At 38.0% G+C, this 52,474-nt stretch overlaps 2 protein-coding genes across 2 annotated transcripts; one reads left to right on the top strand and one right to left on the bottom strand.

Annotated features, from left to right (window-relative positions):
• The first annotated feature begins 5,843 nt into the window (after nt 1–5,843).
• On the top strand, nt 5,844–14,931 carry LOC131987705 (peptidase M20 domain-containing protein 2-like). The gene is made up of 7 exons (XM_059352554.1): nt 5,844–6,467; nt 9,975–10,123; nt 10,631–10,773; nt 11,303–11,457; nt 12,882–13,008; nt 13,204–13,311; nt 13,480–14,931. Exons 1-7 carry the CDS (start codon nt 6,048–6,050, stop codon nt 13,653–13,655), a joined length of 1,278 nt encoding a protein of 425 aa, XP_059208537.1. The 5' UTR covers nt 5,844–6,047; the 3' UTR covers nt 13,656–14,931.
• An 8,221-nt stretch (nt 14,932–23,152) lies between these two features.
• Nucleotides 23,153–52,104, bottom strand: LOC131988664 (gamma-aminobutyric acid receptor subunit rho-1). The gene is made up of 10 exons (XM_059353843.1): nt 51,700–52,104; nt 41,963–42,013; nt 41,187–41,293; nt 40,257–40,324; nt 36,832–37,055; nt 34,248–34,330; nt 31,890–32,030; nt 31,264–31,416; nt 27,184–27,380; nt 23,153–24,080 (listed from the first exon to the last, which is right to left on the bottom strand). The coding sequence occupies exons 1-10, from the start codon at nt 51,804–51,806 to the stop codon at nt 23,778–23,780; spliced, it is 1,434 nt and encodes a 477-aa protein (XP_059209826.1). The 5' UTR covers nt 51,807–52,104; the 3' UTR covers nt 23,153–23,777.
• Between the last annotated feature and the right edge of the window lie 370 nt (nt 52,105–52,474).

Below are 52,474 nucleotides of genomic sequence, written 5' to 3'. Positions count from 1 at the left end.
AAAAATTTTTATTAAATATCTGGCTAATAAGTGATGAGGAGTGACGAGGAGTTGTTATGACATTGCTTTGTTATAAAAGTTGGACAAAATGACTGCAAAGTTAAACTCACTCAGGTATATCTTCAATCCGTCTGATGGCCGACTACAATTTTGGGCAGTAACAGTTTACATTTATTCTAGAATTAAACATTTATTCCTAGAAATAAATTATTTTTATTTATTTATTCATTTATTTATTTTTTGGCCCACCACCACCCCCCCCCACTTTTGGAGGACAACTTTATTTTTATTTACAGGACAAGAAAAGGTCAAACAATTTAAACAGAAAATAAGGTTAATAATAATAAAAAAAATAAAAAGTAGATATTTACAACACCAGTTGTTGTTAACTTAGATTTCTGATAGTTAATAGGTAGGAGGAGGGTTATTGTGCGGCCATACATATATGCTAGACGGACAGACAGACAGACAGACAGACAGACAGACAGACAGACAGACAGACAGACAGACCAATGGTGGAAATGTTATATATGCGTATGTGTGTGTGTACAATTTTGGGCAACAGTTATATCCAGGCAGAAGGGCTTCAGAAGGGCTCATTCTATTGTTTTGACATCTTAAAAACATCTATAGAGTTCCTAGAAATACATTCTTAAAGTACCATAAAGTAAAGAACGATGTATTAGTAGCACAAAAGTCACTTCATCCCAAAACTATTCTGTTTTTTAAAAAAGATTACCTTGGTGTTGGTGCAACAATATTGAATTGGGGATTGTTACGCCATATTTCCAAATATCAGACAATCAATGCTAGGTTGCAACACAAATGGATCATGTGCATATGTGTTATCCCCCACACTGATTTCAGCCAGTCAACATTTTTTTGATTTCTTTAACCCATAAGAACCCACGGTGACACCCGTGTAACAAATACTCTAAATCTTCTAGAATCTCCCATATTCAGCTTTATACTTCACCTTAACTCATTAAATCCTTAAGCGACATATACTCAACACCCTGGTGTGGTGGTCATGTGACTTTGACAAGAAGTGACTTCTCCAAAATGGGGCTGTGACTGGGAACAGAAATGTGAAAAAGTAGCTAATTTGAAAATGCTTATTTTTTTGTTACTAGGCTAAGTTTAAACCCATTTAACAATTCTGTATTGCATTTAACTTGTTCTGACCATATTTATTGAACAAATTAAAGTCACAAATTTGATATATGTTGTGGAGATGCAAAGAAAATGCAAATTTGTGTCTCTGTAAGCAGAAAATGTGTCTATTTTTTTTTCTATTTTAAAATAAGAAATATCATAAACATGAATACCATAAACGCTCAATGTAACATATATGTCACATCACAGATCTTTGACATTTAGGGGTAGTATTTTTTTTAAAAACAAAAAAAACATCAGAAATGTGTTCTATGTGGTCCACTAATAGAACACATCCTTTAAGGATAACTGGGTCTGGGTTCTTATGGGTTAATTTTTATTACTTTTTTCCTGTTGGATACAGGCTTCTATAGAGTGAAGCTGGAGAAGAGGCACAAACACATTAATGTGTAGACCACACTGCTCTGTGGCTGCAGACACACAAACTCACACCCAAGCAAAGTCTGTTGTTTGTTTCATCTCCTATTTCAGAGACACGCTGTCATCAGGAGCATGTCCATCATTGTGGCTGTCCACCCGGCCGTCCTCAGGGGCGTCCTGCTGTTGCGTTGCCTGCATGCATATATCACAAGTCATGCATCACTCCTGCTGGGTGTGATGACTAGTGGCTCAACCTAAAGCATCTATGCTGCTTGAAATATTGAACACGTAGCCACGTATGCATCATGTGCTCGGACCGTGGGGGGTTTTATTTGTTGCAGATGCAATTGTTCTTCCTTCTGTGTCAAGTGCGATTGGATTTCTGGTGTAGGTTTTATCAGCAGAACCTCTATTTCATCATTGTCTGAGTCATGTTTGAATAGATTATCTTCTGATAAATTTAAACTGTCAACATTCACACAGAATAAATCTCAAGTTGTGTGGAAGCACTGGCAAATATGTGAGGCCAAAAACATGTGTAATCATGGGAAATTAAACACATGCTCACAGGGCAAATCCTAGAATAAGACAATGGAGTGACACATGGATGCCTCCCTTCGATGTCACTTAATTGAAACACAATGGAGAGTGTTGGCGTCACCGGCGGGGCGTAAAGTAAGCTGACAGACAGGCCATGTCAGATGTCAGCTTGCTGAGCGCTGTTCAACATGTCTCCTCCTGTGACTGACAACCCCCTCAATTAACCCTCCAACTCAAATACAGACAGAAAACACATACAAGTACACCTGCTCTCTCTCTCTCTCTCTCTCTCTCTCTCTCTCTCGGTGGGTGTGACAGCTGTGATTCTTCGTCTTTATTCATTCAGCGCTAATTGACCTTGTTTTACAGCAGTTCATCCTCAGCAAGGCAAAGCATTGTTTGCCTCCTGCGTGTGTGTACAGTCATCTGAATAGCTCCAGGCGATACATAAATTAATAAATTAATTAAATACCCTGTAGATATTGTCAAGGTTTTTCTATTCATCCCAAAATCATTCAAATGTTCAAGGTAAAATGCAGCAGAATACTGATTTACTTTCACTCCTATTCAGATGCAGAGCCATGTGCAGGAGCTGTCGACCAAAGTGTGTCACTCTGGGTCCCTCTAGTGTGGTAACAGACAGATGGGAGAGGGATTTCAGTCCCAGCTTACATTAACTGGCATTCAATACAGAGCAGCTCACAGGCCTGATAGAAGGTGTGTGATTTATCTTGATAAAGTTATTCACAGCGGAGAAGCTTCATGACTTACATGCAAATTCGGCACTGGTTTTTCTGGGGTTGTGTTTCTGGAGCTTTTGAGGTATTAAAAATGTAATGCAGCCCCGCAATAACCTTTATCAGAAATTATTTATTATGTATCTACCCATAGTCATATAAATGGAGTGGACAAAATTATCAGAACACTAGTCAGTAATGCAGCATGCAGCACAGTTTCACAGCCTTTACAATAAAGTTACCACACAGTTAAATAAAACTGTAACATTAGATGTTTACTTTGATACAGAATGCAGGTGTTTTGTTGTAATGGTGTATCTTTGTCACATTGTTGTTTTGCTATTTTTACTTGAGTAGCCTATCTCAACTCAAGAGAACTATACTGCCCTACAAAAACTGCAGTAAATACATTTTGGTCAAAATTAAGTTATAACTAAAAATGAACTCCTCGATGTCTGTTTTATCTTGTGACTTCAGATTTCAATTTTGCTTTATTTTAGAGAAATAATTATATAAAAACCACAAAACCCAACTCAAAACCAAACAGTAATTGTACTTACCACAGTCTGCTTTGGATACATATACTAATTTAAACATTAAAAAAATTTAAATTATAAGTTTATTTGAAAGGGGAATTATTATCTAGATAGTGATGAAGTAAAAAAAAGTGAGATAAAATTATATTAAAATGTATTATATTACATTAAAATGTTTATTCACTGAAGCTGAAAGAAGACAACAACATTGTAGTTACTGCACTCTGTTTTGCATTAATATTAGAACCTTTTACAGTAATGCAGTAACTATGTTTTGGGGGTCAAAGGTCAAATAAATCATCAGGATTTTTGAGCATAAAAATTACATCATCAATACATGTAGAAATAAGTTTCATAGCACTTACCTACCTATAACCTATTTGGCTGGCCAGTTAAAAAATTTAAAGCAGTTTTTCTCAGTTTTACCTTTTGCGTAGCTGCAGTTAGACTTTGTAGGGCAGAATAGGTGTCTAATAAATGTAGTGGTGTAATAAGTGGATGGAAGCAAAAATAGGAACTGGCACTATAGGCAAAATCTTTTATCTAACTACAGTTAATTTAATATCTTGATAAGGATATATATATAATGATGTAGCTGGTTTCCTGAAAATATAAATAAATACATATCCTGTATGAAATAAAATTAAGATTTCCTTTATTCGTCACACAACAGGGGAATGTCAAGAGTTATAGCTGCAAAGTGGATAGCAAAAAAACAATAAATAGTAAACAGCAGTATACACTAGAACAGTAGTTCTCAACCTTTTTGAGTCGCGACCCCCAATTTAACATGCATGTTGTCCGCAACCCCCACTCACTGAACAGAATCTCACATCCACAGTTCAGATCACCCAAAAAAGACACAAAATGACCAAAAAAGACACAAAATGACCAAAAAAGGAAACAAAATGACCAAAAAAGAGACTAATTGTCCACAAAATGATCAAAAAAAGACACAAAATGACCAAAAAAAGACATTAAGTGACCAAAAACACATTAACACATGAACATTTTAACACAGTGGAGATGATTTGGCGACCCCCAGAAATCATCTCGCGAGGTTGAGAATAGCTGCACTAAAAATATAAGAGAGGTATTAGCAAATAAACAAGTAAAACATATAATAAAGTATTACCAATTTACAATATAAACAAGTAAAACATATAATAACGTATTACCAATTTACAATATAAACAAGTAGAAATATAAAAAGTATCAACAGTTAAACCAAAAATAAAATAAAAACTTTAGGAAGAACATTTGGCCTATGTAAGTCAGCAGTTGGATATGGACCATAATGACAATATTTCACATATACTATTATATCATCATATATTACCATATCTTGATATATATATTTGTTTTTCGGGAAGTTTCACATACATAAGAAGAAATGGGCTGACTCCAAACCCAGCTTTGTTCACTTTCTACAGGAACTGGAGCAATACTGCACTTCTATTAAAGGACTTAAGAGCAAGAAGGCTCTGAAAACTGACTTTGTTTTGGACAAATACTTTATTGATTGATGAATCATACATCATGTGTTTTGTTTTTGTTTGGGTCTCTATTCTTACCCTGTGTTTATTTTGGATCTCTGTTTTGGAATTGATGTTTGTACGATTTTGTGTGTGTTTTCTTTCTGTAACAAATATTATATATATTGTAAATTGTTATTGTGAATTTTAAAAAAAGAATTAAAAAAAAGTCTGTCCATTCTTGCTGGAAAGAGAGCCACATTTGAAAATTCATGACGGCATTATCTACAAAAGGTTGTTTTTGAGGTTAAAATAATTTTTTATTATTATTAAATGTATTATTAGAATCACTGTTTTTTTAAGCTTAAAATAGAAATGGCCAACAAGTGTCAAACTAGCAATCAAGCTCGCTAACATGAGATGAAACATGGCTGGTGATGCTGGGATGGTTGTAACAGTGGAAAGACTGTATTAAAAGCTATTTTGCAACCTGTTCATATTTCATAAAAACACTTCAATACATTATTTCAGGAGCTGACAGATTGAAGTTTATACTATAACAAATTGGTTATTCCAGTGTAAATGGTTTTTGATGTTTTGCTAAAAATACAAAAAGTGTTACAACTGTCCCTGGTCTCCCCTAGAAGTTTAAAGTAGCATGAAATAGAAATAATCAGGTAAAGTAGGCCACATGTAGACCAATGAAAACAGTTCCTTAACTACATTACACTATTGAATAAAACCTTATTTGTTTCACGGCACCAACATTTTAATACTGCATATTCATATTTATTCTGCACATGAATTCTACTCCTTAATACATACTCCTTCTTTAGACACTTTATTTTTACATTACATTTTATTGTATTTTATATTTATTGCTTGAAGTAGGCCTAGGTTCTTTTTATTTAATTGTGTTTTTATTGTCTCTGTGTGTAATGCTGCTGCTATACTGTAATTTCCCAGCTTGGGATAAATAAAGTCTATCTATCTATCTATCTATCTATCTATCTATCTATCTAAAACTACTTCCGGTTCCGCCCACTCTGTGTTTGACTGACTTTTCCGCAGGACCAATCAGCAGAAACTTTTTTTCTCTCTGAACAACAACAAAGTAGCAGGCAGGTGAACAAAGTCGAGTGTTTTATGCAGATTTGACCAGAATTACGTGTGTGTATTTATCCTCCTGTCTCCCTGCTGCTCGCTGTCTGTCCTCCGGCCACATGGACACCCTAGAGCGGATGAAAGAGTCCCTGCAGCGGCACATTGACAGCCAGAAAGACGAGCTGTCCAGCCTGAGTCGGGACATTTGGAGCCGACCTGAACTCGCCGGAAACGAAACGCAAGCACACGACCGTCTGGTCCGCTTCTTCTCCCGGGACCCGACATGGACCGTAGAGAGCCACTACAAGCTACCCACCGCCTTCAGGGCCAGCTGGGCTCCTGCCGGCGGCGGGGAGAAGGAGAAGGAGAAGGAGGAGGAGAGAGCAGGGCTCAACGTGGGCTTCCTGTGCGAGTACGACGCGCTCCCGGGGATCGGGCACGCGTGCGGGCACAACCTGATAGCGGAGGTGGGAGCAGCGGCCGCGGCGGGGCTGAAGGCTGCTGTAGAGGAGCACACCGACCTCCCTCAGCCGGTCAAGGTAACCAGCAGGAGGAGCACTGTTTAATCACTGCACACCTCCATCACTCAACTCCTGATTAATCACCTGCTCACAAGACTTCAACCAATAAAAACATTTCTCAACCAATAAAAACATTCATAAAAAGAATTCTGTAAGTGCACATGATAATACTTCACTGAAACATGGCTGGTGATGCTGGGATGGTTGTAACAGTGTTCATATTTCATAAAAACACTTCAATACATTATTTCAGGAGCTGACAGATTGAAGTTTATACTATAACAAATTGGTTATTCCAGTGTAAATGTTTTTTGATGTTTTGCTAAAAATGCAAAAAGTGTTACAACTGTCCCTGGTCTCCCCTAGAAGTTTAAAGTAGCATGAAATAGAAATAATCAGGTAAAGTAGGCCACATGTAGACCAATGAAAACAGTTCCTAAACTACATTACACTATTGAATAAAACTACTTCCGGTTCCGCCCACTGTGTGTTTGACTGATCTTTCCGCAGGACCAATCAGCAGGAACTTTTTTCTCTTGGAACAAAAACAAAGTAGCAGGCAGGTAAACAAAGTCGAGTGTTTTATGCAGATGGTAGGAGGTAACCAGGAGGAGGAGCACTGTTAATCACTGCACACCTCCATCACTCAACTCCTGATTAATCACCTGCTCACAAGACTTCAACCAATAAAAACATTTCTTAAAATAATTCTATAAGTGCACATGATAATACTCCACTGAAATTGAGCTTATATTTAAATTAGTATGAGTATATTTTTTAAGTTAACTAAAAACAGCTTAAAAAATGAACACATATATAATATATGTGTTCATTATTATAGATACAGATACATATACTTAAAAGCTGTTAAGATACAGTTTAAGAAAGCATACAAATAGTGTATTACAAATAGTTAGAAATAAGTATATTTCTCATAAATACAGTAAATCAACCTATGATCTCAACTATAAGGATAGATAGATAGATAGATAGATAGATAGATGGACTTTTGATTTGATTCAAGTTTATTTCGAGTATGAAAACAAAAGAATTAAAACTTATGAACTCCCACACCTCCATTGTATTACAAAAACATAAATATAATTTACCTATACACAGTAATTATACATACATACATACACATGCCCACAGATAGATAGATAGATAGATAGATAGATAGATAGATAGATAGATAGATAGATAGATAGATACTTTATCCTGAGGGAAGTTAAAGCATCCAGTACCAGTGAACATACTTTAAAATTAAACTTAACCTATAAATAATTTACCTATGATAAATCTAAATTTAAATTAAAATCTTGGCTAAAATACTGAACATTTGAAGAGAAATTGGACTTTAACTGGGAAATTAAACATGGCAGGAATTAAATAATGTGCAGATAATAATGCAGATAAATTAAACATTTGCAAAGATTCCCAGGAAAGAATAGTGCATTTGAAACTTTGTACAGGCTTACTTTTTCAAAACACACTGGAATACAGCTTTTAAAAAATAAACCCAGTCATTTATCCACTTCAGTACATTTCCAATGAAGTGAAATTAAAGTACACTTTAATGAGACATACTAATAGTGTTACAAAGGACTTGCATATAATCAAACTTTCCAATTGGATAACTACAGTACCACTATATGTATTTGCAATTCAGTATACTTTTTAAAAGTTGCAGGCAACTTGTAATACACTGAGATGCAGTTCAGGGGTGTCAAACTCTGGCCAGCAGGCCAAATTTGGCCCGCAGTGTAATTTTGTTTGGCCCGCGAGGCAATACCAAATTATTATCTTATTATTGTACTATAAAAGCTGACCCGCCGGTATTATACGGCGCATTTACAGCTAATACTACAAATCCCACAATGCCCTGCTGTTGTTTTGGCGCGTCAATCAGGACAGGACCCAGAAACGCTCCTCTGTGACAGTCGTCATAGCAACCTCAAGCTAGAGCTGTCTCCGAGCTACCCCTTCCCAAAAATGGCGAAAAGGCAGAATTTATTAACCTGTTGAAAAAGTTTATTTTGATATTTAAATCAGAAGGATGCAAATAGAAAAGAGCCATACGATTTTTATTAATTTTTTATTTAATAAATGAATGACATTGATGTGTTTTTTATTTGAAAATTTGATTTTGCATGTCTGCACTATTTAGTTATATATTGTATGTTTATAAGCGTTGCTGGTTCCATATTTAATGTTAAAGCAAAACATGTTTGGTATATATTAAAAGGTTTATTTGTTCAATGTTGGCCCGCGATTTTATTCAAGTTTTAAATTTTGGCCCATTGTGTATTTGAGTTTGACACCCCTGGAGAGAATATTGTGCTGATACTCTGGCATGTTAAAACATATAATGTGTAATATGTGACAGCCCCAACGCTCCACTAGGTGTCCCTGTGCCTGTTCTGCTGTGTCTGTGTGTGTGTTGCAGGATGTGGGTCAGGGCGGAGGGTCCTCATCAGCTGCATGAGCCACACCTGGGCTGCTTCACCTCCTCTCCCACGTGTTGCTCTCTCCTCCCTCACAGGCGCAGCTGTTTTCCTTTTTTTTTATGACAGATTCTCCCACACATCCGTGCACACTTTCATGACTGATTACTGACCTTCATGTTTTGTCTGTTTATTATCACAGCCCGCATCATAGGCTGTGAGAAGAATGGGATGCCAGATGAATGTATCAGTGATAAAAAGGCATTTTATTCACAATGTAGCATTAAAGGAAGGATGAAATGTGGAGGTTAGTAAGCCTGCATGGATGTGTGGAAGTATCTGTAGAAATAAAGGAGGAGAGGAGAGGAGATTAGGAAAGGAAAGGAGAGGAAAGGAGAGGAGAGGAGTGGAGAGGAGGAAAGGACAGGAGGAGAGGAGGAAAGGGATGGAAAGGAGTGGAGAGGAGGAGAGGAAAGGAAAGGAGAGGAAAGGAAAAGAGAGGAGTGGAGAGGAGGAAAGGAAAGGAGAGGAGGAAAGGAATGGAAAGGAAAGGAGAGAAGGGAGAAGGAAAGGACAGGAGGAGAGGAGAGGAGGAAAGGAATGGAAAGGAAAGGAGAGAAGGGGGGAGGAAAGGAAAGGAGAGGAGGGGAGAGGAAAGGAAAGGAAAGGAAAGGAAAGGAAAGGAGAGAAGGGGGAGGAAAGGAGGAGAGGAGAGGAGGAAAGGAGGGGAGGAGAGAAAAGGATAGGAGATGAGGAAAGGGAAGGAAATAAGAGGGAGTGGAGGAGAGGAGAGAAGAAGAGGAAAGGAGGTGGAAAGGGGAACACATGGGGCCCAGGTGTGGCTGAGAATGTCTCTCTCTGGTTAAACTTGTCAGTTTGTGGTTGTGATTGACATCCATCCACCCTGAGAGAATCTTAGTCTGGTATTCTGAAAAAAATAGTTTGTGAACCTCAAGTTCAAAACACTCCAAGATGATGAATAAACTTCCACCTCTGAGCTGAAAACTGATTATTTATTTAACCGGTCAGGCTGAAACATGATATGAACTCTGAATGACAAATTTAAACACTTTTATACCAGGTAACGGTTCTTGGGACTCCTGCAGAGGAGGCTCTGGGAGGAAAGATCGACCTGATCCAGGCTGGAGCCTTTGCTGACGTTGACCTGGTGTTCATGGCTCACCCGGCCCAGCAGGACGCCTCCTTCCTGCCCTGCTGTGCCCTAGAGGAGTAAGCTCCTGCTCTCAGCATTCATGGGTTTACAACTTGTTCTGCGTCCTTTAACCCAGCTATTCTCAACCTTGGGGTCGGAACCCCAATTGGGGTCGCGAGATGATTTCTGGGGGTCGCCAAATCATTTTGGAAGTCAGCTCTGTCTCCACTGTGTTAAAGTGTTCATGTGTTAATGTGTTTTAGTCTTTTTGGTCATTTAATTTCTTTTTTTTTTGTCATTTTGTGTGTTTTTTTGTCATTTTGTGTGTTTTTTTGATCATTTTGTGGTCAATTTGTGTCCTTTTTGGTCATTTTGTTTCCTTTTTGGTAATTTTGTGTCTTTTTTTAGTCATTTTGTGTCTTTTTGGTAATTTTGTTTCTTTTTTGGGTCATTTTGTGTCTTTTCTGGTCATTTTGTGTCTCTTTTGGTCATTTTGTGGCTTTTTTGATCATTTTGTGGTCAATTTGTGTCTTTTTTGGTCATTTTGAACCACTGCTTTAACTTGCTGTGTTAATGTTCCACAGGGTGTTAGTGAAGTACCACGGGAAGGCATCTCATGCGTCTGCGTACCCCTGGGAGGGAGTGAATGCTCTGGATGCTGCTGTGCTGGCCTACAACAACCTCTCTGCTCTCAGACAGCAGCTCAGACCAGAGTGGAGGCTTCACGGTGAGGAACAGGCAGCAGCTGTCAAAGCTGAGTGTCAAAGATCCTTCAAAACAGTCTCAACTCAAAGTCCAACTACTGTTTAAAGATTCACTGGGTAACTTTATTCACTTTTTGTGTTGGCATAAGACAAAAAGTTACTCTTGTCAAAGATGAGCCATAACAACTCACGGTGACACAAGATGACGAAAAGATAACTAAATAAACAAAAAGTATAATAACAAAAAATAAATAAATAAAGTTACAAAAAACAGTAGACAGGAAATAGAAATAACAGCAGCAGGCCTGGGTAAGGTTATATCATTCTCACACATAATGTTACATTACACTTAATCTTTTAGGCTATTTACCCAAACATTGAGTGAATTCCAGAATCAAACTGTTATGTTTTTTCATTTACCTTTTAAAGAGATGTTTTATCTATAATGGAAACTAGAACTACCACGCAATCAAACCCACATGAATTGAGCAGTTCACTGTTTTTGGATGCATCTCTTCTTACCTTCCATTGTGTCCATTTTCTCCTTTCCAGGCATCATCAAACACGGAGGGGTGAAGCCCAACATTATCCCTGCCTACACTGAGCTGGAGTTTTATCTCCGCACGCCGCTGCTTAAGGATCTTTGTGACCTGAAGGCCAAAGCCGAGGCTTGCTTCAGGGCAGCTGCTGTTGCCACTGGCTGCCAAGTAAGCTCACCTAACAATATGCTCCCCTCCGGCACAGATGTAAGAACAACAGTGTATGTCAATAAAGCAGAGAAATGCAAAGTTTGAAGTCGACTCTGCAGTTATATAACATTGCCCTTTTTTAACATATTCCTGAAATTACGCTCTGAGTGTTCTACTGTTATATAATTCACCGCTTACTCCTGGCTGCTTTTCTCCTACATCTGCACTTGCTCCAGGCAGCTTTAACTCACAGTACACAGCATGCATAAGGCTCCATATTCTGTTTTATAGATAGATAGATTACTTTATTCATCCCCGAAGGGAAATTCGGTTGTCACAGCAGTCCGGTATTCAAGTACAATAAAATACAATAAGATACTGAGGTAGAATAAAAAAAAACAACAATAGAAAAAAAACACAGAATAGAACAAGGACACTTAAGAGTTAAAAAAAAAAAAAAAGAAGATCAGTTGGTAGGTTGGCAAGATGATGGTAATTATACTGATGATATGATGGCAACAATGCTATAGTGACTAGACGGTATATAATTGTAATAATAATACAGTATATATTATATAATATGTAATAATAAATAAATAGTAACAATATAAAATAAAATAATTATAAATAAAATAATATGATATATAATATATAAATATATAATAATAGTAATGGTAATAATAATAATAATAAATAAGGCCGGTATAATAATAATAGTAGTATATTACAGTATATAGTAATAATAATAGTAATGTCAGCAACTATATATATATGACAACAACTGTATATATAATAATAATAATATATATATATATATATATAAAAATAATAATAATAGGGTAACCCTTCCTTTTACAGTCCGGTAATTACCAGGTAAATACCTGGTAATAAGATGTATTTACAAGTAATAACAGGTAATTACCCAGTATTTAATTACATATTTATCTGGTAAATACCAATAAGTTACCTGTTATTTACTAGATATTTTCCTGACATCTACCAGGTATTTAATAATATCAATATCAATAATTACCTGGTAGATATCCTGCAATTGCATATTGTAGACAATAAACCCACTGAATGTGTCTATATGTGACTTTGTTAGGGTGATAATAACTATATATTTACCTGGTACTTACCAGGTATTTACTCAAAAATGATCACATATTTACCTGGTAATTACCGGACTGTAAAAGGAAGGGTTACCAATAATGGTAGTAGTAATAATATTAATAACATAGCAAAGTGTCGTGCATAGGTTTAGTGCATTTCTGTAATGTTGGTTCTGGCAGAGGTAGATGAGTTATAAAGTCTTATTGCAGAAGGAAGGAACGACTTTCTGTATGGTTCCTTGGAGCAGCAGGTTGAATGAGTCTTGAATGAATATATTATGGTAATCTCTATTGTTTTTGCGAATGACGGTATGTTTTTGTTTTCTTCAGGTGGAGATAATCTACCCAAGTCATGCCTACTATAACATTCTGCCTAATGCCACACTGGCAAACCTATATGAAAATAATGGAAAAGCTTTGGGGATTCAGTTTCCAGAGAAGCCAGCCAACTTCGCTGGTATGTGAAATAAAAATAAAAAATCATAAAAACAGAAAACATTATTATCTCCTTCTTTACCTGGTCTGTGCAGGGAAAAAATGTTGTAACAGCAGAACGGGTTTTTTTTTTCTCTTTTTCACGGATCATCTTTTCCTGTTGTTTACTGAGTAAACAAAGAATTGCTATCACAGTGAATTTGTGATTATCTGGCAGGTTCTACAGACTTTGGCAACGTTTCATTCACCACCCCCGGTATTCATCCTTTCTTCTACATCTGCACCGACGCCTTTAACCACACCGAGGAGTACGCCGCAGCAGCAGGTACGGCAGCACGTGTCTATTGGGAACAGATGTTGTTTCTTTTGATGAAATTGGACTGAACTGCGATTACAGCCATCAACATCTTTCCAGGTCACTCGCTATGTCTGTTTGGTTTGCTATTTGCTTAGATGCTTCATGTTCCTCCTCCGCTCTTTTCCCCTGTGCCAGGAGCTGAAAAAGCCCAGTTGTTCACCCTGAGGACAGCCAAGGCTCTGGCTATGACAGCTGTGGATGTAGTGTGCTGCCCTGATCTGCTGAGGAGAGTGAGACAAGACTTCAGCCTGGCCAAAACCAAACACGAGAAATCACGAGAAGGCAGCGATACAGCTTTGACAGCTCCATAAATACAATGACTTCAGTAATAATTATAGAGCGTTTTATAGCTGACAGGTTAATCAGGGTTGTGTTGGGCTTTAACTCCAGAGCACATGTTTGCAAACAGCAGTTCACACAGTTTAAAGGGCTGCTGTTGAAGGATGGAGCCATAAAACTACAACTCAGTGTGCTACATGATGTTTAAGATATCTGAAATACCACGGTCACAAGCTGATTCTCACAAGGTGAGGGCTGAGCAATCTTTTTCTGCTTCGGATGGTTATTTTCTGAGTGAAATGACCCAGAGGTATTAAAATAGCAGCCCTGATGCAAATAATTACAGTTTTTTGTCATGGCTCTAATAATGGTAAAGTCTGTTCACTGCAAAAAAAGGTGTGTCTAAAAAAGATAAAAACACTTAATCTGATGGAAATGATCTTGCTGCATGGACAGATAATTTCACTCGACAAGATTTTTTCTTGTTTTTAGACACACCTTTTTTTGCAGTGTTGGTTGGTTGTTCCACCACTTTGTCTAAATTATTTCAGGCTGACAGCCAATAGCTGAGGCGGCATCATCCTCAGCTATAGTTCACATTTAGTGCTAATTAACTATTCATTATTTTTTAGATATCTGATTTGAAATAATTTTATTGATGATGGTATGTGTTAGAGGTGGGATACAATTTTATCCCCATACTTGAGCCACGATACGATATTATTGCGATTTTAAGCATTTTGTGACATGGTGGGTATTGCGAAACAATATATTGCGATTTAACTGTTTAACTGAATTTTTTTTAATTAAACATAAAAAAGCCTAACTTTGCAGCGACAGGATATCCACATGAAGCCTATAGATTCCTTAGATCTTCTAGTTTCATATAATACCAGGATCTCTTGTATATTCCTAAAAGTGAGCCCTCTACGGCCTCCAGGGAAAAACTGTGAAAATACTGAGGGCCCGCCGGCCATCGGAATAAATAATAATAATAATAATACATTTTATTTGGAGGCGCCTTTCTTGGCACTCAAGGACACCGTACAAAGGATAAAAAGAAACAGCAATAAAATACAATAAAATACACAGAATTAATAACAATACAATACAATATTGGACAGGGTAAAAGTCATCAGACGGAATAAGCAGTTTTAAACAGATGTGTTTTGAGTTGTGATTTGAAATGGGGGAGTGAGTCAATGTTCCTGAGTTGGGGTGGTAGTGAGTTCCAGAGGCGGGGAGCAGAGCGGCTGAATGCTCTGCTCCCCATGGTGGTGAGACGGGCGGAGGGGACAGACAGGTGTATTGAGGAAGAGGATCTGAGGGAGCGGGAGGGAGTGGGAACATGGAGGAGGTCAGACAGATATGGGGGGGCGAGGTTGTGGATAGCCTTGAAAGTTACCAGGAGGACTTTGTATTGAATGCGGAACTGAACCGGGAGCCAGTGGAGCTGTTGGAGGACAGGGGTGATGTGGTGGATAGAGGCGGTTCTGGTGATGATGCGGGCAGCTGAATTATGGACCAGTTGAAGTTTATGGAGTGATTTTTGAGGGAGGCCAAAGAGGAGAGAGTTGCAATAATCCAGACGGGAAGTGACGAGGCTGTGGACGAGGATGGCAGCAGTGTGGGGGGTAAGGGAGGGGCGGAGGCGATTGATGTTTCGTAGATGGAAGTAGGCAGACCGGGTAATGTTGTTGATGTGGGATTGAAAGGATAGTGTACTGTCCAGGATGACACCCAGACTCTTAACCTGGGGGGATGGTGAAACAGAGGAGTTGTCGATGTTGAGGGAAAAGCTGTCAGTTTTGGATAGAGTGGATTTTGTACCAATGAGGAGAACCTCTGTTTTATTACTGTTTAGTTTAAGGAAGTTTGAGGTGAACCAGGTTCTTATTTCAGAGATGCAATCGGTGAGGGAGGTAGGTGGAAGAGAGGACGAGGGTTTAGTGGTGAAGTAGAGCTGGGTGTCATCGGCATAGCAGTGGAAGTGAATGTTGAATTTGCGGAAGATATTGCCGAGGGGAAGGAGGTAGATGATGAAGAGGAGGGGCCCCAGGACAGAGCCCTGGGGCACACCTGAGGTGACGGAGGAAGGGATGGATTTGTGCGACTTGAGTTGAATGAACTGAGTGCGGCCAGAGAAGTATGATGTGAACCAGTCCAGGGAGGTGTGGGTGATGCCAATGGAAGAAAGCCTGCTGAGGAGGGTGGTGTGACAGATGGTATCGAAAGCTGCACTCAGGTCGAGGAGGATGAGGATGGTAAGGAGTCCAGAATCAGATGCCATCAGAAGGTCATTGGTGATTTTGATGAGTGCTGTTTCAGTGCTATGGAGTGGGCGGAAACCAGACTGGAACTGTTCATAGAGATTATTGTGGGATAGGTGAGAGTGGAGCTGGGAGGCAACAGTTTTTTCCAGGATTTTGGAGATGAAGGGTAGATTGGAGATAGGGCGGAGGTTGTTGAAGTTGGATGGGTCAGCGCCAGGTTTTTTCAGGATTGGGGTAATGGCAGCAGTTTTGAAGGGTGTAGGGACGGTTCCAGTGGTGAGAGAGGAGTGGATGATGGCAGAAATGAGGGGGACCAGAGAAGGGAGGGAGGCTTTAACAAGTTGTGTGGGCAGGGGGTCCAGTTGACAGGTGGATGGCTTGGAAGTCCGGATGAGTTCTGAGATTTCTGAGAGAGTGGGGAGCTGGAAGGAGCAGAGTGGGTGGGTGGGTGGGGGAAGGTCAGCTGAGGTGCTGAGGTGAGGCAGTGATGCGAGGTTCTGGTGGATGTTCTTGATTTTATCTGTGAAAAAGGACATGATAGCATTGCAGGAGGAGGTTGTGTATTAGTGAGGGGGGAGAGAGTCCTGGGGTTTGGTGGTATTGTTGAGTAGAGAGAACAGTGACTTGGAGTTTCCTTCATTTGCAGTGATTAAACTTGAGTAGTAATGGGTTTTTGTGCTGGCAATGGAGTCCTTATAGTGTAATATGTGGTTATTGTAGATTTCTTTGTGTATGGTGAGACCAGTTTTCCTGTGGAGTCTTTCAAGTTGCCGACCTTTGGTTTTCATGAGACGGAGATCGGGGGTGAACCAGGGGGCGGAGACGGTGAAGGAGACGGATCTGTTTTTTAACGGAGCAAGAGAGTCGAGAATGTTGTGGAGTCCATTGTTGTAATGACAAACCAGATCAGCGGGAGTGGACAGATTATGGATGTCAAGGAGGCCGGAGGAGTGAATAATTGAAGTGAGAGTGGCGGGGTTGATATTCTTTATATTCCGGTAAAAAATGAGGCGTGGTGTTTTGGAGATGGAGAGAGTGAGTTTCACTGTAAATGAGAGGAGAAAGTGGTCGGTTATGGGGAGATCATCAGCGGTTATGTCCAGAGGGGTGACACCAGAGCAGCAGATTAGGTCCAGAATATGTCCTTTGGAGTGTGTGGGAATGGTGGTGTGTTGTTGTAATCCAAAACTCTCTAGGCAGGATGTGAAGTCTTTGGTAAGTGGCAGATTGGTATTGTCCATGTGGATATTGAAATCCCCCAGCAGCATAATGTTTGGTGAGTGAGAGGATAGATGGGTGAGGAAAGCAGCAAAGTCAATTAAAAAGTCACTATTGGGTTTTGGGGGGCGGTAGACAGTGGCAATGATGGTTGGAGTGGGACCAGACAGCTTACAGACAGAGGACTCGAACGTACTGGAGACGGGCACAGATACCGGCGAGACTTTCCAGTTCTCGCGATAAAATATCGCGAGACCTCCTCCCCGACCAGAGCCGCGGGGTTGACAGATGTAAACAAACCCACGAGCAGTGGATTCGTTGAGCTGGGAGTAGTCCTGGGGCTGTTGCCACGTCTCAGTTAAACATAGAAAGTCTAGCTTACGGTCTGTGATGATGTCTTGGATGAGATGTCCCTTGCCTGTCAGTGAGCGGATGTTGAGCAGAGCCAAGTTGAGTGGCGTGCTGTCGCAGCTGGTGGTGGTGCTAGCCGGCCGGGCTAGGCGGGCTAACACGCTGTGGTCGACAGCCCGGCTGGTGGAGTGTGGAGGGCGACGAGTCCGGCGTCGGGAACTGGACCAGATGGATTTTATTGCTGTTGAGGTGTTGTGTTGAAAGTTCCGACGGGACCCTCGGTGGATGTATCTCTGGCGGGGGTGGAAGATGATGTCCGGGTGGAGGTGAAGAGCCTCTGGCGTTGGTCCAGGCAGGTGATGGCGCAGCCGGAGCAGGTCAGTGGCCGAGTACTGGATTAGACCCGCCACTGGCAGGTGGACGGGCAGTACAAAGAGCCAGACACAGACGAACAGGATGTATGTCCTACCGGCCCACATTGTGGACGAGGACTCAGGCAGCGCTGACAGCCAGAAAACGCCAGGTGAGGATCACACCGGGACAGGACAGGTGAGCGAATAGTGACAGCTCACGTAAACGACAGCGCCAGCAATTCTTAAAAGTATTCCAGAATGAGGGCAATTACACTGTCCGATTAGATCATAGGACCTTAAATCAGCCTGGAACGTTAAAAGTTAAAAAGTTACCGGCGAGCAGCGGCAGCTAGTTGCGCCAGCGTTCACTCGTCGGCCATCAATTATGCACACACGACATAGGTAATAGAAGTTGAGGAATGCTAAATATCCATACTTGGCGGCCATGTATATAGGGATGGGTACCTTTCACATTTGAATCGATACGGTACCGATACCCGGTACCTGGGAATCGGTACCGGTACTCAACGGTACCAATTTTCGGTACTTTTGCGTAACATATTTATTTCTCAAAATATAAACTTTAAAAAATATATCAAAACAATATAAAATCCAGGATGAGCAGTGCTTTATTGTTGAGTGAACGTACATTTTGTAACATGAAGGTTGCAGTGTTATCAAAGAATGCAGAGGAGCGCTCTCAGGTGGCACGGAGGAGAAAAAAAAAAAGTTGCAAGTGCACGTGTGATTTGTTGTGATGACGTCGTAGCTGTGCGGCGCAGCACCGGTCAGACAGTATTGTGGGCATAGCATGATGGAATAAACAAAGTTGAGTCGGGCTGCTCTGTGCACATATCGAGGATGACGCAGGAGTCCGAGGGATTTAATTTCAGCGAGGCAGTTTGGAGTAAAGTGGCAGGTAATATTCCTGAGTTGAAGAGCGGAGTATTAGCGGAGGACCAGAGATGCAGCAGCTAGCTGCTAGCTGCTAATGAAAAGTCTACGGATGAATGGAGAGAGCAAACGGAGTAAGGAAGGTCTAATCTGGAGGCAGACGAAGGCCAAGCCCGGGTAGAGACATTGGAGAGATAGCAGCTGGCGGCTAGTAGACCTAGAGCCGGCTGTTGGTATCTGTTCCGCGGTGGAAGAGGGCAGCAGTTAGCGGCCGCGGTGAGCAGACAGGACCAGACGAGGAGGTAAATACATTTTAAAAAATAGTGCGATCGTCAGCACGCTTGTTAATCAAAGACGTCAAATGAAAACGGGTTGAAATCAATGATCAGTTTAAAGTTAACGCCGTTTAGGTACCGAAACATGGTACCGTTTGATTTTACATGAATCGGTACTCGGTAGTACCGACGGAATTCGGTCGGTACCTATAAAAGTACCGAATTCGGTATCCATCCCTACATGTATATATATAATATTGCCAAATATCGCAATACTATGCTGAATTTTTTTTTTTTTATGATGTCACACAATCAACTGGACTCTAACATCTCTGCCATGTTGACATCAAGAATCATAGAAATACACTCACCGGCCACTTTATTAGCAAAAGAGGTGTACCTAATAAAGTGGCGGTGTGGTCTTCTGCTGCTGGAGCCCATCTGCTTTAAGGTTGGACGTGTTGTGCGTTCAGAGATGCTCTTCTCAAGGTTATTATAGAAAACTAACGAAATAACAAAAACTAGAATTGAAAAAACATTTTCGTTAACTGAAATAAAAATAAAAACAAGTTTTTAAAAAAAAAAAGATAATTAACTGGAACTGTATTGTGTGGTTACAAAACTAACTAAAACTATAGAGAAAATGTCCTTTGTTTTCATCTTTGTCAACTTTTTTCATATGGTTGATATGAAATCTATTTCATCTATCTGGTTTTATGACTTAATAAAGTTATTGGGGCTGAGATCGATCAGACAAAGGAAATAAAGGAAACATTTATTGTGACTTTTTTGAATCTGACACCCAACAAATACCCCATTATACAAAAACTAAAACTAGTAAAAACTAAACTAAAACTAAGCAATTTCCCAAAAACTCATTAATTAAAACTAGCAAACTCACTCTAAAAAACAATTTAAACTAAGTGAATTTGAAAACAAAAAAATCACAAAGGAATTAAAACTAAAACTAATGAAAAATCCAAAACTATTATAACCTTGGCTCTTCTGCATACCTTTGTTGTAACGAGGTTATTTGAGTTACTGTTGAACCAGTCTGGCCATTCTCAAGGCTCTCTGGATATTCTCTTTTTCAGACTATTCTCTGTAAACCCTAGAGATGCTTGTTAGATCAGCAGTTTGTGAAACACTCAGACCAACAACCATGCCACCTTCAGAGTCACTTAAATCTCCTTTCTTCTCCATTCTGATGCTGCTTTGAACTCCAGCAGCTCGTCTTCACCATGTCTACATGTCTAAATGCATTCAGTTGCTGCCATGTGATTGGCTGATTAGATATTTGTATTAACGAGCAGTTAAACATTAGTACCTAATAAAGTGGCCGGTGAGTGTCAGCCAGAAACTGTATTATTTTTGTTTTTTGTGATTTGATGTCCTGTTACTAACAGTAATCATACAGAATGTAGCTTCCACTCTTTACCACATTTCCACCAGCTCAGAAAGTGATATTGCTTTGAGTTCAGCATCTTAAATTCCTATCAGCCTAGATTAGCCTTTAGATTTCTGAGCATGCCTTCACCAGCACACAGGGTGATTCAAACCGTCGCTTCCCCTGAGTGGTCACAGATGTGGTGTCTATTTGATGCCTTTGATCCTTTTCATGTCTTTCTGCTGCAGTCATGCCTTTGTTCAAGTTTTCTGAAGGATCACGGTGCGCAAAGTTTGGATTGTCAGCCTGCCCTCTGGGACGTGACTTGAATAAAAAGTTCGAAATAATAGAAAGATTCTTCAACATAATCCACTTTTTCCTTTTGCCTGTGGGAAATCAGAAAATTGGCTTAATGAAATATATATATCTATCGCTTTACGTCACATGTGAGCAGTTAATGGTATTACAGAATATGCAGTTTATATGAATTGGTATGAAAGCTCATCAGCAATCAGGCCTGTGTTATAGAGAGAAGAGAGACCCTGCAGCTGGTGGCGGTCCAATGTCTAATAACTGTGAAAGCTTATCCTCCAGCACTGTTTAAATATACTGTAAAAGAGAGCAGGGAAATAGGATAAAAATTTGGGACCGAGACTTAAGAGGGTGTACCAGAAAAAATATTTTAGCAGATTTTAATTGCAGAAGCAATATTCAGAAAAAAAGCAATATTCAGCCATGCATCTCAATCCTTTTACATGTGTACACACTAAATGTATTACATGGAGATTTAAAATGTACAGTATTGTGACTGTGTTGTTCAGCACCTAAGCTCTGCTCAAATAATTTTCACATTTTCAGAAAACAAAACATTTATTAAAAACTTTCCCATATATAACATTTTTTCCAGAGCTTTGATTTAACATCTGCATGTTTGGTTATTAAAATGTCATAAATCATCAATAGATGTCTTTATCTTTTGCCTAACAAAGTATAAAGTTATTTTTTAGCTGAAAAAGACGATAAAACTAGCAACTAACAGGTCACAGTGAACCTCAAAGCCTCACGACACTAAACAGGAGATGAGCTTCAGTCGTATTAAAAAAAGAAGAAGAAATAAGGACATTTCAAAAAGTCAAAACCATAATCAGTGTTTGGGATTTACAAAACATATATTTTTACATTTGTGATTTCAATAGACTCCGTTATTTTTGCCTTTTTACTAAACTTTATCAAATCGCACACGAATGCAACGCAGTAAGCAGCTTGACGGTGAAATAAATGCATTGATAAAAAGATCACAAGAAAATGTCACACACTGAATCATACTAACATGCTGCAAATGAAAAAGTTTAAGAATAATCAGATTTAAAGAAACAGTTTTGGAAAAATGGAGCTTATTTGAGATCGATACCACTGTCATGTCTGTACAGCCATGAGCCATGAGGTTAGCTTAGCTTAGCATCAATTGTCTTATACACAATAATGATGTTTTTGAAATAAATGTAATGCAGTGTTGACACAGCAACCACAGAGCATGGAAACGAGACGGGGTCCGTGTTTCCTGTGTGGGCTGAGAGCAGTCCGTCCTGGTTGACAGTCACGCTGTCCCTCCCTGCAGGGACAGAGGCCGCTGGGAGGACTTAATCCACAGCTCCGGGAAGCAAAGAGGTCCAGGTGAAGGGCGCCGGAGCCTTTCCAAGCCATGATCCGCCGAGTTGAATACCCCACAGTGGACACAACAAGAAGAGGACATTATGATCCGTAGGGCTGTGCATCTTCACTCGTCTCACCATTCGATTCAATTACGATTTTAAAGTCCACTTTTGGATTCCATTCCCCGATGCATCATGATGCATTACATCTTAGATTTTTTTAATATAACTTTTACTTTACTTTAATACTTTATTTTTGGATAGGGACAGTGCACATTAATGAACTTCGAAAAACATCTTTGTAAATATGCCAGATTATAGCAAGGGCTGCTAGTTTGCACCCGTAGTCCCATATTACAACACATGGTTACTTTTTCATCAATAAATACTACTGCACTGCAAACAAGGTGTGTCTAAAAACAAGATAAAAACACTAAATCTGAAATGATCTTGCTGCATGGACAGATAATTTCACTTGACAAGATTTCTTATATTAAGATGATTAAATCTAGAAATAAGCATGTTGTACGCTTAAAATAAGAAATGAACTCTTAAAACAAGATAAATTAAACCTACAAGCAGCGATGAACTGGCCCGAGCAGAGTGACCTGATGATTATTTGGTTCTTACCAAGATAAAAAAAACCTTTAGATTTAGAAGTGTTAGATAATTTATCTTGTTTTAAGAGTTAATTTCTTATTTTAAGCGTTCAACATGCTTATTTATAGATTTAATAATATTAATTTAAGAAATCTTGTCAAGTGAAATTATCTGTCCATGCAGCAAGATAATTTCCCTCAGATTTAGTGTTTTTATTTTACTTTTAGACACCTTTTTTGAAGTTCGGCCTAAATGTGGGTTCACTTTTTATCATTTAAAGTGCTTTACAAAATGTAGAGCCGACTTTTGGAGTCAAGTTCGAACTTCTAACAACTTCCTCATAACCAAAATGTCTGTAAACCAAAATAAAAAAGTAAAGGTCTAGTCTACTACCCACATTATCTGTCTGATTATCGCTTATGAACTGTCACTGCATCGATGCAGAATCATCCACATCTGGATCGCGATGCATCAATATAAAATTATTTTCATCACCCCTAATGATTGGAGAGATTTAAATATGTTGGACTTATACAGATCTTCCCAGTCAAAAACTGGCAATTATAGAAGAGAGAGTAAAGACTCCAGGTCCAGACATGAGAGTGGTGTCAATCTAACTCTCCAACAAAAAGCAAATAAGCCCAAATATTTCTTACAGTATTTTTAGTTTGCCACTGATTGTCAAGTCATGTTCATATGCAAAGGAAAAGGAATCTGTTCATACACTACAATGTGAGGAGTCCTTTTTTTTTACTGAAAATGTGGTCAAAGAGTCACTGCATCAAGAACTGAAATGTCACTGAGTTAAACTGCACGGCGGTTTACACATGTCCACGTTTGTGCGTCTCTCTGTACAGTAAGTCCTCAGGCGACAACAATATCCAAATGTCTCTCCATCAACAGCACTAAAGTTACAACATGAAACCACATAGTTTGATAGCGTGACAAAACCAGCAACGACGACAACGACGACTGTCCTGTTGGTCATATCTTCAGTTTTAAGTGGCTGGGTCGAGAAGGCAGTGGTCACCAATCTGTCCATGGTCCCCATGCATCTGACGTGCAGTTTCTCTGGCTGAAAAGCATCAAACGCAACTCCTGGAGTCTCATCGTGGACGACTCCCACAGAGGAGCTACTGCTGTATCCCGGGTTACGAGTAGATGGACCAGTAGATGATGTTAAAGAGGATGTACGCTCCAGGAAACACAACCCTGGAGTACTTGTCTATGGCGTGGGTGTCTATCCAAATGTTCACATAGCCTCTGGAGGGCTTCACCTGGCTTGCCAGCTGCGGGTCGTTCAGCGACACCTGAGCCAACATGCGATCCTGGCGGCCACCGTTCTCGGGCATCCCATAATTACCCGTGGTGTTGATATCCATGGACCCGTAGCCAGTGATCTGGGGGTCGATCATCATCTCGTCAGGGTTGCCAATGCCGCATGTACACGGCAGCTGGAGAGGTAAAAAGAGAACAAAGTAAATGGTAAATGGACCTGCACTTATATAGCGCTTTTCTGGGGCGGCTGTGGCTCAGTTGGTAGAGTTGGTTGGCCCCTAACCGAAGTTGGTGGTTCGATCCCTGACCGTTGCAGCCTATTCAAAGTACAAGTAGTTCCTTGAGCAAGATACTGAACCCCCAAATTGCTCCCGATGCTGTGTTCATCGATGTGAGAATGAATTCCCAATGGTGGCAGATGGACACATTAAAATCAGCAGTAGATAAAAAAAGACACAGGTAGTAAAGTACATTACTAACCATTTATTAGGCAGAGAACTATATTTGGTAACTTCAGGTAATAGTTTGAGAAAAAAGTTGCGAATTTACTAGATTAAAGTGGCAAATCTACAAGAAAAAGAGTAGCAGATTTAAGAGATTTAAAGTGGCAAATCTGCGCGAAAAAAGGCGCAGATTTACGAGGAAAAAGGTTGGAAAAAAGCAACTTTTTTCTCACAGATTCACCACTTTAAATATCATAAATCTGTGCATTTTTTCTCGTAGATTTGCCACTTTAATCTTGTAAACTTTTTTCTCAAAATATTATTTCTAGGGTTGAAATTTGGAATTTGCAAGTATTTCAATGAGTGTCCTATTAAGGGTTAAGAGATTAAGGTGCAGAGACAATAATAAAAATGCCTCCCTGAATAAAAAAGTTTTAAGAATGAATTCCCAATGGTGGCAGGTGGCACTGTTTAGGGTAGCCTCTGCCACCAGTATGAATGTGTGTGTGAAAGGGTGAATGAGTGCAGTCTGTAGTGTAAAGCGCTTTGAGTGGTCGCAAAGCGACTAAATGGTAAATGGTAAATGGACCTGCACTTATATAGTGCTTTTCTAGTGTCTTTGCGACCACTCAAAGCGCTTTACACTACAGACTGCATTTTTATTATTGTCTCTGCACCTTAATCTCTTAACCCTTAATAGGACACTCATTGAAATACTTGCAAATTCCAAATTTCAACCCTAGAGAATATTGGAGGATATTACATACTGCCAGAATGTATAAAAAAACATACGAAAATAATATTTTGAGAAAAAAGTTGACAAGATTAAAGTGGCAAATCTACGAGAAAAAATTCACAGATTTATGATATTTAAAGTGGTGAATCTGCGAGAAAAAAGTTGCTTTTTTCCCACCTTTTTCTCGTAAATCTGCGCCTTTTTTTGCGCAGATTTACCACTTTAAATCTCTTAAATCTGCTACTTTTTTTCTTGTAGATTTGCCACTTTAATCTAGTAAATTTGCAACTTTTTTCTCAAAATATTACCTGAAGTTACCAAATATAGTTCTTTGCCTAATAAAGGGTTAATAATGTACTTTACTACCTGTGTCTTTTTTATTATCTACTGCTATTTTAATGTGTCCAAGTTTTCTCTTAGTCTTTTGTTTTCTGTTTCTGGTTTCTGTAGCACTTTGAAATTTCTTTATGAAAAGTGCTTTACAAATAAAATGTATTATTACTATTATTGTCACACCGCTGAACGCAGCATCGGGAGCAATTTGGGGTTCAGTATCTTGCTGAAGGATACTTCGACATGTAGGCTGCCATGGTCAGGGATCGAACCACCAACCCTCCGATCAGTGGGCAACCCGCTCTACCAACTGAGCCTCAGCCGCCCCCACTCATTTGTGTTCATTGTAAACATTACTTTCTGTGAAGTCATACTACTACGAGAATATAAATACATGAGTTAGTTAAATGTTTATCCCTTTTCTGCGCACTCAGGACCTTTAAATAACTTTGGTATGAAACATTTATAGAAGGATGTTTGTGCTGGAAATGCTCCTCGGGGTACGTGGGCAATTTGGCTCCATATGCTGCAGCAGTTGGCAGATGAAGAATAGCAACATAGTACACAAGCTGTAGTCCCAGAAATAATTCGCCGTAGCCCCGAGAGCAGCTTAAAGTGAGCCAATTTAGAAAAATATTTATCTGTTTATTGGAAATACACATAAAGTATTAATTCATTTTTCTATCAGTTTAGAACTATTTTAATGTTTAAAAGATTTTAAAGTTAAAATCAGGTCAGGCTTGTCCTGTGTCGACCTAGAGAAACTATTAATGTGTCTGTTTGATTTTACCTCAGCTGTCTCATTTCTTGTTTTTAATGAGAAAATATTTCTCATCTGCAGACTGCAGCTATTACGGGATGCAACTAGAATTTTATTAGAAGACCATTTTACATTAAAAAACATTTAAATCAGCTGGTAGAGGTCATTCAAATCCTGTTGATTTGGGTTAGATTAGATTTTTTTTGTATTATTGTTATTTAGTTTAACATTAAAAGTAAAAAAAAAAGGGTCTGGGATCACTTTTATTTCAATTTAATATATGAAACATATAACATCAATATTTAATATTTTTAAAAATCACAGTTACCATCAATACTGGTATCCTGCAGGAAAAATAATTTTAGAACAATATACAAAATATACCACTTAAACCCTAACTTTATGGAGTGGAGTGAGTGTTATGGAGTTAAACTACAACTATTAGAGCTGTAATATATGAAGACCCTCTGCACAGATCCAAATTTATGTGATGAGGGTGAAATTTCAGGGAAAAAACAGCATCAAACAAGAAAATGTTTGTTGTGCAGTTCAAGTGTCTGATTAATCATTTATCAAAACATCACAGCATCTTTCTTCATTTTTACTTGCACAACAAAACAGAAAATAAGATACTCAGTTGGTCATGCATGTATTATTTACACCCTGTAATGTGATTTCATCACTCGGTGAGAATAAAGCTGTTTATTTACCTCGTCTCTGGAACATTTTGGCTAAAAATCAAGCTTGGGGACGTTGCACTCGCTCACTCAGGAGAAATCAGGACATCGATACTTACAGGCTTCCGAGAGCTGTGATAATTTATTATTTAAGTGTTTAATTTTTAAGCACTCTGTCTCTTTAAGTGCAGCAAGGCAGAGAGATTATTACACTGGTTTGGTAATGTTAAATTGTCTGTGTGAGTCATTAACAGAGCAACATTTCTTAGGTAGTTTTTAACCGCAGGCTATGAGCAACCACAGAGAAAAGTCACATGAAATAACACTTACTCTCTCCCTCAGCTTCCTCTCTTTCCTCTCCTGTACGGTGGAGAGGTAGTTGACTGCCGCGTACTCTATCACCGACAGGAAGACAAACACAAAACTGACCCAGAGGTAAATGTCTACTGCTTTGATGTAGGAGACCCGCGGCATGGAGGCGTTGACCCCGGTGATGATGGTGGACATGGTCAGCACGGTGGTGATGCCTGCAGGAAAACACACACACACACACACACACACACGCTTTAGTCACATTAGAGAGATTATTTACTGTATCACTGAGCTGAAGATAAAACCTGATGCTCATTATCACAGAAAGGGCACTTTTTTCATGTTTTGCTGTCATATATTTTTATTTGTTTGCTTTTTAATCTGATTATGAATGAGTCAGAGGTCACTCTCAGCTGCTATGGTATATATAAAAAGGACATACACACATACATGCATGCACACACACACACACACACACACACACACACACACACACACACACACACACAGAGGAAACTATATATAGTAGATCTTATTGTCAATAAGTTCAGCATTGTCCTGTTGCAACATTAAACGTTGCCCCTAAAATGTAACATCTTCGCCTGTCTGTACTTTGAGTCATTTCAGTTACTTTGCACTGCAAAAAATGTGTTTAGTCTAAAAACAAGATAAAAACACTAAATCTGAGGGAAATGATCTTGCTGCATGGATAGATCATTTCACTTGACAAGATTTCTTAAATTGAGATTGTTAAATCTATAAATAAGCATGTTGTACGCTGAAAATAAGAAATTAACTCTTAAAACAAGATAAACTATCGAACACTTCTAAATCTAAAGTTTTTTTTATCTTGGTAAGAAATATATAATTGTCAGGTTACTCTGCTCGGGCCAGGTCATCGCTGCAGGCAGCTTTAATTCATCTTGTTTTAAGAGTTAAGATTAGATTTAATCATCTTAATTTAAGAAATCTTGTCAAGTGAAATTATCTGTTGATGCAGCAAGATAATTTCCCTCAGATTTAGTGTTTTTATCTTGATATTAGACACACCTTTTTTGCAGTGTGCATCCATGTCTGCCACAACACTGCAGAGCAAAAAAACCCAACAACAAATACTTCCTTATATGACCTCCAAAGTTATGTTTTAGTGCAGACTCCCTACTCACTATTCCTGCCACCTGTTCCCAACCTGCGGGTCGGGAACTGCTGTAAGGGTCACAGGAAAAATATGAGGTATCATGAGATGTTAACCATGAAAGAAAAAGTACCATATTTCTGCTATGGAACTCTAGATTTTGATTGAAAAATGCATGAAAAGATACATTAATGATCTTTTTTTCATTTTGCAAGTGACCATGGTATAAGTGGGACAAAGCCCTGCAAAGTTTGAAAAGTGTAATTGAGTGGAGTTGATATGCATAATGCATGAAAAAAAATGTAATATCTTTATGTTCATTGAAGAGCTGATGCTACACTGAAATTGTGGCTTGAATGTATCAAAGAAATAGAAACAAGAAAATCCCCATCACTATGGGGATTGGGTGGAATTAATATGTATGTTATTGAAAAGTAAAAAAAAACGTCAATAATGTATAGAAAATATGGAATGTGGAAGTTCATTGAAGAGCTCATGCTACACTGTGATGGTTGCTTAAAAGCATTAAATAAAGTTGAAATAGTAGAAAAAATGCTGAACCCAACACAATAGTAGTATGTGGAGACAGAGGTCCCCAAAACAGCCAGAATGTGCGAGAGCCCATCTTAATGCTAAGCTAACCACCTCCTGGAACACCCTGCACTTCTAAAGCTCACATATTTAGCACATTATATCTCATTTGGCGAGTAAAAGTGTGTCAAGTGTAAAAACAACAGTTTGCATTTTCACAGATCTTGTGCCACAATATTTCTTTGTACCGGACCAATAACGTCATGGAATCTCAGCTGGTTGCCTGGCAATGAAAAAAGACACAATTAATAAGCTCGATAGGTGTTTTTTGTTACCTTTGTGACCTGTTTTCAGTCTTTATGCTAAGCTAAGATAACTGCCTTCTTTCTAGCTACCATACACAGTGGCGAAAAAATAAAAAGGGCTCATTCTGCACAACATGGAGCCCCACCAGCAGTAAAAAGCTATGATGCATCATGTATGATGAAATAGTCCTCATCCGTGATTACGATTAGCATTAAGTTAAAAGGAGATCCAGATCAAAGTCATTAATGATATGGTTCCGATGATATGATATATCCCCCCGGGACAAAATGTGTACATTTCTAAGTAAAATGCATCAGTCTTGTGCACTTTGAGAGCTAAATGACAGCCAACACCTCTCATAACATTTTTCACAGTTGGGTGGTACTGTATTATAGAATCTTTATTGATATCCTCCTGTGACATTTTTGTAATGACTGCAAATAATCTTCTTCACTGGGATTCTTTTTCTTTCTATTGCAGGGCACTTTATCCTGTTTTCTAACTTGGCATCTAATTGTGCTTTTCTACTACGGGTACAGGCAGACTATTAATCTGCTTTTTGCTTCATTATCCATTGCAGATTTTAATACCACTTGATGTAGCTGTTCGTCATAGCGACGCCACATGAAAGCAACGCCTCTTTTGTATTCCCCGTTTGTCGGCTACCAAAGAGGCACCATGGCACCAGAAGAGCACTAGAAGGGAACTCATTAAGGCACATTATCAAAGCTCATCATAATTTATTATATAAAGGGACGCCCTAGAGGGGCACCCAATCATTTTTTCCACGTGTAAAGGGCAGCCAATAAGGCACTTCCTCTCGTTTTCACCACTCTAAAGCAGTGGTTCTCAACCTTTTTGAGTCGCGACCCCCAATTTAACATGCATGTTGTCTGCGACCCCCGCTTACTGAACAGAATCTCACACGCACAGTTCAGATCACCCAAGAAAGAAACAAATTGACCACAAAACGATCAAAAAAGCCACAAAATGACCAAAAGAGACACAAAATGACCAGAAAAGACACAAAATGACCTAAAAAAGACACAAAATTACCAAAAAAGGAAACAAAATTACCAAAAAAAGACACAAATTGACCACAAAATGATCAAAAAAACACACAAAATGACAAAAAAAAAAAGAAATTAAGTGACCAAAAAGACACAGTGGAGAAAATGATTTGGCGACCCCCAGAAATCATCTCGCGACCCCAATTGGGGTCCCAACCCCAAGGTTGAGAATAGCTGCTCTAAAGGGCACTGTAGCGGTTGCCCATCCTGCCCCCCCTGAGTCCGCCACTGACCGTACATATTGACGGTGCAGAGAGAGTGGTATTGATCCTCTTATCTAACTCTCAGCAAGAAACATGTTTTGGGTCATAAAGAGGTTGGGAACCACTAAACTATGCTACCTCTAAGCCAGGGGTGTCAAACTCAAATACACAGTGGGCCAAAATTTAAAACTTTGACAAAGTCGCGGGCCAAGATTGATATTTATTGAAAAAATTGACCAAAACAAGTTCAAACGAAATGGAACAAGCAAAGCTTGATATAACTTAATATTGCAAACATGCAAAATCGAATATCAAATAAAACAAACAAACACATCAATGGCATTCATTTCTTAAATAAAATGTAAATAAAAATCGTATGTCCCTTTATTTTATATGCGGCCTTCTTTAAATTTAAATTTAACAGTAATCTTTTTCCACAGGCTAAAAATAAATGTAAGAATAAAATAACAATAATAAACCAAATGACTAATAATAATATCCTTCAATGAATGTGCAACCATTCAAGTCCATGCCTTGGACTAGCAAGAAAAAGTGCATAAACTTTAATTGTTGCTCAGTTTGCTAGACACTGATCTACTGTGTTCAAGGCAAAACACGAGCAGAGCATTCTGGGATTTGTAGTATTATTTGCGCTGTATAATACTGGCGGGCCAGCTCTGGTTGTCATTTGGTTTTTCCTCGCGGGCCAAATATAATTATATTGCGGGCCAAATTTGGCCCATGGGCCAGAGTTTGACACCTCTGCTCTAAGCCTTCATTTCTCAAACCCAAACTTTATGTAGAGCTTTATTTCTTTCTAATGCCATGCCCTGGGAGGGAGACTCTGTCCCACCTAGTGGCACCCTGGCGGGGACGGCCCTGCGGTCGATCCAGAAGGACACCCAGGACAGCATGACCATCAGAGTAGCAGGGAAGTAGGTCTGCAGCAGGAAGAAGAAGATGTGGCGCCGCAGGGTGAAGTGGATGTACAGACGATTGTACCAGCCTGCGAAGAAAAAAAAATATCTCCATTACATTGTCATGTGTTAGCTGCCGATACTGGAGCGCACACTCGAAGCGGAGGTTCCCAGCTATGGTGGCAGGAAGAGATAGGAAACTAAATCCTTTTTGTGCCTCAGGTCGCTCTCGAGAGCTGGAAAGTGACATGTGGTTATAAGAAGGCTGCAGGGCTGTCACAGTGGCTTTCCAGCAGAGCACAAGTGGTTGGCAGTGGTTTGATTCATTTCGTTTCACTGTTAAGGATTAAATATTAGTACATTCAAAGTACATGTAAGGGAGACTCATTCCTTTAGTTGGAGTCTGCTTTTATATAGTAAAATGAGATTCATTGAAGTTTCTACTCAGTTTTGATATAGCTTTTAAATGCATGGTGCACATATTTGGCCAATTTGCATAATCAGTGTGGTTTGCTGTAAGTATTAGCATTACTGTAAGTGCCTGTGTTGTGGCTTTCAGTACCTGTGCTGCTGTAGAAAGCCAGCTTGGTGGTGGTGTGAAATTTCTGGATGAGGAACTGAGACAGAGATATTCTGTCGTCCGTGTTCAGGGATTCGTTGCCTTTCTTCCAGTACAACATCAGGTCGTCATCTGTGTATGCATCTGGAGGGAAAGACGGAGAAGTGAGCAGATCTGTAATCAACCATTCTTATATATATATATATATATATATTTATATATATATATTTTTTTCCCCTACGTGTATGTGTATGTGTGTGTATATGTATATGTATGTGTGTATATATATGTGTGTATGTATGTGTATATGTGTATGTATATATATATGTATATACATGTATATATATGTATATATATAAATATATACATATATACATACATACATACATATATACACATATATATACATATGTATATATATGTGTATATTATATACATATATATACATATATACATACATACATATATATACAAATATATATACATAATATGTATATATATGTGTATATTATATACATATATATACATATATACATACAGACATACACACAATCAAAACAAACAAACAAAATGATCTTTTGTTTTTTTTTGTTTTTTTTTGTTAATTTATTTATTTTTTCCTTATAAGTACACATTGTTGTCTTAAACTGATCTGGTATATTAACCTATTGATACAACAATGTAAGGGTCTCTGGGGTGAGTGGAATGGGTGCTGGGTTATATATATATATATATATATATATATATATATATATATATATATATATATATATAGGAAAATGAAAATATGTCTCTTTGATTGTACTGTTTACTGCAACTGTGAAAAAAAAAAAAAAAAATATATATATATATATATATAAAAACATCTCTAATGAACCAAACAGCAGAGATTGAACAATGAATATGAACAATGCTGGATGTTTATGTGAAAGAAACATGTAACCAAGAAGATTTAAGAAAACTACGCTACAATTATACAGCAGCATAAGCAGTCGCTAAAAACGAGAATGTTCAGTGCACTCTGTGATTTGAGTCTCAGAGCCTCATTATTAATAGAGGAGCTGAGGGGTGGTGCTGGAGGAGAGGCTTTTGGCATGTAATGGCGTGATATATTTGAGATTTCATGAGATATTTGGTGAGCAAACTTGACATTTCCTCCTGAAGAGAGTGCAAGGGGAACGCTTGTATAATTGGAAAATGAAGAAGAGGTGCAAATATGCTCAGTAAATGTTGGTATTTCTTGCACGTTGATGGTGCTAGAAGAAAGTTCAGAGAGGTTAGAATCCACACTTCAGAAAGATTTCATAGAAATTCAGACATTTTTCAGATTAGGGCTGGGCGATACATAGACCAAAAGTCATATCCTGTATATTTAGGCTGAATATCAATAAACGATATATATCCCGATATTTTTATCGTAAAGTGAGAGCAAATGTTGAGTCAAAGTCAAATATGACATGTCACATGTAGTTTAATTGAAACCATTTATTTAAGTGAACATAAATACTGTATAACAACAGGAGTACCTTTTTTAAAATCAAAGCTCCATAAAGTGCACATTTAAATAAAAAAATATCTTGAATAAAAATAGCCTATGAAATAAAATAGGCTAATCTTTTTCTGAAATAAATATATTTATATGAGAAAAGAATAAAGAACATTACTAAAGAACTAAATATGACAAACCATAGTAAGGGCAGCATTTATATATAAAGAAAGATTTTTTTTTTAACTGTATCTATATATATGCGATATGGTCTAATTCCATTTCACATTTAAAAATACATTGATATATTTTTTATATGAATATATCGCCCAGCCCTATTTCAGATACTTTGTCATTTGCTTAACCCATAAGAACCCACGGTGACACCCATGTAACAAACACTTTAAATATTCTAGAACAGGGGTCTCACACTCAAATTACCTGGGGGCTGCTGGAGGAAGTATCAAAATGACCAAAAAATCTAAATTACTTTAAAAAGACACAAAAAAGACAGACAAAATGACTTAAAAAGACACAAAATGACCAAAAAAGACACAAAATTACAAAAAAAAAAGGACACAAAATGACAGAAAAAAACTAAATTACTTAAAAAAAGACACAAAAAAGGACACAAAATGACAGAAAAAAACTAAATTACTTTAAAAAAGACACAAAAAACCCACAAAATTACTAAAAGAAAGACACAGAATGACCAAAAAAACCCACATCATAAATATGTTCTGCGTGGTTCACTTGGTCTGTGATATATCCCCCATAACTTTCCTTTATGGATAACTGGGTCTGGGTTCTTACGGGTTAAAGTGGTAAAGAGATAACTTTAAAATTTGTTTGTATTTTTTAATAAATCCACTCACAGCTCTCGATCTCCAGCGAGCAGGTTTGTGTGTCCAGAGGGAAGCGGCTGAGGTCCATGTTGCACATGGCGGTGACAGTGACTCTGAAGTGAAAACAGCAAAGAGAAACAGCGGGGGTGAAGGCTACATTTTTTAGGGCTAACCCGACCGTTGCCATAGTAACTCACATCCAAATCAGCATTCAAATGCTTTTTATTGTTTCTTTCTTTTTTTTTTCTCATAAAAAAACAACAAACACTCTCTGCTCCCCTTTCAGTCCTTGAAGAAGCATCTGAGGGAGAAGTGACTGTCACCGAGAGAAAGAATTGGAGGATGCTTCAGGTTTAAAACCTTTGCTGTCTTCATTGATGTGCTTCTTACACTTGCAATTTTGAGTGCATGAAGTGCATTTACCCTGACAGTATAAAAAAAAATGGAGTGAGTACCCAGATGCTGCACTCATAACAGTCAAAAAATTTCAGTGTGGAACGCTCAAACAGTTTCTCTCTTTGACTTTAACCAGCTGAGCAGCCAGAGAGTGTACGTGATTGGACTACCCTGAGCAAAGTATAAGCCCTATGCAAGTAAGTACATAGTGTACACAGAGTACTACATGGGAATGTACAGACAGAAGTATTGGAACAGAGACACAGCAATAATCCTGATCCTCCTGTGTGGAAGAGAAGAGGTTTTGCCTGCCCGATTTTGTTGATCTGCAGAATTTGTTGATTTGTGTGTTTCAACCATAAGTAAGTAGTTAAGTATTTCTATTTTATGTAACTTTATACTTTTACTTCACTACATTTTAGAGGAAAATCTTGTACAATTTACTCCACTACATTTAGCTGCCAGTTTTACTTAGATTTAGGTTTTTTTAACATGAGAAACATGATCAATTTAAAATTATAACAATTTAAAAAAGATATATATTCAGGCTGAATATCGATATACGACATATATCCCGATATTCTCATCACAAAGTGAGAACAAATGTTCAGTCAAAGTCAAATACGACATGTCACAAGTAGTTTTATTGAAACTGTTTATCTAAGTGAACGTAAATACTGTATAACAACAGGAGAACCTTTTTTTAAAATCAAAGCTCCATAAAGTGCACATTTAAATAAAAAAACATCTTAAATAGAAATGAGCAATGAAATAAAATAGGCCAATCTTTTTCTGAAATAAATATATTTCTATGAAAAATTGAACTATATCGATATATGCGATATGGTCTAATTTCATATCACATTTTAAAATATATCGATGTATCGCCCAGCCCTTGGTATATGTGCAATAGGAAGAGTGTGTGCAATAGTGCAAATGAAGAGTGTGTGTGTTCTGTGCTGATATGAATTTATGCAATATGTAAACAGACTTCCTTTTGTGTGTGTTTGTGTTTTGTAAACATGTGACATTCTCTAGTGTCCAAGGGAGAGAATAAAGCAACTAACTAACTAACTAACAGTAAAATGTTGCTTACATTAATGCATCAGTAATAATAATATTTTTTGGAATATATCTAACAATCTCAGTGGGTCCATTCTGCATAACGAGTACTTCTTTTGATACTTTAAGTACATCTTGATGCTGATACTTTTGTACTTTTACTTCAGTAAGTTCTAAATGCAGGAATTTTACTTGTAGTGGAGTATTTTAACAGTGTGGTATTAGTACTTTTACTGAAGTAAGGGATCTGAATATCACTGCCACATAGTTATTAACTGGTTTTTGTGTTTGTTATCTTCTATTTGTTGTGCTACAGCTGAACAGACACAGTTAAAAGTCCGGTAATGAACGACATGGATCAAAGAGTTGTGCTTGTTAAAAATACATTCATCCACTTTAGGTTTCCGTGTTGCAGCCGGAACGCCGTGCAGCTGCGCCGGTGGTCTCCATCTGGCAGCGGGAGCTAAGTGCTCCCCTGCTCCTCCGCCAAAGCTTTGATTATTCGCAGGTAATTCTGAAGCTTTGAAGCCACAAAAATGATATTTGGGGCAGCTCTGTTAAATTCACAAAATTCTGTACATAGGCTGTTATGTTAGAAGACCCAAACCAAATAACAGGAACATGTGAATTTATAAATGTTTTTTCCCCAGTATGTATTCTCTTCTTCACTTAACTTTTCCCTGGCCCACTTCCACACTGTCTTAGTAAATATGAGCATCTTGCCTGATTAAATAAAGGTTAAAAGTCCCTGCAGTGCCTTGACAAAAGTCAAAAGCATTTGGTGTTCTCCTCTGATTAACTCGACACTGTCACTTTCGTCTGCTACGCTGATTACAAATTATGAAATGACACAGAAAAACGCTCCCACATAATGCATCACCTGTTGCGAAAATGACTGTAATAAATCAGCAGCGACCTTTAGCATTTTTAATGGCTGCTATGTGGGAATTTAATGTCATCATGCGGCATTGCTAATTTTTCAATGCCCCTGTTGTAAAAAGCTTTATAATTAAGTTTATTTTGCAGTACAGGAGGAAAAAACTATTTTGAACAATGTTTTCTCTTCCGGTGATGAACTACCAACAGTTTTGTCTTCTTTTTTTTTTTCTCTGGATCTCAGTGTGAGTCCAGTTGAGGCTCCTGTCTGTGTGTTCACCTGAGACTGTAGAGGACGTTGCCGTCGGGGTAAACCCTCAGCATGACGTTATCCGTTGTGGTGTCGTGGATAAAAGAGCGCTTGGAGTGGACGAAGAACATGTCAGGAACCCAAATCTTCTTCACCAGGCGGCTGTCAAAGGTCATGCTCTGGTTGTTGGTGCTCGGGAACGACAGCCGCTCGTCCTTCCAGTAGTGACGCAGGTACAGCGTCATGGTGAAGTCCTACAGGAGCAAAAGAAACTGGTTCTCAAAATCCTTAACCCTCTAGAGCAGCTATTCTCAACCTTGGGGTCCCGACCCCAATTGGGGGTCGCCAAATCATTTTGGAAGTCAGCTCTGTCTCTACTGTGTTAAAGTGTTCATGTGTGTTTTTTTCTTTTAATTTTGTGTCTTTTTTGGTCATTTTGTGTCTTTTTTTGGTCATTTTGTGTTTATTTGGTCATTTTGTGTCTTTTTTTGATCATTTTGTGGTCAATTTGTGTCTTTTTTTGGTAATTTTGTTTCCTTTTTTGGTATTTTTTTTGTCTTTTTTGGTCAATTTGTGTCTTTTTGTGGTCATTTTGTGGTCAGTTGAGTCCTTTTTGCTTAATTTTATGTAATTTTTGGTCATTTGTGTCTTTTTGTGGTCAATTTGATTCTTTTTTGGGTAATTTTGTGTCTTTTCTGACAAATCCCAAAGTAGCAAGTTATTACTTTCCAATGAGTCTCTGGCTTGAAGCTGACTGTTACACACTCAGGAGTTAGGAGCTAGGTGAATACTTTGGTTGTAACGTGTTGTTTGGTTGAGCAACTGTTGCCTTTCTAGCATCTCAAACCAGTCTGATCATTCTCCTCTGACCTCTGGAATCAACAAGCATCAAGGCTCACTGGGTATTTTCTCTTTTTCGAAGCATTCTCTGTAAACTCTAGAGATGGTTGTGAGTGAAAATCCCAGTAGATCAGCAGTTTCTGAAATACTCAGACCAACAACTATGCCAACCATTATGTTTCTTCTCCATTCTGATGCTGCTTTGAACATCAGCAGCTTGTCTTCACCATGTCTACATGCTAAATGCATTGAGTTGCTGCCATGTGATTGGTTGATTAGATATTTGTATTAACGAGCAGTTGAACAGGTGTACGTAAAAAAAAAAGAGTTAGTGGCTAAGTAGGAACCTCTGGTTTAATTTCTAGGGCTGCAACTAACAATTATTTTCATTATCGATTAATCTGTCGATTATTTAAACGATTAATTGATTAGTTGTTTTGTCAATAAAACATTGAAAAATATCAATGAGTGTTTCCCAAACCACAACATGACGTCCTCAAATCTCTTGTTTTGTCCACAAACCAAAGAGATATTCAGTTTATTGTCATAAAGGGACAAATAAACCAGAAATATTCACATTGAAGAAGCTGACTGGACTTTTGTTTTTAAAAAACTGCTCAAACCAATTATTGGATTATCAAAATAGTTGACAATTAATTTAATAATCGATTAATCGATTAATTGTTGCAGCTCTATTAATATCTAACAAAACATGGAACATGAAAAAACTTGCAAGCCTAGCTGTCAGGAGAAGAAGAAGAAGAAGAAGAAGAAGAAGAAGAAGAAGAAGAAGAAGAAGAAGAAGAAGAAGAAGAAGAAGAAGAAGAAGAAGAAGAAGAAGATTACTTTATTAATCCCACAATGGGGAAATTTAATCTCTGCATTTAACCCATCCTTTTTTACACACAAGTGAACACACCATGCAAGGAGCAGTGGGCAGCACATTACTCAGATGAATTAATATTATAATTAAATACATAATAAAATAAAGATAGTTCCGATCTTTGATTGTGATCGGCTGAGCTGCTTTCAAAACTGTTGGAAAATAACCTATAAACAACAGCTGTGACAACATTGCAAGGTCTGTATTGCTGTGCAAAAAAATCCATATGTACACTGTAAAACCCAATGTTGCTTGTTTGTTATTATAACAAAATTTTCCTTTTCAATACAACATGATTTGTGCAAAAAGTCATTTGAACCTAAAACATTGAGTCAAATAGCAAGAATCACTTGAGGTAACTTCTTTTCCCTTGTTGTCTTGACATAAAATTCTTTCGCAGCATTGACACTCAAATATTTAAGTTGAAACAATAAGTTGGGTTTTACAGTGTAGTTACAATGCAAATTTAATCTTATAACTTTACTTTTAGATAAGCACAGAGCCCATAGGAGAGAACTGTCTTGGCTCCACGTTGCCAGATTTGTAAAGCAGCTGGCACAGAGACAACAGCCACTGCCTGGCCAGCCTGACTCTGTGTCTCCACTGCGTCTGTTTACTGCTTGGCAACCTTCTGCTAAATGTCGCAGAACAACTGCATTGCTTAGCAGAAGAATGATTATGTGTTTTCAATAAATTACTGCTGATTTTGTTGCTTATGGAGCATTGCCAAGTATGTGTAGTAACCATTATATACAACCACTAAGCCCCTTGAGGAGGGGGTTTACAGCGATTTTAATTAGAACAGCTGAAGGGTCTTAAGCACTCCACGACGTGCCTGATAATGTGCAATAAAATCAGTGAGGACCATGACCTCACATGGCTCCTCTAACTCATACAATGATGGAATAGAAAGAAGAAGATCTCAAGTAAAGTACCTCAAAATTGTACTCAACTACACTGTAAACCTAACTTGTTGGTTAAACTTAAAATATTTGAGTGTCCATGCTGCAAAATAATTTTATGTCAAGACAAAAAAGACAACGGAGTTAACTCAAATGAATCTTGCTGTTTGACTCAATATTTTAGGTTAAACAACTTTTTGCACAAATCTTTGTTGTATTGAAAAGTAAAAAATAGTTATGATAACAAACAAGCAACATTGGGTTTTACAGTGTACATGTTTACTTTGTTAATTTCCTCCATCTGTGTTTCATATTCTAATCTGTAATACATAATTTAACCCAGTTCCCATCCATTGCACACAGAGTTTCAGCTTCTCCCCTCTGGGCGTAGCTTTACAATCCCTAGATGTAGAACAAAAAGACACAAAAACAGTTTTGTCCCTGCAGCCATTACACTGAGGAACAAGTCATAGCTATGCTTTGCACATGGGTTTATTTATTTATTGTTGCTTTTATGTATGTATTTACTATTTATATATATATATATATATATATATATATATATATATATATATTAACCTTTATAGTTAGTTTTATTTTATTTTGTTTGTGGGTTTTTTTGTATAGAATTAGGGTTAGAAAAACAGTCGCAGATTTAAGAGACTTAAAGTGGCAAATCTGTGCGAAAAAAAGTCACAGATTTACAAGTAAAAAGTGGGGGACACATTCTGGCAGTATGTAATATCCTCCAATATTCTCTAGGGCTGAGATTTGGAATTTGCAAGTATTTCAATGAGGGTTAAATAAAAAGTTACCCATCTCATACTCACCATGTCCACCTCAGAAATGGTGTCCAGACTTTCAACCTGAACATCTACTCCAACAGGGATTGGAGGACCTGAAAGACACACATGCAGAAGTGTTATTTTCCTGATTTTAGTAAACCAGTCAGGGTGACATAACAGAGACTATGAAACCTTTTTTTTTTTTTGACAATCACATTTCCAAAAACACAATTATAGAGCAACTGCTTTTGTCGTTCTGGCTGGGTTTTTTACTTTTGACCTATTTCAGCCTTTCTACTCTGCATCATCATCCTCCAATAGTACACAAATACAATTAGGTCACAATAATGGATCAAAGTTGATGCAGCGGTGGATGAAATCCAGCTCTCTTTTCCATTTCCAGCTGAGACACACTTGATGTTTGAAATCAAACGCTGCAGAAGAATCCTGCAGAGAGTCACTTGGTGTGTTTCCTGCAGCAGATTGTCGTGTGATTAAAAGTAGTCGGATAAAATCTGCACGTGTTTCACTCTTCAAAGCCTCATGGAGGATTTTTTGAGTTAAATACAGCTCCTGTGTTTGTGGTTATTTGCCTTAAATGAGGGATCAAAATAAAAAGACAGCTAAAAGGATTAAGAATATATGTCATTATGATTGTGCAGTAAAAATAAAAGCCTGTGTGCCTTTCTGACATCAAATCCCTCTGTTGTACAGTGATATTAAAAAAGACATGTATTAACACTCGTGATGTAAAGAACTGAGCTGTGATTGGAAACTCCAGCACAGCTTGCATGGACGCTGTCATTAAGATCACCAAGAGCTTAATGCTTATAGGACTGTTTGTCCAAACCGATGACCACTGCACAGATCTGATCCAGCAGAGCATGCAGCGTGCACGCTGCACGTCTGAGCTGTACAAATTAAACCTCTGTTATTTAAAAGCACTTTTCTCTGAAGTCACATTCATCTCCTGACCTCCGAACGCCGGCCTCATGGTGAAGTCATGGTCGTCTATTCTCAGCAGCTGCTCCGATTTTGTCATCAGAGATTTTGTCATATCTGGGCTTCTTTTGTAAATCGGGCTGTAAAAACAAGATAAAAGAAAGAGATGTGGTCAGGTTGTGCTTTAATGTCGAAAACTAATTAGCAAAAGAATCAATATTGCTTTGGAACCTGGTCTCACAGGAAACCATGAAATAGCCACAGATTCACTTAACTCAAAATCCGTGGAATAGCCACGGAATCACTCAAATTTCCGTGAAACTGACACTTTTTTGAGAAATTGCATTTCGCTACAATGCAAGTTAATGACATATCCCGTGGCTATTCCATGGATATTTGTTCCTATTGGTTTGTTCCAAGTCACGTGGCTTTCAAGGACCCGGCAGTCAGAACAAAAAACATGGCAGACAGTTCACTCATTTTTAGTGAAAAAAATTAATATTTTGACTTAGTTTCTGCATAAAAATGGATTTTGATCACATTTCTAGCGAGAAATATATGTTTTATTTTCTAAATTTTCACTCAGTGAATGTACATAATCACTTTGTATGTTGGAACAGCCACGGGATATGACTGTCATTAACTTGCATTGCAGCAAAATCCGTGTCAGTTTCACGGAAATTTGAGTGATTCTGTGGCTATTCCACGGATTTTGAGTTAAGCAAATCCGTGGCTATTTCACGGATTCCTGTGAGACCAGGTTGTTGCTTTGATATGATGTTTTTAATCAAACATAAAGACAAACTAACCTTCCGGATTTGTGACCTCCGCCCCCATCCATTCTGGTCTCTCTTCGCGACCTAGTAAATTAACAGTATTTAATAAATAAATAAATAAATAAATAACTGAGAACATCTGTCACATGAGGCAGCAGCACATTATACAAAGCCGAGGTTTTAAAGTCAAATCGAGTTGGCTTTTAGGTTTCTATCCAAGCTTTCTCATTTTCAGTTGTAATATATGTTGAGCTGCAGCAATAAATCGATCCACAGAAATTTAATCTGCAGCTATTTTTGAAAATCAAATGACGATTTAATAATTTCTTAAGCAAAAAGCCAAACGTCGGTGGTTCCAGCGTCTCAAATGGGAGGATTTGGTGCTTTTCTTTTGGTCTTAAATATGTGACAAGACATCTGAGGACATTGCTTTGAGTTGTGGGAAAATATTACAGACATGTTTCACTATTTTACTGACAAATTGAAAAATCAATAATCAAGAAATACAGTCATGGAAAACAATATTAGACCACCATTGTTTTCTTCAATTCCTTGTTCATTTTAATGCCTGGTACAACTAAAGGTACATTTGTTTGGACAAATATATTGGTCCAATATAATATAATTTTCCACAGTTTTCTTGATAGTGATTTTGGTTATTATCAAGAAAATCATGGAAAAATGTCTAGATATCAGCTCTTAAATTAAACTCTTCTGAGATATTTCTGATGTAATCATTATATTTGCCCAAACAAATGTACCTTTAGTTGTACCAGGTATCAAATGAACAAGAAATTGAAGAAAAATGGTGGTCTAATAGTTTTCTCCATGACTGTATTTGTCAGATTAATTGCTAAAAAAAAAATCAAGAAAAAAAACTCATTGCAGCCCTAAATACATCACATGCTGTATTTTGACTATAGCTAAAATTATGTTTTTTAATTATTTAGTTGATTTTTTTTTCAGCATGTTTTCTACATTATATATGATGGTAAACGTTGAGAGTCTTTGGGTTTTGGGGAGTTACAACAACAAGCAATTTAAATATGTCACCTTGAATATAACTTTGAAATTATACAAGTCGCCGTTATCATAGATTTGATAGTCTACAAGATGAATCAATGAATTGAGAAAAAAATCAGCAGAAGAATCAATAATTAAAACAATATTTAGCTACAAAAATGCACAACATTTCCTGTTCCAGAGTAGAGACAATAATATTGTCTTGTTTTGTTTTGTTGATGCTTCTCACTTTATAAGAAGATGTACTACATCCAGTTACATCACATATATTTTACCCACAAATCACACAAAGGGCAAAAGAGCATTTCCTCATCACATCCGATTTAGAGGAAGCAGCTCTTCCCTGATGTCACTTTTCAAGAGGGCTGCCTCTGTATACTTGTCTCTTAGGCAGCTTTTCCAGGCCGCAAATAGAGAGAGAGGGAGAAAAAAAAAAGATTTCCAAAACCCTAAAATGGATTATTAGAGTAGAGCATGCTGTGACAGACAGGGACAAATCCCTGTGACAACCACAGACGTGCATTAAGGAAGTACCACAGAGGAAGAGAGAGAGAGATATGAAAGGACGGGACCAAAACAGAGAAAAAAATGCAAAATGAAACGGTGAGAAGAGGGTTTCTCTGGCGAGCTGCAGAGCTCTGATGGGCAATGGGTGCTAGTCGTCTGCGTCCATCCAGCAGCTGGTTCCTAATCCTCTTGGCAGAAATGCCTCTCCAATCCCCCTCTCTGCCTGCCTCCACCACGCAGCAGACCGCCTGTCTGCACACTGTTTCTGCTCTGCCACCACGGACCTGCATGCACGCATCGCTACAGGGACTGCATCAGGGTTAATGGGCCAGATTCCTGCAGAGGTCATTCTGGACACATTAATGTGTGCACAGAGCAGAAAAACTGAAGAAAAAGGGAATTAACATTCGCAGGCTCACTGGGTGGACTATAATAGATGAGTAGGCTTTTATGTCTTAATTTGATGTATTTTTAGACTAACGTTAGAATAAAAAAAAAAATCATTAACATACAGTTCTTCAGTTACCTCTCACGTTCATAATTTTACCTCTCACATTCAGTTTTACCTTTCACATACACAAAACATACCTCTCACATATACAATTGTACCTCTCACATTCACAGAAATACCTCTCACATTCAGTTATACCTTTCACATACACAAAAGATACCTCTCACATTCACAGTTACACCTCTCACATTCACAGTTATACCTCTCACATTCAGTTTTCCTCTCACATACACAAAACATACCTCTAACATTTACAATTTTACCTCTCACATTAAAAAAATACCTTTCACATACACAAAAAATCCCTCTCACATTCACAATTTTACCTCTCACATTTACAGAAAAATCCTCTCACATTCAGTTTCACCTCTCACATACACAAAAATACCTCTCACATACACAATTTTACCTCTCACATTCACAAAAATACCTCTCACATACACAAAAAAACCTCTCACATTCACAATTTTACCTCTCACATACACAAAAAATCCCTCTCACATTCACAATTTTACCTCTCACATTTCCAAAAAAAATCCTCTCACATTCAGTTTTACCTCTCACATTAACTAAAATACTTCTCATATTCACAATTTTACCTCTCACATTCACAATTTTACCTCTCACATACAGAATTTTACCTCTCACATACACAAAAAATACCTCTCACATTCACAAAAACAATTGTGTATGTGAGAGGTAAATTGTTTATGTGAGATGTATTTTTTTGTGCATGTGCTCACTGGGTGGACTATAAAGAATGATGAATAGGCTTTAACGTCTTAATTTGATGTATTTTTAGACTAACGTTACAATCCAAAAAATCATTAATATACAGACAGGGGTGAAAAGTACATTTACTCAACGACCCTGCAATTTTTAAAGTTTTTTACTTTAATTGAGTATTTCCATTTTATGATTTATACTTTTTACTCCACTATTTATTAGAGATGTTCCGATACCATTTTTCCCCTCCGATACCGATTCCGATACTTGTGCTGTGGGTATTGGCTGATACCGAGTACCGATCCGATACCAGTATGTTATAAAGAAATATTATATTTCACCTGCATGACTGTGATATGATTATCATTGTGGTAAGGCCTGGCTCAGGTTAAACCATTGTAAAACATGAATAAATACAGCAGATTCAAGCCATTTATTTTTATATATTTTTTAAAATAAAACAGTATACAAAACAGCAGTGCAACAGCAACGTAAATAAATAAAGCACCACTGTTTTAAGAGCAACAAAGAAGAACTGTGCCAGAGCTTAACGGAGGGAACCAGTAAATAGATTACTAATTTAATAAATTATGTGGTATCAGCATTTTCTGCAATATCGGAGCATTTTCTGATTCTGGTATTGGAATCAGAACAACTCGACTATTTATTTTTCAGCATTACTTAATTTGCTAATTCAGATTATTACTACTAATAATAATTATTATTAATACAACATATATCAACAATATTTTTATTTTATGGATTAAGCTATTTGGCAGAATATAGGCCTAAAAATAATAAAATAACACTTACAAACTAATGGACATTAATCCTAATGATGTTCCATTTTACAGGTAAAATATATTAGTATATTTTGATGCTTCAACCTTAAAGGACTTTTACTCGTACACTGTGATTTTGCTAAAATATTTGTTTGCTTTCACCACATAGACTTTTGGAAAAATGTCAGGGAAAATAAAAGCAAAAATCATGATATTAACAAACTGAATGCGTCCTATCTGCTTCGAAATGACATTTGTTATTTATGACTTTCTTATTCGCTTGTTTTCATGCTTTACATCAGAAATGTTTAAAGTGCGGCCCCCCAACGTGACATGAAATGAGTTCATTATATTTAAATTATCTGCGTTTTATTTCAATGCTATCACGTTCAATAGCTTCCATTTAATACACTACTAACTGTGACAAATCTTCTGTCAGGTTAGGAAGGAGAGCTTGTGAGAAGGACAGACACACTGCAAAAAAAGAAAAGTTGGGTGAACTCAAAATTTCAAGGCAACAAACTTCGATAAAATTTTAAGTTGGACAATTAAACTAAATATTTTAAGTTTTGTTTTTGAGTTTGCTCAACTCTGAATTTCTCTGGCACGATTGTAACGCCACTATGAAATGTCAGCTAATGTTGTGAACACAATTTTGAGTTAGCATTGATATGCTAATGGTTACTCTTGTAGCTGTAACAAGCAGCGCTGCTAGCATCAGTTAGCCGCTAGCTTTCGCTAATGACCAAATTTCACAACAAAGAAATAAGAGTTAGCAGAACTATTGTCCCTTGTTGTGAACCCCAACTTAAAGATATAAGTAACAACAACTCACAAACTTGTTTTTGAGCAGACAACTGGCGTCCTTTGTTGTGCTAACTTACATTATTGCCCTAAATGTCAATAATTTATATTTCCAAGTTTTTACCAAATTAAATCACTGTTTTAGGCTAAAAAATACAAGTTGGCTTTTTTGCAGTGCATGGCAACAAGTGGCACCTCACAAGTATTACAGGAATCACATTATGTCACCAGTGCTACTGCTGTTGGCTAAAGTTAGTGATATTTGTGGACAACTAAGCAGTTTAATGTGGAAAGAGTTGACATGGAAAAGCCTCATTGGAGAAAAGCTGAATGTTGAGGAAAAAGGGATCAACTCTTTCTTCATCTGACCTCGGGGGACAGATAAAGTGACGAATGAACAGTTCAACTCAGTGCTCAATTAATTTAAAGTTAAACGCCATTATGAGACCAACAGCAAACTTCAATGAGGCTTATTTGCAATAGTCGGGGTGGAGAGCAAAAGAGCCGGAAAGCATTGGCCTAAATTCAATCTCAGAACCCATTGGCTGTCATTTGGCATTTGTGATTTAGCCTTTTATTTTATTTCTGTTAGCTATTTTACAGCTTTATTGAGAAAGAGAGTGAATGGGGAGACAGAGTGGAAGACATGTATAGGAAAGGGCTCTGAGCCAGATTCAAACCTGGGCCGCCTGCTCGCGAGGACAAAGTCACAGGTATGAAGGTCCGTATAGGCCATAAATCATTCTTCACATACACAAAACATAATCCCTCACATTCACAATTTTACCTCTCACATTCACTATTTTACCTCTCACATACACAAAAATACCTCTCAAGTTCAGTTTAACCTCTCACATTCACAATTTTACCTCTCACATTCACAATTGTACCTCTCACATTCACAATTGTACCTCTCACATTCACAATTTTACCTCTCACATTCACATTTGTACCTCTCACATTCACAATTTTACCTCTCACATTCACAAAAATACCTCTCACATTCACAATTTTACCTCTCACGTACACAAAACATTTAAAATTTTACCTCTCACATAAAAAACACCTTTCACATTCACAAAAATACCTCTCACATACACAAAAATACCTTTCACATTTGCTAAAAATACCTCTCACATTCACATTCATTCATGATTTTACCTCACATTCAGTTTTACCTCTCACTTTCATAAAAAGATAGGTATATTTGTGCATGTGAGAGGTAAAATTGTTTATGTGAGATGTATTTTTTGTGCATGTGAGAGGGTAGAATGAATTATGGCCCAATTTAGCATTATTACTTCATCTATATGCATTCATTTGCACATAAACAGTTTTTATAAAAGTGCACTGAAATGTTGCCAGGACCTAAAAAACCAACAAAAGTACCAATGAAGTTGCTGATGGGACTGTCAACACTGACCGGCACACGTAAGAAGAAGTCTTGGCCTAGATACCTAGATATCCGGATTGAGGCCATTGCCCCCAGAGGCTAAATCATTGTGAGACGGATAGCTGATTGGTTCTGAGATTGCTGCCCAACACTCTTCACGTGTCTTGTGAAAAGAAGTGAAGCTGTTTCACCTCAAGCTCTGAGGTGAATCTCATGAAATTGCCAAGCCTAGCAGCCAGAGATGGAGAGTGTGTGCAGCAGTGGTTGGTTTGAAGTGGCCGACATGCTGCATCCAGAACCTGTACCTCCCTCAATCATATGCTGCCTCACTAAATTGGCAGTCATTCATCAAAACCTTGAAAAAATTCTGGTTTATATGTTCATTTTGAGGTGTGAAAAGAGCAAAGAAAAGGGGAAATGAGGAAAAAAGACGAATGATGGTTCATTTCATCATCAAAATGTGTGTTTCCGTACCAATAAACACTCAAAATTATCCCTCAAACCTAATGAGGGTTTTCTCCTCAGATGTTTTCGTGTGTGGGACTCTGCTGTCCTACACTTATCCTCCTCTCCGCTTCCTCCTCAAGGCAGCGAGTGAAAAGAAAATGTAAGTATACGGTGAAAACTCCCACAACACACGCCAGCAGCATTCAGGCGCTTTCGCAATTTCACACTGAAAGAGAGGAGGAGTGGAGTGATGAGAAACAGAGAGAAAAAAGGTTCGACTTCTGCATGAGTGTATGAGATTTTTCCCCCCTGCTGGATGAGAAATGAGAGATTTACATTTGATTTGTATTCTCAGACTGTGTGTGTCAGCAGAGAGACGACATGATGTGAGAGGACTTTTAACTAGTTGAGGGGAAAAAACAGTTTTGATAACAAGTCGACACTGGTGTTTAGAGATTACAACGCAGCTTTGAGCCACTTGTGCTTTCTGTCTTCTGAAGATTCTCCACAGATGATTATGATTGTGCTCCTCTTTCACTTAATGATCATCTTAATCACCTTAGGGCTGAGATGATCACTTTAAATGACTGTAATTTCATGGAGGATTGTTTCGATTTTAAAAAGATGGCTTGAACTGCACACTCAATAAATCAGATGTGCGATGTCATGCGCTCTGACACTTTGCCATGATGTACATAAGAAGCAGCAGGTGAGATACGCCAGGGACATTTATTTCACTCAAATAGATGCAACGATTAAGAGCAGATTGCTGTTTGATGTCTCCTCTGATCTATAAATAAACAGTTACAGCATGAAAAGTGATACTGTATCTAAAGGCGGAGGGATTAAATGATTTGACGGGGTTTGTTGAATATATTAAGTGGATGCAAATCATTCAACGCTGATAGCATTGCGAGGCGTACGACGCCGTTCTTTGCATGCCTGGGAAAAAATCTTATCTTCACCAGAGATTAATGCAAAGACAGTTTCTCACTTGACCTCAGGACATAGTCAAGCTCTTTGCTTCAATTTCTGCAAGAAAATAGTCACAATTTGTCGATCAAAATGCAGGAAAAGCTTCCATGCTGGTTATTTATTGGATATTTTTGCACTTTTTTCCTGCATATTTGTTATAAATCAGATAAAGCAAAATATTCCCATGTTGCTATCAGTAGGTGCACAGAGGCATTTAAAGGTTTTCGTTTTATTTGATCAACCAATAAGTTGAGAAAATGAATAATAACCCATTTTGGAAACAAAATGCCAAATATTTGCTGCTTCTACCTTCTTAAATGTCAAGTTTTGCTGCTTTTCTTTTGATAGTAAATTGACTATCTTTGACATTTGAAGATATCAGCTGGAACTTTAACAAAAATAATGTGATGGACAAATTTCCCAATTTGACTGACATTTTATTATGCGACTGGAAAACCAGCAGATTTATCCATAATGAAAATGATCATTAGTTGCAGCCCCTGTGAGTTATTTCTCTGCTCTCAGCACTCGACAGGTGTTCAAAGCCATCTGTGGGTGTTATTTAAATTCATTCTGACAATTTTTCTGTGCATGTAAACATTCATCTTTCTAAATACCTTACAGCTGTTTTTTATGCTTCAAAATGTGCTCCAAATTTATCTGACTCGCTGAAATAATGATCACATTTGCATTTCTAAAGTTAGTCAAAGACTCAGATGCTTATTGCTCGGTTTGTTGTTTAAAAGTCTAATTTCTTTCCACTGCAAGTCAGACTGCACCTCCGCACACTGTGATAAACATCTAATATTCTTTTTAGCGTTGAAACGATTTGTCAAGGGACATAAAATTGTGAACATTTTGATAATTAATTCGTTTATTTCAAAAATAGCGGGAAAAAAATCACTGATTCTAGCTTCTTAAATGTGCATATATGCTTGTTTTCTTTGTCTCATATGATATAAAACTAATTATCTGTGGATTTTGGACTAAAACAGACACTATAAGCTATCATCATTGGCTCTGGGAATTGTGAAGGACATGTGTTTCCTGTAACATTTCATAAAGCTGAAAATGTGACTATTTTGATAATTAATTAGTTGTTTTTTTTTAAATAGCTAAAAAAATCTCTGATTCTAGCTTCTTAAATGTGCATATATGCTTGTTTTCTTTGTCTTATATGATATTAAACTAATTATCCTGTTTTTCTTGTAACATTTCATAAAGCAAGTTAATAATTGAGAATATAATCAGCAGAATGTGAAAATGATTGTTACTTGCAGCCATAATTTGTACACGCTTGCATTAGATAATATTATAATAATTCAAGATACATATTTCTGACCATGTTTCTATTTACAAAAGCATTCAGCTTTAAAACACCAATTCCTACTCACAATATTAAGTGTCATAAAGTGTTTTCATGCTTCCCTATGAGCCACAAATTTAACCGAATTGTTAAAATAAAGATTACCAGCATGCAGTTATCACAATTTCTAGTGTGAGCAAAAACAGATTAAGATGCTAATAGCTTGTTCTATAGTGTAAATGTGACATTTCTTCCACCACAGTCAGACTGCTCCCTGCACTGAACAGCAGTGATAAAACTTCTAAAGCCAAATTCCATCAGCCAATATTGCCCTATCACAGATATATCTGTATCCATCAGTATCTGTGTATTTTGTCCAATATTTGCCATTATATAAACATTTTTTTACAGAACATATAATGCAGAAAACAATGCTCATGGGAGGTTTAGAAATAGTGTTAGATATTTATGATATCTTTATTTGTTTTTTAAATATTCAGCACAGTTCTCATTAGTAGAATTGGCTGAAATTGTATAATCATTTTTAAAATTTGTAAGTAAAGATATTTGTTTAAGCAAGGAGCCAGTCAGATTGGTGCACAACCCACACAGGAAGGTCTATTGTCTCTCATAAATTCACTATATCAGCCGCTATATCAAAAATCATTGAAATGTCACCCTATTAAATTGGTATCGACCTCAAAAAATGTCATAGTGGTCTGGCTCTAAAAGAATCGTTTCCATTTAAATCCCTTCCAAAGTTGCAGCCGATTCGATCGATAACATATGTAGAATTGAGGGTGCTTTAATGGTCCCCAGATCTAGTTCAGTCCCCGACTAAAACATTTAATCCATTGGACGCATTAACAAGGCAGCAATTAGCCTAAATAATCACCTGGAAATGACATTGGCTACAACTGCTGCCAGAGGGGGAAACAGTCCTGCAGCAGTTGTGGGGCAAGAGAACACAGCAGCCACTAGTAGTGCATAAATAGATGTGGGGATTTAGGTCTCCCTCTCTCTTTCTCTCCCTCTCTCTCTCTCTCTCTCTGCTCTCCAATCTGCTGTCTGAATAAGTCCGTTTTCAGAGGGGGAGGGAGCAGCACAGGTGACACAGGAAACACTGGACAACATGGTGTAAACCTCTAAAAACATGTATAAGAACATAGCGGGAAAGGAGAGGAGCAAAATCATATTTGCACTCTAACCTTGAATTAAAACAGCCATTCATCCTGTTTTAAGACAATAAAAACACTCAGTCCAGTATTGTGACATGTGTGACTGCTTTGACATTACCTGCTCTGTTTGTAGGTCTCCAGTTTGTGACCCCTCGACTGGGCTATCCTCCCAGCTGCACCTGCCAGCCAAACACAGAAGAGCACAAGAAGAGCATCCACCTGCATGGTTCACATTCCCCAGAGGACGGACCTCTCCTGTCAGTCAGAATCTACTCCCCTCAAGGGTTCGGAGCACTCTGCCTTCCTGAGACATTCCCTTCTCCAGTGCCGGAGCCGATAAGAGGGAGGAAAAACAGCAACAGCAGCAGCAGCTACACTGAGCTATTCTACGGCCTGAGTGGAAAACATCCTACGGTGCTTAATCTCCACAGTGGGAAAAGCAATTTTGACTAAACCCATAAATCCTTGAGCGTCAGATGGTACAGATTTGATCCCTCCAGCGGCGGATGTGCCTGCCTCTCTGTGCTCTGCTGTGCTCAGATATCCTGCACTCTGATGTGCTCTACTCCACTTTGCACCGCCCAGAAACACCAATTCTCACAATGATGCTGCGCGCTCATTTGTAAGGTCAACGGTTTAGAGATGCAGACTCACAGAGGCTGAGAGGGAGCTCTGTGTCTGTGTGAGAGGCTCCTCAGCTGCTTCTCATTCAGGAGTCTCGTGTCTGGCATGTCAAAAATCCCTGCCAAAAAAATTGAAAAATTTGCATTCCTGCTTGTGGTGTTTGCAGGATTGCAGTCTTGTTTAATGTAAGCCTGGACAGTGACTGTAGGGTTTTGTGATTGCGCAGTTATTTTTCTTGCTGTCTGCTGTGTCTGCTGTTTTTTCTCAGG

The sequence above is a fragment of the Centropristis striata genome, chromosome 16 (assembly GCF_030273125.1).
Source record: "Centropristis striata isolate RG_2023a ecotype Rhode Island chromosome 16, C.striata_1.0, whole genome shotgun sequence".
Lineage (NCBI taxonomy): Eukaryota > Metazoa > Chordata > Actinopteri > Perciformes > Serranidae > Centropristis > Centropristis striata.
This window is presented reverse-complemented; position numbering and strand designations above follow the sequence as displayed.

Excerpts from the sequence above, each read along its gene's own strand:
- LOC131987705 (XM_059352554.1), top strand. The coding sequence starts at position 6,048 with ATGGACACCCTAGAGCGGATGAAAGAGTCCCTGCAGCGGCACATTGAC. Across the intron at positions 11,458-12,881 it reads CTGTTGCCACTGGCTGCCAA|GTGGAGATAATCTACCCAAG; the intron begins GTAAGCTCACCT and ends TGTTTTCTTCAG. Across the intron at positions 13,312-13,479 it reads GGAGTACGCCGCAGCAGCAG|GAGCTGAAAAAGCCCAGTTG; the intron begins GTACGGCAGCAC and ends CCCCTGTGCCAG.
- LOC131988664 (XM_059353843.1), bottom strand. The coding sequence starts at position 51,806 with ATGCAGGTGGATGCTCTTCTTGTGCTCTTCTGTGTTTGGCTGGCAGGT. Across the intron at positions 34,331-36,831 it reads AACGTCCTCTACAGTCTCAG|AGTCACTGTCACCGCCATGT; the intron begins GTGAACACACAG and ends TTTTCACTTCAG. Across the intron at positions 31,417-31,889 it reads GGCTTTCTACAGCAGCACAG|GCTGGTACAATCGTCTGTAC; the intron begins GTACTGAAAGCC and ends TTTTCTTCGCAG.